Source organism: Triticum aestivum, chromosome 6B (assembly GCF_018294505.1).
Source record: "Triticum aestivum cultivar Chinese Spring chromosome 6B, IWGSC CS RefSeq v2.1, whole genome shotgun sequence".
NCBI lineage: Eukaryota > Viridiplantae > Streptophyta > Magnoliopsida > Poales > Poaceae > Triticum > Triticum aestivum.
The window spans coordinates 704,706,934-704,779,022 of record NC_057810.1 but is presented as its reverse complement, the minus strand read 5'-3'; the positions used below and the strand labels follow the sequence as shown (position 1 = coordinate 704,779,022).

The 72,089-nt window shown below is 47.5% G+C and overlaps 1 protein-coding gene across 2 annotated transcripts; it reads left to right on the top strand.

Annotated features, from left to right (window-relative positions):
* Positions 1-22,013: 22,013 nt before the first annotated feature.
* Positions 22,014-28,054, top strand: LOC123139765 (uncharacterized). 2 transcript variants are annotated; one of them, XM_044559478.1, is made up of 4 exons: positions 22,014-22,261; positions 22,334-22,762; positions 22,852-23,012; positions 27,823-28,054. In XM_044559478.1, the coding sequence occupies exons 1-4, from the start codon at positions 22,143-22,145 to the stop codon at positions 27,846-27,848; spliced, it is 735 nt and encodes a 244-aa protein (XP_044415413.1). In that variant the 5' UTR covers positions 22,014-22,142; the 3' UTR covers positions 27,849-28,054. The 2 variants fall into 2 exon arrangements, with proteins under 2 accessions (XP_044415413.1, XP_044415414.1); XM_044559479.1 differs by lacking the exon at positions 27,823-28,054 and adding an exon at positions 27,039-27,790.
* Positions 28,055-72,089: the final 44,035 nt, after the last annotated feature.

Genomic DNA, 72,089 nt, shown 5'->3' with positions numbered 1-72,089 from the left:
CAACTGCTTCCGGTTGCATTGAGGGGGCTTCTACCGGAAAACGTCCGATTAGCCATTGTGAAGCTATGTGCATTCCTCAATGCAATCTCTCAGAAGGTGATCGATCCAGAAATCATTCCAAGGCTAAGGAGTGATGTGGTGCAATGTCTTCTCAGTTTCGAGCTGGTGTTCCCACCATCCTTCTTCAATATCATGACGCACGTCCTAGTTCATCTAGTTGACGAGATTGTCATTCTGGGCCCCGTATTTCTACACAATATGTACCCCTTTGAGAGGTTCATGGGAGTCCTAAAGAAATATGTCCATAACCGCGCTAGGCCAGAAGGAAGCATCTCCATGGGCCATCAAACAGAGGATGTCATCGGGTTTTGTGTTGACTTCATTCCTGGCCTTAAGAAGATAGGTCTCCCTAAATCGCAGTATGAGGGAAGACTGACTGGAAAAGGCACGCTTGCAAGGGACTCAATAATATGCAGGGACGGATATTCTTGGTCTCAAGCACACTACACAGTTCTACAGAACTCTACCTTGGTGGCCCCGTATGTCGATGAACACAAGAACAGTCTGCGCTCCAAACATCCGGAGCAGTGCGACGACTGGATTACATGTGAACACATCAGGACTTTCAGCAGTTGGTTGGAAGCACGTATCAGAGGTGACAACATTGTTTGTGATGAGCTGTACTTGTTATCCAGGGGACCATCTTTGACTGTATTGATTTGGAAACGATACGAGATAAATGGGAATACATTTTACACGATTGACCAAGATCAAAAGAGCACCAACCAAAACAGTGGTGTCCGCTTTGATGCAACAACCAAGAGGGGAAAGGACACATATTATGGTTACATAGTGGACATATGGGAACTTGACTACGGACATGATTTTAAGGTCCCTTTGTTTAAGTGCAAATGGGTCAATCTGTCAGGAGGCGGGGTACAGGTAGACCCACAGTATGGAATGACAATAGTGGATCTGAAAAATCTTGGGTACATTGACGAATCGTTCGTCCTAGCCAATGATGTGGCACAGGTTATCTATGTGAAGGACATGTCTACCAGACCGAGAAAGAGAAAAGATAAGGAAGCGAATACATCATACAATGAGCCAAAGCGCCACATAGTTCTTTCAGGAAAAAAGGGACATCGTGGGAGTGGAGGACAAGACAGACATGTCTGAAGATTATGAAAAGTTTCATGAAATTCCTCCCTTTAAAGTCAAGGCTGACCCCAGCATCCTGATAAACGATGAAGATTATCCATGGTTACAGCGCAATAAGCAAATGACACAAGCGAAGAAAAAGTGAAGACTTTCTCCTGCAACTATTATGATGATACCATGCCAACTTTGTAACTGACGAGTATGATACCATTGTCCGTTTTGTACATGCACATGCTATGTGTGGGTCAATTTATGATACCATGCCAACTTTCAACTTTTTCAGAGTTCATTTGAAATGCTTTAATGTCTTATGGTTCGGCCCTCGTAATAATTAAAATAGCAACAATAAGTATTTTGTTGTAAGTAGAAACAAAATAAAATAAATAAAGCAAGTAAGAAAACAAAAAAACAAAAGAAGTGTTTTCAAATTTGAAAAGTAATGGCACTAACAGAAAGTTTATAATTTTCCTAAAACTAAAAGCAAAAAGAATTAAAAAATAAAGCAAAAAAACAAAAGAAAATAAATAATGCAGAAAACAAAACAAAAAACAGGAAAAAAAATAAAAAATAGCAACAATAAGTAAAGAAAAAAATGCCTCCTACTGGGCCCCCACGGCCTGAATACGACATGAAACCCTACTATGGGCCAGGATTCAGGCCCGCGGTAGGCCTAGTAGGCCCACCGGGCAAAGTTTAGCAAGTAGGCCCGAAAGCCTGCGGTCGAGAGGAGTTCGAGAGGGGTGCGGCAGTGGGGCTTATAAACCACTGCGCGCCCCTCTCAACTAGCGAGGTGGGACTAAACTTTGGCTCCGAGGCGGGCAGCACAGGGACCTTTGGTCCCGGTTGGTGGCACCAACCGGGACTAAAGGGGGGGCATTAGTCCCGGTTGGTGGCTTTAGTCCCGGTTGGTGCCACCAACCGGGACCAAAGGCCACTGGTTCCCGCCCTTTGGGCTGCCGAAAAAGAGGCCTTTGGTCCCGGTTGGTGGCACCAACCGGGACTAAAGGGGGCATTATGTTGGGGAACGTAGTAATTTTAAAAAAATTCCTACGCACACGCAAGATCATGGTGATGGCATAGCAACAAGAGGGGAGAGTATAGTCCACGTACCCTCGTAGACCGTAAGCGGAAGCGTTATGACAACGCGGTTGATGTAGTCGTACGTCTTCACGATCCGACCGATCCAAGCACCGAACGTACGGCACCTCCGAGTTCAGCACACGTTCAGCTCGATGACGATCCCCGGGCTCCGGTCCAGCAAAGCTTCGGGGATGAGTTCCGTCAGCACGACGGTGTGGTGACGATGATGATGTTCTACCGGCGCAGGGCTTCGCCTAAACTCCGCGATGATATGACCGAGGTGGAATATGGTGGAGGGGGGCACCGCACACGGCTAAGAAACGATCCGTAGATCAACTTGTGTGTCTATGGGTGCCCCCTGCCCCCGTATATAAAGGAGTGGAAGAGGGGAGGGCCGGCCCTCTCTATGGCGCGCCCTAGGGGAGTCCTACTCCCACCGGGAGTAGGATTCCCCCTTTCCTAGTCCAACTAGGAGTCCTTCCAAGTAGTAGGAGTAGAAGACAAGGAAGGGGAAGAGGGAAGGGAAGGAAGGAGGGGGTGCGGCCCCTCCCCCTAGTCCAATTCGGACTAGGCCTTGGGGGGCGCGCAGCTTGCCCTAGGCAGCCCCTCTCTCTTTCCCGTATGGCCCAATAAGGCCCAATACTTCTCCCGGCGAATTCCCGTAACTCTCCGGTACTCCGAAAAATACCCGAATCACTCGGAACCTTTCCGAACTCCGAATATAGTCGTCCAATATATCGATCTTTATGTCTCGACCATTTCGAGACTCCTCGTCATGTCCCCGATCTCATCCGGGACTCCGAACTCCTTCGGTACATCAAAACTCATAAACTCATAATATAACTGTCATCGAAACCTTAAGCGTGCGGACCCTACGGGTTCGAGAACTATGAAGACATGACCTAGAACTATTCTCTGTCAATAACCAATAGCGGAACCTGGATGCCCATATTGGCTCCTACATATTCTACGAAGATCTTTATCGGTCCAACCGCATAACAACATACGTTGTTCCCTTTGTCATCGGTATATTACTTGCCCGAGATTCGATCGTCGGTATCCAATACCTAATTCAATCTCGTTACTGGCAAGTCTCTTTACTCGTTACGTAATGCATCATTCCGTAACTAACTCATTAGCTACATTGCTTGCAAGGCTTATAGTGATGTGCATTACCGAGAGGGCCCAGAGATACCTCTCCGACAATCGGAGTGACAAAACCTAATCTCGAAATACGCCAACCCAACATGTACCTTTGGAGACACCTGTAGTACTCCTTTATAATCACCCAATTACGTTGTGATGTTTGGTAGCACCCAAAGTGTTCCTCCGGTAAACGGGAGTTGCATAATCTCATAGTTACAGGAACATGTATAAGTCATGAAGAAAGCAATAGCAACATACTAAACGATCAAGTGCTAAGCTAACGGAATGGGTCAAGTCAATCACATAATTCTCCTAATGATGTGATCCCGTTCATCAAATGACAACTCATGTCTATGGCTAGGAAACTTAACCATTTTTGATTCACGAGCTAGTCAAGTAGAGGCATACTAGTGACACTATGTTTGTCTATGTATTCACACATGTATTATGTTTCCGGTTAATACAATTCTAGCATGAATAATAAACATTTATCATGAAATAAGGAAATAAATAATAACTTTATTATTGCCTCTAGGGCATATTTCCTTCAGTCTCCCACTTGCAGTAGAGTCAATAATCTAGTTCACATCGCCATGTGATTTAACACCAATATTCATATCTGTATATGATTAACACCCATAGTCCACATCGTCATGTGACCAACACCCAAAGGGTTTACTAGAGTCAATAATCTAGTTCACATTGCTATGTGATTAACACCCAAAGAGTACTAAGGTGTGATCATGTTTTGCTCATGAGAGAAGCTTAGTCAACGGGTCTGTCACATTCAGAGCCTTATGTATTTTGCAAATATTCTATGTCTACAATGCTTTGCATGGAGCTACTCTAGCTAATTGCTCCCACTTTCAATATGTATCCAGATTGAGACTTAGAGTCATCTGGATCGGTGTAAAAGTTTGCACCTATGTAACTTTTACAATGAACTCTTTTATCACCTCCATAATCGAGAAACATCTCCTTAGTCCTCACTAAGGATATTCTTGACCGCTGTCCAGTGATCTATTTCTAGATCACTATTGTACTCACTTGCCAAACCAGAGCAAGGTATACAATAGGTCTGGTACATAGCATAGCATACCTTATAGAACCTATGACTGAGGCATAGGGAATGACTTTCATTCTCTTTCTATTTTCTGCTGTGGTCAGGATTTGAGTCTTACTCAATTTCATACCTTTGCAACACAGGCAAGAACTCTTTCTTTGACTGCTCCATTTTGAACTACTTCAAAATCTTGTCAAGGTATGTACTCATTGAAAATCTTATCAAGCGTCTTGATCTATCTCAATAGATCTTGATGCTCAATATGTAAGTAGCTTTGCCGAGGTCTTTCTTTGAAAAAACTCCTTTCAAACACTCCTTTATGCTTTGCAGAATAATTCTACATTATTTCCGATCAACAATATGTCATTCACATATACTTATCAGAAATGTTGTAGTGCTCCCACTCACTTTCTTGTAAATACAGGCTTCACCACAAGTCTGTATAAAACGATATGCTTTGATCAACTTATCAAAGCGTATATTCCAACTCCGAGATGCTTGCACCAGTCCATAGATGGATTGCTGGAGCTTGCATATTTTGTTAGCACCTTTTTGGATCGACAAAACCTTCTGGTTGCATCATATACAACTCTTCTTCCAGAAATCCATTCAGGAACACGGTTTTGATATCCATTTGCCAGATTTCATAAAATGTGGCAATTGCTAACATGATTCAGACAGACTTAAGCATCGATACGAGTGAGAAAATCTCATCGTATTCAACACCTTGAACTTGTTGAAAACCTTTCGCAACAAGTCGAGCTTAGTAGATAGTAACACTACTATCAGTGTCCGTCTTCCTCTTGAAGATCCATTTATTTAACATGGCTTGCTGATCATCAAGCAAGTCAATCAAAGTCCATACTTTGTTCTCATACATGGATCATATCTCAAATTTTATGGCCTCAAGCCATTTCGTGGAATCTGGGCTCATCATCGCTTCCTCATAGTTCGTGGGTTCATCAAGGTCTAGTAACATGACTTCCAGAATAGGATTACCGTACCACTCTGGTGCGGATCTTACTCTGGAAGACCTACGAGGTTTGGTAGCAACTTGATCTGAAGTTTCATGATCATCATCATTAACTTCCTTACTAATTGGTGTAGGAATCACTGGAACTGATTTCTGTGATGAACTACTTTCCAATAAGGGAGAAGGTACAATTACCTTATCAAGTTCTACTTTCCTCCCACTCACTTCTTTCGAGAGAAACTCCTTCTCTAGAAAGGACCATTTTCAGTAACGAATATCTTGCCTTCGGATCTGTGATAGAAGGTGTACCCGACAGTTTCCTTTGGGTATTCTATGAAGACGCACTTCTCCAATTTGGGTTGAGCTTATTAGGATGAAACTTTTTCACATAAGCATCGCAGCCCCAAACTTTAAGAAACGACGGCTTAGTTTTACTGCTAAACCATAGTTCATACGGTGTCGTCATGTGACCGTACAAGAACAGGACTATGTTCATGATGGCTCCGATGACACAATGGAGGAACAAGAAGGAGACCATGCTGACTGCTCCGGTGACCGAACCGAGCCCGGCCAGGTATATATATATTAGTTAAGCCCGTGCTGACTAGTTAATTGATGCTTCCATTGTTTTGGTATATGTACATATATTAATTACTCTCGTCTTTCTTCCTTATAATTTCTAGCCCTCCGGATCGAGCACAACTTCGGTAAGGAGACGAGGCCCGAAGAAAAAGTTGAGCTCGGATGAAAAGTTTGAGATCATAGAAATCGCGCCCGACGGCAAACCGATTGAACCCATCCGGACAAGGAAGGCACTTTCTGCTCAGTGCGGGGTTCTTGTTAGGGACAAGATCCCGATCAGCATCCAGCAATGGTATAAGCCTAAGGAGGAAGACCCTGAGGTGTCTTATGTCAATGATATGCAGAAAGAAGATCTTTGGACTCAGCTGAAGGCAAATTTCACCCTACCACCAGAGGAGGATCCGGAGAAGCCAGTTAAAGAGGAATTAATCAAGTCTTGTGCTCTTAAGAAGATGGCAACCCTAATGAGGAGGTGGAGGAAAGAGCTGAACCAGTTTGTCAAAAATAAAAAGACACCAGAATTCATCGGCAAACATGAGAAGATCAAAGATCACTGGCCCGCATTTTTGGCCCACAAGACATCAGAAAAGAGTAAGAAGATGTCGGAGACAAACAAGAAAAATGCTGCGAAGAAGATGCTTCACCATTGCACGGGGTCAGGTGACTACCTACAAGCCCGGCCTAAGTGGTCCAAGGCTGAGAATGATCTGCTTGAAAAAGGGATCGAACCAGAGACAATGAGATGGTCAGACCATTGCTGGACTTGGTTCTTCGGGTCTGGCGGAACCTTGGACCCTGTAACAGGGTTTTGCCAGTGGACGGACGAGCAACTGGATATACCAGTCAAGAACCTTCGACACTATATCGATGCAGCACAGCGAGGGACGTTCCTTCCAAACAGGGAGAAGGACGAGCTCACAATGGCCCTTGGTAATCCTGAGCACCCTGGACGGACACGAGGCACGCCAGGCTCCATTCCGTGGAAGGTTGGTTTTCCGGACGCAGGGGGTTACAAAACCCACGAGAGGAGGAAGAAACTGGAGCAGGACCAACTGCAGGCGCTGCACGAAAGGGTAATGGGGCTAGAGGATCGAGAAGAGGAACGAGAAGCAGCAGATCGCAGCAAACGACCTGCCGAAGCTTCCCCGCCATCTCAGCAGAGAAGCAGCGTGGCTTCCACCGAGCTGCTTCAGCCGGAGCATGTCTTGATGGCTCTTGCCAGCTATCCCGTGGATGGTATCACGGAGTCTCAAAATTGCCACATGATGGCGCGATGGATGACTTTGAAGGTCAAGGCGGCTGTTGGCCAAGTTTATCCTAGTGGACCCGGCACAACTTATCACTGCCAGCCGATTCCAAAAGGATATGCTAAGGTGATGGTGGATGAAATAACGGAGGGATTTGAGGACCTCGCGCTTGACCACCCTACCGGTGAAGGGGAGACTAGGCTGGGTTCTGCTCTGAAGACTCCATGCCTATGGAAGAAGGAGCTCATCAACCTTCTGAACTGGACGCCTCCGCCTCCTCCTCCTGCTCCGGCGAGTCAGGGCACTCCGCCTCCTCCACCGCCTCCTCCTCCAGCGAGTGACGATTAGGGCACGCGTGGCGGCACTCCGCCTCCTTCTCCGGCGCATGGCGGCACTCTGCCTCCCTCTCCGCCTGCACCGGCGCTCCCGAGCAGCCAGCAGCATCCTCCTTCTCCGCCTCGCCAGCAAGGGCGGAAGAGACCCGCCGTCGCCCCGGCTGCTCCGGCGCGTCGTACTCCTTCTCCTCCACCTCGTAAGCAAGCACGAAAGAAGACAGACGCCGCAGCCGCTCCGTCTGCTCCGGCGTCTAGCAGCACAACCAGAGGTGGGAGGCAATACAAATACGGTCCATCATCTCTCAAGCCTCTAGAGAAGTTACCGTACGAGAGGTCCGAGGAGGAAAACGATACGATTGTGCAGACCCACGTGAAGGAGTTCTTTGAAGGTGTGAAAGCAAAGAGACATCCACCTCCGGAAGAGAAGGTAGATCCGGTGAAAGCAAAGCGCACTATCGATGCCCTAAGGAAACCACCAAAGTCTCCACCGAGAACCAACTATGAGCGCATTACTGAATAGACATATCTCCAAGCCCAGCGGTCGGGAACTACTGTCAGTGCTAAAAGGTCAAAAGAACAAGCAAAGGGGAAAAAATTGCCCAGCTCGGCGAACAAGCACAGCAATCGTGCCCCCCGCTCAATGTGTCTAATGCTCCGGCGATGGTGGCCGGTTATGGCAATCTTGACGATTACCTGCCTGATGATGCACTTCCTGATTTCTTGGTGGTGGACGAACACAGATACGAGTACGGGAAGCCTCTCGTCAAAGATGAAAAATCTCTGACAACAATGATGCGAAGATTCCATAATTGGTACATGGAAACCTGCAGAGAGTCTAAGGGTAAGAATGCTTTGTATCTGCATATTAAAGAGGAGCACGATCTCGTTGCAAATGATCTGTTGACTGTTCCATTTGAGGAGTTCTTCGAGTTCTTCAATCAAAAGGCCCTCGATAAATTAATGGTCTTTTGCTACTTCCTGTAAGTACTATTTCTGTCATTAAGTCTCTATATATAGCTCGGCTCTTTCATTGCATGTATTTATAATTAATTATCCTTAATATATTATGCAGATTGAAGATCGTCGAGTGCAAAAAACAAGAAATTTATGATATTGGGTTCATTAACACAAATATCATAGATGTATTTCTGGTTGAAAAGAACGTCAAAGAGGCCGAGGACAACTTGCTACGATCATTGATAAAAAATCAAAACAAAGATACCATACTCTTTCCTTACAACGGCAAGTGAGTGTTACTGTCGTGTGCATATTCGGTTTCCCTTATTACTCGAGCGAGGTTATAGTAATGTAATTGATGAGTTATGCATGTGTGTGCAGGTACCACTATATTCTTCTGGAGATTAAGCTTCAGTGGGGACTAGTAACCGTCTTAGACTCGAGACGGAAAGATCCCAAAAGCTATGCGGACATGACTGAAATGCTCAGCAAGTAAGTTCAATCGATCATTATCGCACCATATTGGCAACTTTTTGTTCATTTCCTGATATCTCAAGTAATAATAATTATTTTCTTTGTCTTGCAGGGTTTGGAAACAGTTCACTGCAGAAGCTCCGGGACTACCGAAGGAGCTGCGATATACATACCCGAAAGTAAGTACTACTGGCTAGCTAGTTGCCCGCATCTCCCGTTGATTCTATAGCTATACTTTCATCAATGCCATTTATAATGCTTCATTATCAGTTTGATTGACCTCTATTTCTCGTAAAGTGCTTGTGGCAGGAGGAAGGGAATGATTTCTATGGATACTACGTGTGCGAGTTCATCCACACCGCGACTTTGAAAAATAGGCGGGGCTACTCTAAAAGACAATATGAAGTGCGTAAGCAATAATATTCACAATTTCATTTTATTACACCATCATTTCTGTTGAGTTTCATTCATATATATGTATTAATTAACCCCCTTCTTCAAATTAGACGTGGCAGATGCGGAATGAACTCCTAGAACCAGATCGCATGAAAGCAATTCAAGAGGAATTGGCGGGATTCTTTCTTGACCACGTCATCAGTAAAGCCGGAGAATACCATGTGGAAATTGATTTCAAATGCTAGGGGTTTGTAATTAAGAGATATTATACATATTGTACATGTATGTAGCTAGTAGCGTCGGATACATGATACGAAAACTTGTTGTTCGACCAATCTCTCGGAGAAGGAGAGGTCGATCGATCACTTCTCTCGGTATGCATGACGAACTTCTGTAATGAATGGTTCTCTCGATCACTTATGTATATATAGTACGTAGCGTCCAAGCACGGACATAAGAGAGGACACTTCTCTCTATTAATTAGCTAGCTAACACAATATATGAAACACCTAAATTAACCCGCCAAAACCCCCAACCTCCCCTCCTTTCAACAAAAAACAAAAACCCCAGCCACTGGAATGCTGACGCGTGGATGCCTTTTGGTCCCGGCTGGAGCCACCAACCGGGACCAAAGGCCCCCTGACTGGGCTCGGCGCACAGGGCCACGTGGAGGCACATTGGTCCTCGTTCGTGTTTGAACCGGGACTAATGGGTGGAGGTATTAGTAACGACCCATTAGTCCCGGTTCATGAACCGGGACTAAAGGCCCTTATGAACCGGGACTATTAGGTGTTTTTCTACTAGTGGATATGAACCTGATAAACTGAAATTTTGTGAGCATTGTGAAGGAAATATGCCCTAGAGGCAATAATAAAGTTATTATTTATTTCCTCATATCATGATAAATGTTTATTATTCATGCTAGAATTGTATTAACCGGAAACATGATACATGTGTGAATACATAGACAAACATATAGTCACTAGTATGCCTCTACTTGACTAGCTCATTAATCAAAGATGGTTATGTTTCCTAACCATAGACATGTGTTGTCATTTGATTAATGGGATCACGTCATTAGGAGAATGATGTGATTGACATGACCCATCCCGTTAGCCTAGCACTTGATCGTTTAGTATTCTGCTATTGCTTTCTCCATGACTTATACATGTTCCTGTAACTATGAGAATTATGCAACTCCCGTTTACCGGAGGAACACTTTGGGTACTACCAAACGTCACAACGTAACTGGGTGATTATAAAGGAGTACTACAGGTGTCTCCGAAGGTACATGTTGAGTTGGCGTATTTCGAGATTAGGTTTTGTCACTCCGATTGTCGGAGAGGTATCTCTGGGCCCTCTCGGTAATACTCATCACTTAAGCCTTGCAAGCATTATAACTAATAAGTTAGTTATGAGATGACGTATTACAGAATGAGTAAAGAGACTTGCCAGTAACGAGATTGAACTAGGTATTGGATACCGACGATCGAATCTCGGGCAAGTAACATACCGATGACAAAGGGAACAACGTATGTTGTTGTGCGGTTTGACCGATAAAGATCTTCGTAGAATATGTAGGAACCAATATGGGCATCCAGGTCCCGCTATTGGTTATTGACCGAGAATGGTTTTAGGTCATGTCTACATAGTTCTCGAACCCGTAGGGTCCGCACGCTTAACGTTACGATGACAGTTTTATTATGAGTTTATAAGTTTTGATGCACCGAAGTTTGTTCGGAGTCCCGGATGTGATCACGGACATAACGAGGAGTCTCGAAATGGTCGAGACATAAAGATTGATATATTGGAAGCCTATATTTGGACATCGGAATCGTTCCGGGTGAAATCGGCATTTTACTAGAGTACCGGGAGGTTACCGGAACCCCCCGGGGGGTTATTGGGCCTACATGGGCCTCAAGGGAGAAGAGGGAAGGAACCAGGAGGGGGCCGCGCACCCCTCCCCTTCCTAGTCCGAATAGGACAAGGGAAGGGGGGCGGCGCCCCCCCCCCTTTCCTTCCTCCCTTCCTCCTCCTTCCCCCCTTCTCCTACTCCTACTTGGAAAGAAGGGAGTCCTACTCCCGGTGGGAGTAGGACTCCCCCTTGGCGCGCCCTCCTTGGCCGGCCGCCTCCTCCCCCCTGGCTCCTTTATATACGGGGGCGGGGGGCACCCCATAGACACACAAGTTGATCTACGGATCGTTCCTTAGCCATGTGCGGTGCCCCCTTCCACCATATTCCACCTCGATCATATCGTCGCGAATCTTAGGCGAAGCCCTGCGCCGGTAGAACATCAACATCGTCACCACGCCGTCGTGCTGACGGAACTCATCTCCGGAGCTTTGCTGGATCGGAGGCCGGAGATCGTCATCGAGCTGAACGTGTGCTGAACTCGGAGGCCCCGTACGTTCGGAGCTTGGATCGGTCGGATCATGAAGACGTACGGCTACATCAACCGCGTTGTCATAACGCTTCCGCTTACGGTCTACGAGGGTACGTAGACGAACACTCTCCCCTCTCGTTGCTATATCATCACCATGATCTTGCGTGTGGGTAGGAAATTTTCTGAAATTACTACGTTCCCCAACAGTGGCATCCGAGCCTAGGTTTTATGCGTTGATGTTATATGCACGAGTAGAACACACGTGAGTTGTGGGCGATACAAGTCATACTGCTTACCAGCATGTCATACTTTGGTTCGGCGTTATTGTGAGATGAAGCGGCCCGGACCGACATTACGCGTACGCTTACGCGAGACTGGTTTCACCGTTGCGAGCACTCGTGCTTAAAGGTGACTGTGGGTGTCTGTCTCTCACTTTAGCTGAATCGAGTGTGGCTACGCCCGCTCCTTGCGAAGGTTAAAACAGCACCAACTTGACGAACTATCGTTGTGGTTTTTGATGCGTAGGTAAGAACGGTTCTTGCTAAGCCCGTAGCAGCCACGTAAAATTTGCAACAACAAAGTAGGGATGTCTAACTTGTTTTTGCAGGGCATGTTGTGATGTGATATGGTCAAGACGTGATGCTATATTTTATTGTATGAGATGATCATGTTTTGTAACCGAAGTTATCGGCAACTGGCAGGAGCCATTTGGTTGTCGCTTTATTGTATGAAATGCAAACGCCCTGTAATTGCTTTACTTTATCACTAAGCGGTAGCGATAGTCGTAGAAGCAATAGATGCCGTAACGACAACGATGCTATGATGGAGATCAAGGTGTCACGCCGGTGACGATGGTGATCATGACGGTGCTTCGAAGATGGAGATCACAAGCACAAGATGATGGTGGCCATATCATATCACTTATATTGATTGCATGTGATGTTTATCCTTTATGCATCTTATCTTGCTTTGATTGACGGTAGCATTTTAAGATGATCTCTCACTAATAATCAAGAAGTGTTCTCCCTGAGTATGCACCGTTGCGAAAGTTCTTCGTGCTGAGACACCACGTGATGATCGGGTGTGATAGGCTCTACGTTCAAATACAACGGGTGCAAAACAGTTGCACACGCGGAATACTCAGGTCATACTTGACGAGCCTAGCATATACAGATATGGCCTCGGAACATGGAGACCGAAAGGTCGAGCGTGAATCATATAGTAGATATGATCAACATAGTGATGTTCACCATTGAAAACTACTCCATCTCACGTGATGATCGGACATGGTTTAGTTGATTTGGATCACGTGATCACTTAGATGACTAGAGAGATGTCTGTCTAAGTGGGAGTTCTTTAGTAATATGATTAATTGAACTTAAATTTATCATGAACTTAGTCCTGGTAGTATTTTGCAAATTATGTTGTAGATCAATAGCTCACGTTGTTGCTTTCATATGTTTATTTTGATATGTTCCTAGAGAAAATTGTGTTGAAAGATGTTAGTAGCAATGATACGGATTGGATCCATGATTTGAGGTTTATCCTCATTGCTGCATAGAGGAATTATGTCCTTGATGCACCGCTAGGTGACAGACCTATTGCAGGAGCAGATGCAGACGTTATGAACGTTTGGATAGCTCAATATGATGACTACTTGATAGTTTTGTGCACCATGCTTTATGGCTTAGAATCGGGACTTCAAAGACGTTTTGAACGTCATGGACCATATAAGATGTTCCAGAATTTGAAGTTAATATTTCAAGCAAATACCCGAGTTGAGAGATATGAAGTCTCCAACAAGTTCTATAGCTAAAAGATGGAGGAGAATCGCTCAACTAGTGAGCATGTGCTCAGATTGTCTGGGTACTACAATCGCTTGAATCAAGTGGGAGTTAATCTTCCAGATAAGATAGTGATTGAAAGAATTCTCTAGTCACCACCACCAAGTTAGTAGAACTTCGTGATGAACTATAGTATGCAAGGGATGACAAGAACGATTCCCGACCTCTTCGTGATGTTGAAATCGACGAAGGTAGAAATCAAGAAAAACATCAAGTGTTGATGGTAGACAAGACCACTAGTTTCAAGAAAAGAGCAAAGGGAAGAAGGGGAACTTCAAGAAGAACGGCAAGCGAGTTGCTGCTCAAGTGAAGAAGCCCAAGTCTGGTCCTAAGCCTGAGACTAAGTGCTTCTACTGCAAAGGGATTGGTCACTGGAAGCGGAACTACCCCAAGTGATTGGCGGATAATAAGGATGACAAAGTGAACATAAGTATATTTGATATACATGTTATTGATGTGTACTTTACTAGTGTTTATAGCAACCCCTCAGTATTTGGTACTAGTTCAGTTGCTAAGATTAGTAACTCGAAACGGGAGTTGCAGAATAAACAAAGACTAGTTGAAGGGGAAGTGACGATGAGTGTTGGAAGTAGTTCCAAGATTGATATGATCATCATCGCACACTCCCTATACTTTCGGGATTAGTGTTGAAACTAAATAAGTGTTATTTGGTGTTTGCGTTGAGCATGAATATGATTTGATCATGTTTATTGCAATACGGTTATTCATTTAAGTAAGAGAATAAACTGTTGTTCTGTTTACATGAATAAAACCTTATATGGTTACACACCCAATGAAAATGGTTCATTGGATCTCGATCGTAGTGATACACATATTCATAATATTGAAACCAAAAGATGCAAAGTTAATAATGATAGTGCAACTTATTTGTGGCACTGCCGTCTGGGTCATATCGGTGTAAAGCGCATGAAGATACTCCATAAAGATGGATTTTCGGAATCACTTGGTTATGAATCATTTGATGCTTGCAAACCGTGCCTTTTGGGCAAGATGTCTAAAACTCCGTTCTACGGAACAATGGAACGTGCTACTGACTTATTGGAAATAATACATACCGATGTATGCGATCCAATGAGTGTTGATGCTCGTGGCAAGTATCGTTATTTTCTGACCTTCACAAGATGATTTGAGAAGATATGGGTATATCTACTTGATGAAACATAAGTCTGAAATAGTTGAAAGGTTCAAAGAATTTCAGAGTGACGTGGAGAATCATCGTAACAAGAAAATAAAGTTTCTGCGATCTGATCGCGGAGACGAATATTTGAGTTACGAGTTTGGTCTTCAATTAAAACAATGTGGAATAGTTTCACAGCTCACGCCACCTGGAACACCACAATGTTATGGTGTGTTCGAACGTCGTAACCGCACTTTATTGGATATGGTGCGACCTATGATGTCTCTTATCGGTTTACCACTATCGTTTTGGGGTTATGCATTAGAGACAGCTGCATTCACGTTTAATAGGGCACCATCTAAATCCGTTGAGACGACACCGTATGAACTATGGTTTAACAGTAAACCTAAGCTATCGTTTCTTAAAGTTTGGAGTTGCGATCCTTATATGAAAAAGGTTTTCAACCTGATAAGCTCGAACCCAAATCGGAGAAGTGCGTCTTCATAGAATACCCAAAGAAACTATTGGGTACTCCATCTATCACAGATCCAAAGGCAAAACATTTGTTGCTAAGAGTGGATCCTTTCTAGAGAAGGAGTTTCTCTCGAAAGAAGTGAGTGGGAGGAAAATAAGAACTTGATGAGGTAATTTGTACCTTCTCCCGAATTGGAAAGTAGTTAATCACAGAAATCAGTTCCAGTGATTACTACACCAATTAGTGAGGAAGCTAATGATGATGATCATGAAACTTTAGATCAAGTTACTACAAAAACCTCGTAGGTCTACCAGAATAAGATTCGCACCAGAGTGTACGGTAATCCTATTTTGGAAGTCATGTTACTTGACCATGATGAACCTACGAACTATGAGGAAGCGATGATGAGCCCAGATTCCGCAAAATGGCTTGAGGCCATAAAATCTGAGATATGATCCATGTATGAGAACAAAGTATGGACTTTGATTGACTTGCTCGATGATCAGCAAGCCATGTTAAATAAATGGATCTTCAAGAGGAAGACGGACACTGATAGTAGTGTTACTATCTACTAAGCTCGACTTGTTGCGAAAGTTTTTCGACAAGTTCAAGATGTTGAATACGATTAGATTTTCTCACTCGTATCGATGCTTAAGTCTGTCTGAATCATGTTAGCAATTGCCACATTTTATGAAATCTGGCAAATGGATGTCAAAACTGCATTCCTTAATGGTTTTCATAAAGGAGAGTTGTATATGATACAACCAGAAGGTTTTGTCGATCCGAAAGGTGCTAACAAAATGTGCAAGCTCCAGCGATCCATCAATGGACTGGTGCAAGCATCTCGGAGTTGGAATATACGCTTTGATGTGTTGATCAAAGCATATGGTTTTATACAGACTTTTGGAAAGGCCTGTATTTACAAGAAAGTGAGTGGGAGCTATGTAGCATTTCTAAAATTATATGTGGATGACATATTGTTAATTGGAAATGATATGGAAATTCTGGATAGCATGAAAGGATACTTGAATAAGAGTTTTTCAAAGCAAGACCTCGGTGAAGTTGCTTACACATTGAGCATCAAGATCTATATAGATAGATCAAGACGCTTGATAAGATTTTTCAATGAGTACATACCTTGATAAATTTTTGAAATAGTTCAAAATGGAATAGTCAAAGAAGGAGTTCTTGCCTGTGTTGCAAGGTGTGAAGTTGAGTAAGACTCAAGACCCGACCATGGCAGAAAATAGAAAGAGAATGAAAAGTCATTCCCTATGCCTCAGTCATAGGTTCTATAAAGTATGCTATGCTGTGAACCAGACCTATTGTATACCTTGCTCCGAGTTTGACAAAGGAATACAATTTTGATCTAATAGTAGATCACTGGACAGCGGTCAAGAATATCCTTAGTGAGGACTAAGGAGATGTTTCTCGATTATGGAGGTGATAAAAGAGTTTGTTGTAAAAGTTACATCGGTGCAAACTTTTACACTGATCCAGATGACTCTAAGTCTCAAACTGGATACATATTGAAAGTGGGAGCAATTAAGCTAGAGTAGCTCCATGCAGAGCATTGAAGACATAGAATGTTTGCAAAATACATACGGCTCTGAATGTGACAGACCCGTTGACTAAGCTTCTCTCACGAGCAAAACATGATCACACCTTAGTACACTTTGGGTGTTAATCACATAGCGATGTGAACTAGATTATTGAATCTAGTAACCCCTTTGAGTATTGGTCACATAACGATGTGAACTATGTTAATCATATACAGAAATGAATATTGGTGTTAAATCACATGGCGATGTGAACTAGATTATTGACTCTAGTGCAAGTGGGAGACTGAAGGAAATATGCCCTAGAGGCAATAATAAAGTTATTATTTATTTCCTCATATCATGATAAATGTTTATTATTCATGCTAGAATTGTATTAACCGGAAACATGATACATGTGTGAATACATAGACAAACATATAGTCACTAGTATGCCTCTACTTGACTAGCTCATTAATCAAAGATGGTTATGTTTCCTAACCATAGACATGTGTTGTCATTTGATTAATGGGATCACATCATTAGGAGAATGATGTGATTGACATGACCCATCCCGTTAGCCTAGCACTTGATCGTTTAGTATTCTGCTATTGCTTTCTCCATGACTTATACATGTTCCTGTAACTATGAGAATTATGCAACTCCCGTTTACCGGAGGAACACTTTGGGTACTACCAAACGTCACAACGTAACTGGGTGATTATAAAGGAGTACTACAGGTGTCTCCGAAGGTACATGTTGAGTTGGCGTATTTCGAGATTAGGTTTTGTCACTCCGATTGTCGGAGAGGTATCTCTGGGCCCTCTCGGTAATACTCATCACTTAAGCCTTGCAAGCATTATAACTAATAAGTTAGTTATGAGATGACGTATTACAGAACGAGTAAAGAGACTTGCCAGTAACGAGATTGAACTAGGTATTGGATACCGACGATCGAATCTCGGGCAAGTAACATACCGATGACAAAGGGAACAACGTATGTTGTTGTGCGGTTTGACCGATAAAGATCTTCGTAGAATATGTAGGAACCAATATGGGCATCCAGGTCCCGCTATTGGTTATTGACCGAGAATGGTTCTAGGTCATGTCTACATAGTTCTCGAACCCGTAGGGTCCGCACGCTTAACGTTACGATGACAGTTTTATTATGAGTTTATAAGTTTTGATGCACCGAAGTTTGTTCGGAGTCCCGGATGTGATCACGGACATAACGAGGAGTCTCGAAATGGTCGAGACATAAAGATTGATATATTGGAAGCCTATATTTGGACATCGGAATCGTTCCGGGTGAAATCGGCATTTTACTAGAGTACCGGGAGGTTACCGGAACCCCCCCGGGGGGTTATTGGGCCTACATGGGCCTCAAGGGAGAAGAGGGAAGGAACCAGGAGGGGGCCGCGCGCCCCTCCCCTTCCTAGTCCGAATAGGACAAGGGAAGGGGGGCGGCGCCCCCCCCCCCTTTCCTTCCTCCCTTCCTCCTCCTTCCCCCCTTCTCCTACTCCTACTTGGAAAGAAGGGAGTCCTACTCTCGGTGGGAGTAGGACTCCCCCTTGGCGCGCCCTCCTTGGCCGGCCGCCTCCTCCCCCCTGGCTCCTTTATATACGGGGGCGGGGGGCACCCCATAGACACACAAGTTGATCTACGGATCGTTCCTTAGCCGTGTGCGGTGCCCCCTTCCACCATATTCCACCTCGGTCATATCGTCGCGAAGCTTAGGCGAAGCCCTGCGCCGTTAGAACATCAACATCGTCACCACGCCGTCGTGCTGACGGAACTCATCTCCAGAGCTTTGCTGGATCGGAGGCCGGAGATCGTCATCGAGCTGAACGTGTGCTGAACTCGGAGGCCCCGTACGTTCGGAGCTCTGATCGGTCGGATCGTGAAGACGTACGACTACATCAACCGTGTTGTCATAACGCTTCCGCTTACGGTCTACGAGGGTACGTAGACGAACACTCTCCCCTCTCGTTGCTATATCATCACCATGATCTTGCGTGTGCGTAGGAATTTTTTTGAAATTACTACGTTCCCCAACACATTGTATCTTCGGCAAGCACAAGAGGGTGAAGTTCAACACTTCGACTCATACAACTGAAGGTATTCTTGATTATGTGCATTCTGATTTATGGGGACCATCTCGCAAGAAGTCACTAGGTGGTGCTAGTTACATGTTGACTATTATTGATGATTATTCGAGAAAAGTTTGGCCTTATTTCTTGAAGCATAAATATGAAGCATTATCAGCTTTTAAGGAGTGGAAGATTATGGTTGAAAGACAAAATGAAAGGAAGGTAAAAATACTTCGCACTGATAATGGTATGGAATTCTGTTCTAGGCAATTTAAGAATTATTGCAAGTCTGAAGGCATTGTTAGACATTACACTGTTCCTTATACTCCTCAACAAAACGGTGTTGCTGAGCGTATGAACATGACCATTATTTCCAGAGCCTGTTGCATGTTGTCCAATGCAGGTTTGCATTGGTGTTTTTGGGCTGAGGCCGCTTCCATTGCTTGTTATCTCATTAACCGTTCACCATCTATTGCTCTTAATAAGAAAACTCCAATTGAGGTATGGTCTGGTTCACCTGCTGATTATTCACAGTTGAGAGTTTTTGGTTGCACTGCTTATGCTCATGTTGATGATGGAAAGTTGGAGCCTAGGGCTATTAAGTGCATCTTTCTTGGTTATAAGTCTGGTGTTAAAGGTTTTAAATTGTGGAATCCTGAAACCCAGAAGGTTGTTATTAGCAGAAATGTTATCTTTAATGAATCTGCTATGTTACATGATGTTTCATCTAATAATGTTCCCGTTGAGAGTGAACATCAGCCTATTGTTCAGGAGCCTACTGTTCAGGTGGAGCATGTTATTGATTCAGGTGATACATCTGGTAATGAAATTGTTACACATGATGAACCCGTCGTTGATGATGATCATGTCACTCCCACTCCAAATCAGCCTATTGTTCCACCCAGTTGGAATCTTGCACGTGACAGAGTTAGGCGGGGTATTAATAAACCTGATAGGTTAATTGAAGAGTGCAATCTTGTTTCTTTTGCTTTATCTGTTGCAGAGGAAATTGAAGGTAATTCTGAGCCTTCTTCATATTCCGAGGCTATTATTTCTGGTGATAGTAATAAGTGGATGACCGCTATGCATGATGAGATGGAATCACTTAAAAAGAATGGCACTTGGGATTTAGTAAAATTGCCTAGAGAGAAGAAACCTATTCGTTGCAAGTGGGTTTTCAAGAGGAAAGAAGGTGTTTCTCCTAATGATGAGACAAGATATAAAGCAAGGTTAGTTGCTAAAGGTTATAGCAGATTCCAGGTATTGACTATAACGAAGTCTTTTCTCCTGTTGTGAAGCATAGTTCTATTCGCACTTTACTCAGTATTGTTGCCATGCATGATCTTGAGCTTGAACAATTGGATGTTAAAACTGCATTTTTACATGGAGAATTAGAAGAGGATATTTATATGGAACAACCTGAAGGTTTTTTTATCCCTGGAAAAGAAAAGCTTGTCTGTAAGTTAAAAAAATCTCTTTATGGATTGAAGCAATCCCCTAGACAGTGGTACAAGAGATTTGACACCTTTATGCTATCTCAAGGTTTCAAAAGGTCTAATTATGATAGTTGTGTTTATTTGAAAACTGTCAATGGTTCAACTATTTATTTGCTCCTTTATGTTGATGATATGCTAATTGCTGCAAAGAGTATGTCAGATATTAATGAACTAAAGAAGCAATTGAGTAATGAATTTGAGATGAAGGATTTGGGTGCAGCAAAGAAAATTCTTGGCATGGAAATATCCAGAGATAGACCGTCTGGAAAAGTATATCTAAGTCAGAAGGGATATATTGATAAAGTTCTTCGTCGTTTTAATATGCATAATGCCAAGCCGGTGAGTACACCGTTAGCTGCACACTTCAAATTATCATCAGCTTTATGTCCTAAGTCAGATGCAGATATTGAGTACATGTCTAGAGTTCCCTATTCGAGTGCAGTTGGTTCACTTATGTATGCCATGGTTTGTTCTCGTCCGGATTTATCATATGCATTGAGTGTTGTCAGTAGATACATGGCTAATCCTGGAAAAGAGCATTGGAGAGCAGTTCAGTGGATTTTCAGATACCTGCGAGGTACTTCCAATGCTTATTTACAGTTTGGGAAAACTAGAGATGGACTTTGTTGGTTTTGTTGATTCTGATTTTGCTGGTGATTTGAATAAGAGAAGATCACTCATGGGTTATGTTTTCACCATTGATGGTTGTGCTGTGAGTTGGAGAGCAACTTTGCAGTCTATTGTGGCGTGTTCCACTACTGATGCCGAGTATATGGCTATTTCTGAGGCATGCAAAGAAGCTATCTGGTTGAGAGGTTTATACACTGAGCTTTGTGGAGATTCATCTTGCCCTACCATATTTAGTGGCAGTCAAAGTGCTATATATCTTACCAAGAATCCAATGTACCATGAGAGAACAAAGCACATTGATGTTAGATATCACTATATTCGAGATGTTGTTGCTGAAGGTGATTTGAAGGTATGCAAGATAAGTACTCATGATAATCCTGCTGATATGATGACAAAGCCAGTTCCGACCAATAAGTTTGAGCTTTGCTCAGGCTTAATTGGTATTTCTCATTAGTCCTATGGACTTTGACGCACAAGGTGTATGCTGATTTGGATGGAGTTATTCACTTTCTTCGACTACTGGAGGGAATTTGGATCAAGGTGGAGATTGTTAAATTATGATCTAAATTCTAGTACCGTATTGGACTAGACGTAGTACATACGGTGTGGGCTTTTTGCGTTGGTACCGACGCATACGAGTACAACTTGTTTACTTGTCCTACAAGAACTCCTATGTGTTGCCCCTCATATATACCCCATGTAGTCGCACCCTAAGACGGTCTGTCGTCTCGTGCTTGTAATACTCCTCCATCATAGTAATTGCGCCTTCGTGCGTCCGTGGTTTTCTTCCCCAAGGGTTTCCACGTAAAAATCCGTGTCTCTTTTTGTCTCATTTATTCTCGTTATTATCTAACAAGCATTACTTCAGAGAGATTTCAAAACATTCAAACACACAACAAGGGCTCACACCTACCGGCAGAGCCTCAAGAGTTATCGCAACAGGAAAGAAGCACTAGTGTTATCTCAACAAGAGTTATCAGTTTGTGTCTGCGTGGGCCACAGCAGTTTGCAGCGCACTCCCCGAGAGAGACCACCTACAGTACAAAGCATCCACCTCGACCTCGGCGTCTCCTCCCACCCCACCTTTCCCCTCCTTCCCCCAACGAATCCAAACCCCGGAGCCAAGACAAGAGATGGCGGCGGCCCTGGTGCGAGCCCTACGCGGACGGCGCGGGCCGGCGGCGGCGGCCATGGCGCTCGGCCGCCGCGGCGGGCTGGGCGGTGCCGACGCTTCCCCTTCACCTCTGCTGCCGTAAGCTCTTTTTACTACTACTGCCTATCCCGGTCGCGAATCTGATGCACCTTCTTTGTGTGGGCTGCGCAGGATGAGGCGTTCCCTCGCCAGCGGCAACGGCGCCGGGGGGACGGGTGCTGGCGGCCACGGCGCGGGCACGGGGGCGGTCTCCTCGGGGTGCACCGGCATGGGTGCCGAAGCACAATGGCATTGCAAGGGGGCGGGCGGAGGCGTCGTGGCCAACTCCGGCGGGGACGCAGGGGAAGAATTACTAACCTCTCCTTCCACTTCCTCTTCTCCAGGCACTTTGCCCTCCCGCTCCGGCAAAGCATTGGCCTTTTTTGTTTTTCTCGCGCCTTGCCGCTGGATTGACCTTCTTTGTCGCAGGGCGACGGAGATCCACCGTCTACGCAAGGACCTGTTTGAAGAAACCAGGCGTCTCTGGGACGGCTACCACAAGCATTGTGATGCAGATAGAAAACTTTTCGAAGAGCTCGCCCATTTAGAGATGGAGAATGCGTACGGATCTGGTTTCTTTTGCCCCCTGCTGCTTGTCTCTAGTGGGGATCCCTGTCAAGTGTCAATTTCATGATCTCTGTTGATTACAGGATGAACATGGTTAACGCCAAGGAGAATCTGGTGTCTACAACCTACAAGGTGCTGGGCTGCGCGGCGCTGTTCATCATCGGCGTCGCAACATTGATGGGGCCCTACATCCACAGTTCTATGGTGCACGACACCGTCATTGAAGTTGAGCAGAGGCTCAAAGGTACCTCCTTTTCTTTCTCTCCCTCTTTTCTTCCTCCGTAGAGTAGGAGGCGCCTGTCGGGTTGCCCGTGCTTGTGCTCGTGTTGGTTTTTCCAACTAATGAGAGAAAAGGAGCCCTGGATTTGGAAGGGAGCTGTCGGCATGAATTTCTCTGTGTGCTCAAGCAGCTCTTTGTAGAGTGTTTTTTCCAGAAGTTTCTAAACATGTCGTATATGCAAAGAGTATAATATGTGTTCCTAAGAATATGAACATCCAAGAGAAATAAGAATCACTCCCCACCTCATGAATCAGGCTATTATGTACAAATAGATGTTGATAATTCCGTACATATTCTTCCAATCGGGTTCTTTGGTTATGTGTTGGGAGAGAAGCTTAGTGGTCTCTCAACATACCAAGTGGAAGGTGTACAGAGCACCAAAGGTGTACTATACCTGTTATGAACAGCAGTTGTAGTAATTTTGATAAAAGGCGAGAAATTTTTAAGAATCCTTGATAGACCTACTGCTTAGATCAAGAACCAGTTAGGTATACAATTTTGTGTACTATATGCATCCACCTTTAGATCTGAACTTTTATTTAGTAATAATAATTCTTCTTCTTATAACAATAAACCTTGCTGCATTGACATATCACAGTAAAGAATTAAGAGAACCCCCTCCACATGCTTTGTTTCCTTACACTAGATCAGTCTAGGAAATTGAGCATCCAATCAACAGAAGTAGAACAGTTATTAAATATTAAGCTTTTATGTGATTGTCTAGTCCAGTTCAGGTTGTATATAGCATATGCATTTTCCTTCTAGCCCGACACAAACGCTAACTTGCTTTTGAGGAAGAAGAATATAACGAGAAGGACTAGCAGATTGGTTTTCGCAATGGCTCAACTCGCCTTGCTTTGTTGTCGATGGTAGATTTGTTGTCGATCCTGAGTGCCACCTTTTCTGGTTCTTGGCTGAGAAGATCTCCTAGCAAACGCCCAAGCCAAACTCCTTGACCTGCTGCTATATATTCTGCCTTACAAGAGAACTTAGCCACTACCTTTTGCTTCTGGGACAGCCAGCAAACAGAGTTAAACAACACACCCGAAGTGCTCTTTCGATCATCCAAATCCCCAGCAAAGTCGCTGTCACACTATCCATGAAGTTTTTCTGCTTGCTCCCCTCCTCGTGCATACACACACCCAAAATTTGTGGTTCCCTTCACATACTGCAAAATATGTTTGACTGCAGCCAGATGATCTGTTGTATACCTGCTCACTATACTGACTGAATATGTCAAATATGCTTCTTGACACAAAGTGATGCCTTCTGGTCCTTGATGAACTTCAATACCCAAGTAATAATTCAACAGTCCCAAATCACTCATCTTAAACAATTCTTTCATCTGCAGCTTAAATCTCCCAATCTCCTTCTCATCTTCCCCTGTTATCAGCAAATCATCCACATATACAGCAACAAGGAGACTTCTTTTATTCATGCCTCTCTTGTAGAGTACATAGCATGTTCAAGTGGACTTCTTTCAAAGCCAAGAGAAGTTAATGTTTGATCCAACTTGATATTCCATGCCCTTGGTGGTTGTCTAAGCCCATACAAAGCCTTGTGCAGCCTCAAAACCTTATACTCATTCCCTTTCTTGATGAAACCTGGAGGTTGCTTCACATACACCTCCTCTTTTAAGTCACCATTTAGGAATGCAGATTTAACATCCATATGGGCTGCAACTGCTATGAGCACTTGTACTGATTCCATACGAGCTACTGGAGCAAACACCTCCTCAAAATCCACTCCTTGTTGCTGCACAAAACCTTTTGCAAATAGACGTGCTTTATTCTTCACCACAGCGCCTTGCACGTCTTTCTTTATCTTATAGACCCACTTGAGCCCAATGGCTTGCTGCCCATCCGGCAAATTTGTGATTGTCCAAGTTTTATTCTCAAGAATCAAGTCAATCTCTTCGCCCATGGCTTTCTTCCAACTCTCTTCTTGACTGGCCTCTTCATAGTTCGCTGGTTCCTCGACCCCAAACATGCAAAGACCTGCTACATTTTTCTTATTGCCTCCTCTTGCACCGTTCTTTTTTGGCAGTTCAGTAGCCTCATAAATTTCTGCGAGAGGTCGCAGCCGAACCGGTGTGGGTGGTGCGACGCGCTCCTCCTCTGGTTCGTCCTGCTCTTCATCAACAGGAACGCACTGATGTGGCTCAGCTGGTGCAGCAATCTCCTCCTGAAAGTCTGTCGTGGCAACAGAAGCATCTGTCGAGGCAGAAGAATGTTCTGCCATGACACGGTTTCTTTGTGCCGTGGCAAGAGACGTTACAGGAGAGCTTGGAGCCCTCGTGTCCAGGTCACCGCCTTGCATGGGCGGCGGCGAACCTGAAGCTTCATCTTGAGAGTGAACCTCCCCGTCCTTGTGACCTGCATCAACCGGATATGTCACATGAAAAATTTCACATGGATCCAACGGTACCTTTGTTGGTTTTTCCCAATTCCATGACCTCTGCTCCTCAAACGCCACATCTCGCGACACAAACGCCTTCCTTGTTGCAGGATTATACAGGCGATATCTTTGGAGCCTCTCTGCTAACCGATCATCACCATAGGTGTGCTATGATCAGCTAATTTTCCAATGTGACTTCCCACTGTTTTGGCATGTGCTACTCAACCAAAAGTGCGCAAATGATCAACGGTGGGTTTCCTTCCATTGCAAGCTTCATACGGGGTCATGCCGACCACACTCTTCGTCTGTGCTCGATTCAATACGTAGACAGCCGTAGTTACAGCCTCGCCCCAAAACCTTCCTGGCATGTTTTTGCTTTTCAGCATACTCCGTGCCATCGCCACAATCGTCTGATTCCGGCGCTCTACTACACCATTTTGCTGCGGTGTGTATGGTGCAGTGACGTACCTCTTGATTCCATGGAGATCACAGTATGCATAAAACTCATTTGAAGTAAATTCATCTCCCCGGTCTGTCCTAAAGGCTTTTAACTTTGCCTCCACTTCAACTTCAGCCGCAACCTTAATTTTTTTTAAAGCCTCAAGTGCTTGATCTTTGGATTTTAACAGCTCAATCCACATAAATCTGCTGAAGTCATCAACTACCAGTAGAAAATACTGATTACCGGCAGGAGTTGCAGGGGAGATGGGTCCACATAAGTCTCCATGCATGAGTTCCATAACTTTGCTTGCTCTGAATTTGCCTCGCCAGGGAACGGCGCTTGCTTCTGTTTACGAACTAAGCTGCAACACAAGGGAGCCCATGCACCATGGATTTCTGTCCGAGCGAGCATGCCACTTCCAAGCTTCTTCCTCCATACTAGCCATAAGACATACAGGATCTGCATGGTCTAAGTTCAGCGCATACATTCTATTTCTGGACCTTTTTTTACTTCAGCAATAAGTATGTGCTGCCGATCAAACAGCAACATATATCCATCCTCTAGGACAATTCTGCAGCCTCTTTCTTCAAGCTGCCCAAGACTAACAATGTTTGATTTTAACTTCGGAATATAGCACACATCCATCAGCGCCTTATGCTCACCGGTGCGGGTTTCAAATAGAACCATCTCTCTGCCATGAATTTTCACTGTTGATCCGTCACCAAACTTTACTGTTCCAGCAACGCCAGAATTCAATTCAGTGAACTGCGACAGATCTCCCTTCATATGATTGCTTGCTCCGGAGTCAAGATACCAGAAATGGGTATCATTCTTCACCTTGTCCTTGCGCTGAAGGTGTACCTTCTCCTCCACAAGTGTCACGACTTCGGTGATTCTACCTTTCTCCTCAGCAAGTTCTGCCTTCTTTGGTACCACTGCATTACCATCAAAATTCTGTACAGGCTGGTCTTCCATCAACTCACATATCTCAACCACAATTGTGGCAGTTAATCTTTTTCGGTCGAACTTGGGTCTTGCTTCAGGTTCATCCCCGTTCTGTTCGGCGTTGCTTATCTTTGCTGAAAACTGACGCTGCTCCTTTTTTCCTGTTCTGCTTGACGGTCCTGCCTTGTTCTTCTTCTCTGCTGCAGACAAGTTCATCCACTGAACCCTGGTTAGAAACAGGTGCTCTCCGTCCTTCGGGTCTCTGAAGTTCATCCGAATTCTCTCATCGTGTGCCTTAAAACGGCCGACAAGTTCTGCAAGTGACAGTGTCTTCAAATCCACACGCTGTTCAATGGAGGCAACGAGTTGCATGTACCTGGGTGCCGCTGCTCGAGGTAAACGGCATACGATTACATTGTTTGCCAGGACCGGAATCATCCAGTCCGGAGGGTCGTCCACCCAATTACATGAAAATTTATTCGAATAACTAAATCTAGCTAGCTCATGTTAGACACCATTAGCTTCTCTTTACAATGCTGAAAAATGACCTTCCCTATTAAGTTTGTCACATCGAGACATTCTGCGTAGACTGCAGCCGCCGAGTCCCGCCATTGTAATTGACTAGTACAGAAGTTGACCACCACATTACATGCATTGGCTGCATGTGTTAGAAAGCGGCATTGTGCTGCCAAAAACACCCCGTTCTGGTCGTGGATGACAGCCGCCGTTGCTCCAGTTCCAGTTTCATCAAAGTATGAAGCATCTACATTCAGCTTGACCGAACGGTAACATTGAGAATTCACCGTAGCGGGCTAGTTTAGCTGCTTTTATTTTTCTATATATATGTTAGGGCATGGATGGTTTCTTGTGCGTACTAGTATACAAATATGTGAAGCACAATCATTGAATGCATGTATAGGGTAGACTTGTAATGGTTTCTTGTGGTGAATAGCAGTGTACTAATAGGAAAATGACAATCCTTGAATGCAGGTAAAAAGGTTGCTGACAAGACCTAGACCACTGCACCCCAAGAGACGCAGTAGTCATCATCAAGGATTGGAGAACCATCTTACTTCATTTTGGTGTAGCTGTAATGCCCAACGTGCTGCCACTCTTCTATCTTTGTGATTTTCGCTGAATTAGTAGCTGGCTGTAATGCCCTACCTGCAAACATGCACAATGATGCCCGCACCTATCTTCTTAAGACTTCCTCATTTGCTTTTAGCATGAGAAATCATCTTTCCAATTTGTTTGCTTGGTGGCGCACCGTGTTGCTTATCTATCTGCGACAAATTTTACATGTTTGCTTAATTATTGACCATTTGGAACGCGTGGAATGCTCTCGTCTTCCATCACAAGAGCGCATCACCGACAATCCTGGTTCATTATTGTGCACAATATTGCTCCTCATCCGGATGCAGTTTTGGTTTACTGTTATGAGGGAGCTCATAATTCTCTTTGTTAAGCAAGTATCACAAATCTAGATGCTCCAGATCTCAACATGCATCCGTAGCAGCTATCTGAACATGCTACCCATCACACAATAACTAACAAACATTTATCTGAGGAACATGTATGTATACACACTTAGATTTGAAGGAACTGTTGTCGTTTGGAAATCCATGTGAAGCATGCTCTACAGAAGAGGCATTATGCAACCAGTAGAACAATGAATCAATCTGCCCAGCACTCATGGTGGCACCTGTCATATTAGATATTCCACACTAAAGGTGCCAGATTTAGGGAAAGCTGTAGATACATTTGCTCAATTATCTATAAGCCGCTGCAGTACAAAATTGGAGAACCTGGCTAGATTCAAATGTATTTCTAGTAACCAAAACTAAGAGCACTTCCATTGATTAACTAATCCACTAAACACATCAAGAAATTAAAAGTAAGTGTATACCAGCACCTAGAAGACATTGATGTGCGATGTTATGAAGAAAAGAAGGCAACCAAGAGTCGCTAATTTGTTTTATGCTTCATATCATCAGTTTCCACATATTCTCTTTGCAGTTCTTGTAAGGTTATGAGCATGTTAGATTTATTATTACAGTGTTGTATTTGGTATCCATCCAACAACGAATATAAGTAAATATAAATCTGCATTTGTGTCTGAAAGTTCAAGTAACACTGAACTGAAAATGCTTACAACAACCTGAACACACTTGATCCGCTCAACGTTTGATATTACGATGCTCCATTTCACACAACCATGTTGATATACTCCCTCCGTCCCAAAATTCTTGTCTTAAATTTGTCTAAATACGAATGTATCTAGTTACATTTTAGTGTTAGATACATCCGTATCTAAACAAATGTAAGACAAGAATTTTGGGACGGATGAAAAGGAGGGCATGATGGCTATAAGAGCAGCACAGTAACAAGCTACTGTCAATTTTTGCAAACATACCAGACACATGTAAATACGTTTTTGAACGAACTACACAAAGAACAAAAATATGACATTTTCTAGTATTACAATCAAACTGGGTCAATTGTTTTTGAATACTATAATATTAGCTTGTGATGAAAGCTTGAGAGTGGTCGTGCCGCTAAAAATTAAGATGAGTGATAAAAGAAAAGTTAGAGACTGTGCAAGTTCATCCAGATTACACTTTTTTCACAGAAGATCAGAATCCAGAAAATCTCGAAGAAGCTGAGACTGTAGATGTACTGGAGGCGCAATCAGTTATCAGTAGCATGAAAATAGAGAGGGGGGCAATGAATCTGACGGTGGTTGATGCCATCTCTTTTTGTAAGCGAGAGAATGCAAAAACTTTTTCCCCTCAGTTTTGATGCGAAACACTTTTGAAAAAGGAGGTCCAAGTTATTTTTGTATGAATAATTCTTTGTAACACACTAACACGCAAGAAATGCCCATGCTGGTATATATATGTGGTCAATACTTGCAGTTTAGTCCAAAAACAAAAACCTGATGCTATGAATCTATATATAAACAAATCAAAATGAGAAATGTTGTAATAAAATCGGGAAGATCCTAACCCATCCTTATTTATCTCTCCAACCAAACACATCCTAAGTCATTACCAAAAATCTACAAGCCTAGATATCCGTATAATTTATTTTAGATTGGTAGATCACTGTAATATCGCAACAGCAACAGTAAGGGATTCAAAAGCACTAACTTATGTATTAACCAAAAGATAACTTATCAATAATGTTTGGATATTTGACATTAGTTTAAGGCTGCTTATCAGTATTGTTATGATATCTAACACAGTTTAAAGCAACTTTTTAGTGCTATAAGGATACTAAACAGAGGTTTTAAGGCAACCATTTGTTACGATATGGGCAGTAAAGAAGAAGTATTGGTAGGATATTTAACAGCATTGCGAGGCAACTCATAGCTGTCATAAGGATCTTTAACACAGCCTTATAACTGAACAAGTGTTAATAGTATAAGTATACTTAATCACAAGATTAAAAAAATGCACAAAAGACCTATCAAAAAAATTTACATAGAAAAAACATATGAGCTAGTCAGGAAATTACAGTCTAGTCTACGGTTCGCATCGCTGTTGCAACAATGTGATACATCCCGATGCCATTCTTTCATCATAAGGGAGATAATATCTCATTTGATGATTGGCCAGCCTGGTTGCAAATAGCAATTGCTAACCTGAACAAGATAAGCTCTCCGCACGCACTGTGTACTTGACGGCCCCGGTGGCGCATGCGGCCGGGGACGCAGGAAATGTCGGACCGATGTCCTACGCCCTTGCAGCGGTCGTTTTCGCCGACGGGCAGCAATTCCAGCAAGAAAAAATGACCGCCGGCGGCGGGTTCAACCTCGGAGTGCTCCTGCGAGTGGGTGGGGGAGGAACGGGAGCATCCTTGGGGACGGCCTCTGGCAACGGGGAGGACGGTGGTTCATCTGTCACCCAGTGGCGAATCCAAGAATTCAACTTTGGGTGTTCAACAAAAATCACCCTAATAGAGAAGTCCATTGGCCCACGACAATACAAATTGTTCACAACAACAACAATATGGGAAACGCTTGCCTTTAGCCGGCGGATCGCACACGAGCGATCCCCCGCCTCCTCTGTGTGACTCATGTCCTTCGCATGACCTCTTTTGCAAATTTTTCTGTAACTTCATGTGAGTTGCAAAATTTTCTTCCGCAACATCACCTATGTTGCAAAAAAAAAGACAAAAATCGCAAATATTTTGTCTGCAACATCTATCTGTGTTGCAAAATTTTCTTGACAACACCACCCATGTTACAAAAATAAAAAAACTGCGACATCATCTATATTGCAAAAGATTTCTGCAACATAACCTTTGTTGCAAAGGATTCTGCAACGCTACCCTTATTTCAATGATTTGAACGGTATTGGACGCTGAATAGCTAGATCTAACGACTGCCGAGGCGGTGGGTCTTTTAAAAAGATCCGTCAACCCACGCGTAGCGCGTCCCCAACAATATCCCAAAAGACGAAGAAAAGTATAAAGAGCTATATATCTCTAGATCTAAATATAATTCATTTGTTTATTCTTTTACTATGTGTGTTATACTCGGCAGAGGTGGCTCGTTGAGAGGCTACTATTGGTCTGTTTACGACAGAGAGCTGCTGCGTAGTCTCCCAAAGTATGTCAGCAAGCGTATGTCTTCTTCAAGGAAGAGATTGCATAGTAGGATGGGTATATACAAAAATCGTGGAAGTCGATCATGATTCATCAGGTGGTGGTGTACCTGGATACCTCGTCGGTATGTTATGTAGGTTCGAGTCGGAGAGCCCATCGACGCAGATATATATAGGGACGGGAGGGACTCGTATATTTTTCAAGCGGCATATGCATTCATTATTCACCTATATACGGGACAAGAAGAAGTCGAGAAGGAGGAGGAAGATCACGCGCCGGGCTAACATCAACATGTCGGGGATGGTGTTCCGGCGTCTGCTGCAGCGCGGGATCCACGCCAGCCGCCGTGTGGCCGCCACGGCGCCGGCGGCAGCACCAGCTTCTCGCCCTCGTCTCGTCTCTTCTCCACCGGCCACCTTCCTCAGGTTCGCATCCCATCGCGCGCATCGGTAACCCACCGGGACGTTTCTTTTTTCCGGGGGCGGAGGAAACTAATTTTCTTGCTCCATTGCATTGCATTGCAGGGTGATCAGGCAGCAGCAACGAGCGGTCCAGGCAAGTCACCGTTGCAGAGGGCTGTAGACAGGGTCCTGGGGCTCGACTACAAGTACCACGCCGGCTTGATTGCCTTCTGCCTCGCTGTAACCGGATACAACAACGTTAATCAATCAAGACACAAGGCGGCTTTGTACCACGCCGACATGTTTGCTTTGACTTGCCTCTAGTACATATGGAGTAGATGGTTCTTTCTTCCTTCTCTTTTCTTCTCTTTTGATGAAGCAGTGGAGTAGGGTTTTTGGTTTTATAAAGAAATATACATTGCCGGCATGATGTTGTATTACTGGCTTCGTAAGCCGATATAGTGACATAAACATTGTAGTCACATTTTCCAAATTAACATGATTTTCTGCATAACACGTTTTTAATTAAATCAAGCGCGTGCAGTTTTTCTTCTTCTATATACGTATACAACGGGCGCACCACGGGTTTAAGCATCCAAGCCCTTAGATCATCTACAACCGGAATTTCCTAATTCGGATCACTATACGCCCGCAGACACGCCCGCGGACAGCACCAACAGGTCTTCATTTGACCTTCTCCACAACCACACTCCCCAAACCCCGATACCCAAATCCATGCATGACGATCATACAAGGCAAATTCATCATACATTTACGATACAAACATAATGTAGCCAGATAAATTTTGTACATGCCAAAATAAAATTCAATAGTTCATACATAGATAAACGATACATGAATGAATCAATGACTTCAGTTCTCACGTTCGTTGATCCTCTTTTTCATGCGGAGCAACCACTTCTTCCCTTCCTCGTCCAAGAGGTTGATGTCCTGCAACATGATCCTCCACTCCTCAGTCTCTCTCACAAGCCGCAACCTCTCTTTCTCTAGGTCAAAACCACACAATGTCACTGTTTGATCAAGCTCCAAACTGGCAACATTATATTGCCTCTCCAATTCCACCTTCTCCTGCTCCAAGGCCAACCTCTGCCAATTGAACTCCATCTTCTCCCTTTGCCCATCAATGAACATCTTGTACCTGTCCTCCTTCTTCACCTCCTGGGCATCAAAAATTTCTGTCCAAGTGGCGGATTTTGCTTGACGCACCTTCACATGCCACCCTTTTCTTCTCCCACTTTTCCCCATCACTTGCCGGTTTATTTTGGCACGGTTGGTTGTAAGTCGTATGCACCTTTCTATTCTACTCCTTCCTCATCCAATCCAAGTGATTAAGTTGAGCTCGACCATTTCAACCAACAATGTGAATAATTGAATGGCTTCTTCTCCACTTGACGGTACAAAGCCGCCACGAAAGACGCATGGGTTTGAATTCCAATGCTGCTTTGGGTTTGACATGCAACTTGTTTGTGATAACCAACATGTTTGCTAACGACCTCTTGGATGGATGACTATCTATGTTGAAGAGAGCACGTGACACGGTTGCTGCACATTGTGTGTGGTTGCACATAGTATTTTTGCTCATGATAAAGTTTCCAAATTTTCTCTCAAATTTTCTCTCTTTGTTGCTCGGTTCCACAAATCGGGTCCATTCTAGAGTGGCACCAACTTTTACACAACAAAACATTCTCAAAATGTATGAATGCCGAACCCCTCGGCTTGTAAATTTTCGCAGTTTTGTTCTTCTTTTTAGTGTGTGCTGCTTGCCAAACTTCAAACACCGAGGAATTGGTATCCTCCATAGTAAATTGCAAGTTGTACTAATATGATTCGATGATATGTGCAACAAAATTAACTGTGAATGTAAATGTGGAAGGGTCAAAATTTATACCGATTCTTGGTCGAGCATTCCATCGAACACGAAGTGGGCATGACCGGCACTGGTATTGCCCGAGGATGCCCGATGCACTTCGAGCTTCAGCGAGTCCGCCATCATGTCCTTGTTGGGGAAGGATTGAGAGAAGCTCAAATCCAGGAGGCCCTTCCACTGGGAGGGTGTGACGGAGCCGGGCAACGATGACTGGGAGGGCACGGCCACGACCGACGGATTGGGGAGCGTCGCGTCCATGTCCTCAGCAGCGGCCTTCGCCACCACCAAGGCCGCATTTACAGCTGCCTTCGCTGCCGCTATCTTCTCCACCGCCTCACGCCTACGTTGCCTCCGGCGGCGCTCCTTCTGAGCAAGATTCTCTGCCTTGCAAGTATCCAAAGCCAATTCGGGGCCCTAGCTGATTCCGCCGAGGCATCATCTGTACCCATGGATGCAGACATGACTGTCGGCGACGATATCGTGAAGGTGGGCGATAACAACTAGCAAGGAGGGGGTGGGAGAAATGGAGGAGGGAGGCGGGAGGAGTTCGGTTGATGCAGAGTACTAGTCAATTTGGCTCCGATTTGGGATGGACCCACCTTGACATAACCGATGTGGCGGGCGTGCCAGGACGTGTCCAAGCCTCCCTATATCCACCTCAAATATGTGCCGGATATGGGGAGTGCTGGTAAGTCTGAGCGTCTGGGCCAAAAATGGGGTGCCCAGTTGGGTCGCGTTTTTGCGTCCAGACACTGACTGGGTAGCCCGTCCGGACGTTTGGGGCGGGTATAGGGGATCCGGTTGTAGTTGCTCTTATACAATAGCACAAGGTGCCTGGGATGTGCTTAATAAAATAAATTGAATCCTTATCTCTACATAAGGGTGCCTAAGCAAGTTTCTATTCTCTACAAATAAGCATCAGTGTAAAGAAAACTGGTTTATTTCTCAAAGCATCTTCACAAGCATCAGGGCCGGGATTGTGCCTAGAGGAAGTTTATTTTTGGAAAACACGTACGCAGTTGCCTCCCTCCGGCCCTCCCACAGGCCACGACTCTTCACATGTCGCCTCCCCTCTCCTACTAGTTCGCTCAAGTTGGTGCCTTGTGAGAATGTGAGCTGTGAGGACGAGGTTGCAGTATGCAACACATACCGATAGTTGGAGCACAACAATGGCATCCATGCATGTCGATGCTGGCCACAAGCCGGAGCATGAGAGCATGGCAAGCCACAAGCAGCGCCCGAGCTTGGCGAGGCATTGCCGGGCGTGGCAGCATTGTCTTCAGTCGGAGCTCACCATGACAAGGACGTCAACTTCTTAAGCCGTCATTGTCACGATGCTGGCGTTGGAACCGCACCGGTGGCAGATGGCATAGCCAAATCTGCCGATGTCGGCTGCTCCATCCAATTAGGATGTGCGAGTATCTGCACGTCGTGACGCTACGGTATATGAACCGAAAGCTGCATTAAATGGAATTTTGATCTTTTTTCCATACGATCCAAAAACAAATCCCGATGTCAAGCTATAATCAAACAAAAACAAGCTCACCCCAGTGTCACCGACCAGGCTTTGCCCGACAGCGCCTAACGCCGACATTGGTGGGCGGGGAAAGGACGACGCCGGGGGGGGGGGGGGGGGGTGTTGAAGGCCATAATAATTGCCCCGAAGAAGAAGGAAGAACTGAAAGGCCAAGAGGATGAGAGGAGTAAATAGCATAAAACTACTACTTTACAGGCTAGGGTTTTAAAAAACTACCGGTTTTTAATTTTTCTCAGATAACTATCAAATGGGCGGTCGGCTGTTTCAAAAAACTCCAAATGACCGTTGCTTAAAATTTAAACATGTTTATGACAGGTCGGGCCCGCACCTAAACAAACCGTCTGTTTGACCGTTAGATTGACCGTTAAGTTACAAGTGGGGCCCACATATCAGTGTCTCTATCTTATATGTCCTCACTTTTTACAAAATAGCCCCTATAAACATTTCTGAAAAAGCAATCGGGTCCATGCTATTTTTCTGAAAAAGCAATCAAGGAGCCGCTCCTCTCCTCGCGGCCGGCGTCCACCTCTGCACCCAGCGACATCCTGCGATCCTCCAGCGCCGGCGCCCGCCCTCGCCACCTACTGCCACACCACCGCCCGCCTCTGCCTCTCCTCGCCTCCACCTCGTGCGCCCCGCCTCCGCGCCCGAGCTCGCGCAGCTGCTGCTCGCGGCCATGGACGCCGCCGCGTGTGTCCTTCGCTGCCAGGCCCGGCGAGGCGAGCTCTGCCGCCGGCCATCTCTGCGCCCGAGCTCGCGCAACTGCTGCTTGCGGCCATGGCCGCCACGGCGTGCACCGTCCGCTGCCAGGCTCGACGAGCTCTGCCGCCGGCCGTCTTGCCCGAGCTCGAGCACCTGCTGCTCGCGGCCATGGCCGCCACCGCGTGCGCTCTCCACTGCCAGGCCCGGCAAGCTCTGCCACTGGCTGTCTTCGCGTCGAGCTCGCGCAGCTGCTGGTCGCAGCCATGGCTGCCACCGCGTGCGCCCTCCGCTGCCAGGGCCGGTGAGCTCTGCCGCCGGCCATCCCCCAGCCTTCGTTTCTCTAGCCACTGCTCCGGGCGGCGGCCTGCACCCAAGCCCCCCATGGCGCGCGCGGCGACCGCGGGCGGAGCCCCATGGCGCGCGGCGACGGCCACGGGCAGAGCCCTTTGGAGGCTGATTCCAGGGACCCGATTGCTTTTTCAAAATGTTTGTAAGAGCTAATCCGTAAAAAATCTATGGATGAGGCGCTGACATGTGGCCCCCACAAGTCAGTTAACAGTCAAACAAACGGTCAACCAAACGGTGCGTTTACTGGCGGGCCCGACCTGTCATAAACATGTTTAATTTTTTAACAATGAGGATTTGTGGTTTTCTGAAACAGTCAACCCCTGACTTGATAGTTATCAGCGAAAAAAATAAATCCGGTAGTTTTTTGGAACCCTAACCCATAAAGTAGTAGTTTTATGCTATTTACTCGGATGAGAGAGATGCTTAGGAAAAAATGCTTATCTCTATATATGGTGTGCCTAACTAAGTGTAGGCTCTATAATAAACATTGGTGCTTAAATAAAACTGATTTATTTCTCTAACCACCTTCACAAGCATCATACCCTTTCCTGCTCTCATTTTTGGAGAACACGTACGCAGTTGCCTCCAACTCCTCCCACGGTCCATGACTCTTCGCTTGCGGCCTCCCCTCTCCTGCTAGTTGGCTCAAGTTGCTGCCTTGTGAGTTGTGACTTGTGAGGACGAGGTTGTACTACTACTACATGCTCTCACCAATTGCAGGATGGTTGTCCTGGTCATGACTGTCATCGGCTACGATAAATCGCACTAATATTTTATTGATTCTCCCTTCTGAATCACTGGTTGATTTGTCACTGCCTTTGGGAATAGTAGCTGCCCAAAGTCTGTGCAACGTGCACTCTGCTCTCATGTTCTCCTTGTTGCCCTTCTCTGCTTTTTGCTCTGTACATGGCAACAAATCACCATAGATGAGCATGGCGGTATCGCTCAGGGACGCCGGCCGTGTACTGTGGCTATAGCCCCTCTTTATTTAAGTCATTTCGTCTTAGATTTTTGACTAAGCTGGCCGCCCCGGTGCTCCAGTTTGTTTTTTTGCAGGTGATGATCTTGCTACCTAAGTTTACGGGTTGGTGTTTCTTCTACCCCATTCATTTCCAAGCTCATCGTGGGGTGTGTGGTCGGGTCATCGCCAATGTCTCGTTCTTATTCTGAGAAGCTGTCATCCACCGCCCCTGGATAGATTGTGGACGACCGCCACCGTAGCTTTGTTAAGAGCATCTACAGCCGGGCGTCCTATATCCGTTTCATACGTGTATGCAGGCCGTCCAATCACTAACCGGTCACAAAAAATCGATATAACCGAAGCTCTCAAACGGGTGTCAAACACCCGGGCTGACCGGCACCTCTTATATCCGTCCCAAATGTAGGACGGATATAAGGCGGCCTGGGCACGTCAGTCAGGCCCACCGCTGGCCTACCCCGAACCCACAAAAAACCCTGTCCGGTAGAAACCCTAGCTCACTCTGCTCCGCTCTCCTCCCCTCCCCGACGCTCCCATTACCCCCATCTGCTAAATCCCTAGTGCCGGCGAGCATGTTCAGCACCGACAGTCACTCCGACGGCAGTTCCGGAGATGAGGAGGAGCTGGCGCTCCATATCGCGCTCGAGCGCTCACGGGTCGATACGGGCGGCAGCTCCGGGTCGGGTGTGATGCCACCTGTCGCCCGTCGCTAGAGCGCCGACGCCGGCGTCAGCCTTTCCTGCCCCACGCGGATCTGCGAGGCCTGCCCGATCTGCTCCTCCCGCCCGATGGCCCCCTCCACCTCCGGCCGCTGCTTCGCGCAGGCAGCGCTGGGTTCTAGTGCCCGCTTTGCTGACGCCGCAGATGTGGACTCCGGAGTCGAAGGCACGTGCCGCCCGCCGCAAGAGGCAGAGGGCAAGGGAGATGGCGAGCGGGTCCGACGCGTCTGTGTAGTCCGCCCGCCGCCGCCGGGTGCTCGACGAGGAGGACCGTCTCCTCGAGTGGGTGTGCCACCGGTCACTGACTGAGCCAGAGACGAAGGCCCGACGGCTCCGAAGGATCAACACCAAGTAGCTCTGGCTCGTCATTGTGCAATCCGAGCGAGAGGCGGCGGAGGCGGCGAGGGTGGCGAAGCTCAAGCGCAAGCAAGACCGCGTCATCCGGCGCTTCCAAGGCTACATCGTCATCTCCGATTCCTCCTCCTCCGACGGGTATGACGTGGACCCACCTCCTACCGCGGACTCCTACGGCTGTGTCGATGACCGGAAGGGCAAAGGGCCGGCGAGGAAGTGGTGAAACTCGCCCTCTCCTATTTATAATCTAGTTGTAGTATGTAGTTACAATGTGTCGAACCGTTGAACTATGTGACTTGCCCGTTTGGTGATCTTTTTGGTGATGTTTACGTAAATTATGCCCGTTTGATACCAGCTTATATGTCTGTTTCCTTGTCTGTTTTTTGTCGATTTTGATCGTTTCGTGATCTACATACTAATTGTATGAATTTGTATGCATATAGGGTTCGGAATATGAGATACGCGGGTATGGAGGCCTGGATTTAAGGAGTGTCTGGTCAGTGTCCGCGGGGCCGGATTTGCCAACTCCGGTTGTCGATGCTCTAAGCCTGTTAGAGCCTTCAACTCTGCCTTACCCGCGCAAGGAATTATGTCTAAAGTAGTGACATGATTAGTAAGACTTCAGATATTCGATTGCCTAAAGTACAATCACATAGTTGCTCTATATATGACGTTTGTCTAAAGTACAAATGGCGAAGAATGGCACGAGAAGCGTTCGTCTCTCAACATAGAGTAGTCTGTACGCCTAACAAGTGAGAGATTTACAATAGGGACGTGCTCCACTCTTGTTACGGCGCGACGCGTGGCCTGCCGGCGTTGATTGACGTACGACCCGGCCGGCGCCGGCGAGCACCACCGGGACGTGTTCTTCGTGTGTGTGTCCCCGGCGCGCATGCCCCATGCGTGTCCGGTGTCCCTTCCTTCCGCTGCATGTGTTGTGTTGCTGGCCCCCAACTTTGAGCTGGTATACGTACCTCCCTTGCTCTTCACGGGCAATCAATCAATCAGGCATGCAGAGAAGGATAGTTATCAGTGATTTGGCTGATTCACAGTCCACCGTGCCAGCGTTCGTCTCTCCGTGGTTTGAATACGTACACCTCCTAATACCGCTTGAGATTAAGGTGGCAGGCTCCCGTTAATCCCATTCTGTAAAAACCAAAGGTGTGTTGCGTGGCTCGGCTGGATTTTGAGGCTCCGGATAAACGGCTAATTAACCGCACACGGCATGCCGGCATCCAATCCAATGCAGCATCCCAACCATTTAAGAAGGACGCCTACCGCGCGTCTCAGCAGATGACAGGTGGGACCGACCGCACGTGTGCATTAATATTGGGCGGTGGGAGGTAGGTGGCCGCCTGCCATGCGGCCCCGAAGCTGACGAGCGGCGCGTCTGTTTGCTGCCCGCCGTGACCCAAACTCGGCGCATGTTTGCGCTCAAAATGGGTCGGCCTGGATACAAAACGGACCAGATGGGTTCAGGCCGTCGCGCGTTGGACCGTGGGGTCTGTCCGCTTTGCGCTAAAAAGGGGCCGGACGGGGTGGGGTCCTGTCGCTGGAGTTGGCTTTAAGGCCAACTCCACCGCACGACCCCATTTTGTCCGGGTGCGTACGTTTGAGGTAAAACGGACAAAGCAGACGACCCAGCGGCAGACCTCATTTTACTTTTTTGTCCGTTTCACCCCATCCCTGGATCAAAACTGGTCCCGTTTTGGGGCCAAAGCGGACACAGACGGACACTCTCTGGCCACTCCTCGTCCGCCTCGGTCCGCTTGCATGTGCAGTGTGGCCCGCCTGTCATACAAATAAAAAAGAATCTCTGCCCACCCATCCACTCTCTCCTCCTTTTTCTCCTTTTTCCCGGCGATGGATGCCCGCTACGTGCTGCCGCTAGCCTACACGACGAGCTCCGGCAAGGCAGGAGCACCGAGCGCAAAGCTAGGGCGGTGAGCCCGAAGCGGCACGGGAGGGGCGAGCGGGGGCCGGCGACGGCGACGCCGCACGCGGCGAGCGCGCGCGGGCGCTGGTGGTTGCAGCACAGGCCCCGCCAGGTAGGCGCACGCTTGGTGGCTGGGCGGCTGCAGTGGCGGGAGGGGCGGCCGACTCCTCCACCGCCGCCGGCGCCACGGCATACCGGCAGCTCCACCGCACGACCTCAGGCCAACTCCACCGCACGGGCGCGGCGGTGGGCGGCCGCGCGGGCGCGCGAGCAGGGGGCGACGGTGGGCGGCCGCGCGGGCGCGCGAGCAGGGGGCGGCGGTGGGCGGCCGCGCGAGCAGGGGGCGGCGGCGCGGGCCGGCGCTGCGGGCGCGGCCACCGCAGGGCGGCCAGGGCGCAGCCAGCGCGGGGTGCGGCCACCGCGGGACGGCCAGGGCGCGGCCACCGCGGGCGCGGGGAGCATCGGCGGCCTCCCAACGGCTCGTGGAGGCGTTGGCGCGCGGCGACTCGAGGGAGGCCGGCGAGCTGCTCGCGTCCGGCAAGCGAGATGCCACGGCGACTCGATGCTCTTCCTCCTCCCTCCTCTGCCCGGCGCGGCGACAAGATGCCACGGCGACCACACGGGCGGACCGGCGAGCGAGGGCGCGAGCTCGCGGGCAGGCGAGGCGCAGGCGTGGGCGCGTTGTCGAGGCGGACCGTTTGGGTTCGATCGGCGCGTTGGGCGCCTTCACCTGCACCCGGACATGCATGTTCGTTTTGGCACCCATTGCTTCCCCAAACGGACAAAATCCGGAAGAAACGGACGTCCGTTTGGGGTCTTGCGGTGGAGTTGGCCTAAGGGCATCTCCAGCCGTTTGCCCCCCCAGGAGGCATTTTTTTCGCCTCCTGGGGGGCTGCCGGCGAGAACTTTTGGCCTGGGGCGCCAAAATTTTCCACTCGTTGCCTCCCCACGAGCAGTGTTGGACTAACACAAACGGAGCGGCATTTCGTCGAGCACCTTGACCGCGGCGGCGTCGACGACCTCCAGCTAGCGGAGGAGCGCGAGCGTCGACGGCGGGGAAGGAGACGCGCCTCCACCTCGCCGGGTCCGTCGAGCTGGACGGGTTGGAGACGCGCTGCTCGCCGCCTCGCCACGTGCCGGAGAGGGAGATGCAACTCGCGGCCGTGCTCGCCACGCTCGCCCTCGGCGGCGCGCTCGTCGTGCTCTTCTTCGGCAAGTGGTGGCAGCCGCTGGCCGACGGCGACAAGCGCGCGTCAAGGAGCTCGACGACGCCGTCGAGGCCCTGTTGCAGCTGCGGGCCGACGTGCTCAGGCAGCTGCACGGCGCGCCGGAGCTGGAGCAGCCGCGCGCGTGGCTGCGGTGTGTGCAGGACGGCGCGCGATAGCCAGGGCGAGGCGCGCGGCGAGCGGTAGCGGCAGGCGGCGGGCTCGAGCTGGGCTGCGCGGTGGCCGGCGAGGGGAGGGGGAGAGGAGGCCGCGGAGGCGTGCCCCCTGGCGTGCGGCGGCGAGGAGGAGGCGACGGTGGCCGACCGCGCGAGCTCTCTGCTCCAGCTGCGCAGGAACTCGAGGCTCGGCTTGCCGAACTTCATGCAGTTCTGGTGGTCTTCGATGAAGGGGCACGTCAGGTTCGTGTAGTACCAGGACGAGCAGGAAGGCCACCGGCGCAGAAAAAGCGGCCGACCGCTTCGGAGAGGACGGGCGGCTCTTGCTCTTGTGGGACTTCATGGCGGGGCAGCGCGACGGCGCGGACGGGCCGGCGTGCGGGCCGACGCAGGCGCGCGGGGACGCACGCGACACAGCCGAACTAGGCGAGCAGAGCGGGAGCAAAGAAGCGTGGATGCGCTGCCGAGCGCGGCCAGCGCGACGTGGTTGAAGGAGCGGCGACAGGGCCGGGGGCGACAGCAAGTCGGCGGCGACGACGGGCAGCTCTGCTAGGCGCCTCTACTCCAATGCCGCGAGCAACGGAGAGAGAAGAGAGCTTCTTGCATGCTGCATGCGGTGGGCCTACGCAGAAGAAAGAAGGAGAGAGGCTGGCAGTGGGCCTTGCAGCACCTAAATACAGCGCCGGCGCCCCCAGCTGAACACCAGCTTTCTGCGATTCTGTTGCCAGCGCCGGCCGTAGTTTTCGCTAATACCGGCGAAAAACGAGGCCGTGGGAGTGCGGCTGGGACCGTTTTTATCCGCCGGCGCTGAAAATTTGCTCCTGGGGGGCTTCCTGGGGGGCTAGTGGAGATGCCCTAAGTGGCGGGCACCCACCAACGCCCAGCTACGAGCTTCGTCCGAGATCAGGTCCAACACTTCGCCAGCGGATAGTTCGATCTCGCGGAATTTGTGCGCGTTTCGCTCGCGCCAAATGAACCGAATGACCAGCAAATGCCAACCACCGAGCACGCTTCTCGGTGGCAGGAGCTGCAGAGAGGTAGTGCAGCCAGTCCGGCAGGGAGGGGGACGCAGGCCATCCTCCCGGCTCGAAAGTAGGGAAGTGCAACCTGGTAGCAGCTGCGGCCCACAGCTGAGGCGACCACGGGCGCCGCTTGTGGGAAAGAATCAGCTTCCACGCAAAAAAGAACGGAAAGAAATCAGCTGGCTTGATAATGAAAGGAAGAGAAATCCATTGCCCGGAAATCAGGAGCATGCAACCAATGCGTATAGAGGACGTCCCACAACAAACAGAAGTAGGCCTGCCGGCGTTGATTGACGACCCGGCCGGCGCTGGCGAGCATCACCGGGACGCGTTATTACTTATTCGTGTGTGTGCGTGTGTGTGCAGTGTGTGTTTGTCCACGCCGCACCCGTACATGTGTCCCCGGCACGCATGCCCCATGCAGAGAAGGACAATTATCAATGATTTGGCTGATTCATAGTCCATCGCGCCAGCGTTCGTCTCTCTGTGGTTTGCATACGTACTCCTCCTAATAATGCTCGAGATTATGGTGGCAGGCTCCCGTTAATCCCATTCTGTAAAAACCAAAGGTGTGTTGCGTGGCTCGTGGCTCGGCTGGATTTTGAGGCTCCGGATAAACGGCTAATCAACCGCACGCGGCATGCCGGCATCCAATCCAATGCAGCATCCCAACCTTGTGAAAAAACTGAGGCCAACTTCACCGCGTGATCCTAAATGGACGTCCGTTTTGTCCGGATTCTGTCCGTTTGGATAGGGATTTGGGGTCGTGTCCGGGCGTGTCCTGCTATGTGGTGGCCGTGCGCCCAGCACGCGGCCGCATCCATTTGCCCCATCCTGTCCGTGTCTACTTAAAAAACTAAAAGCAACGTTTCAAATGCCAAGCCCTAGTTCAGGCCAGCGGCCCCGGTTCATCACGCCATCAACAGAGCCAGCGGCCTACACGTCCATCGCCGACATCACCCAGCGGCCGGCAACACAGCCAGCCTCCAAAATATATAGTTGTCCTCGTCGGCAACACAGCCGGCCTCCAAAATGAATGTTTTCTCGCCGGCACACTGCCAGCGGCCCAGCGGGCGGGCGGCACCCATGCCAGCCTCCAAAAAGAACGGCCACGCAGATCGGACGACCTAGTTCAGGCCTTCGGCGTCGAGCATCTCCTTCTGCCTAGCCTCGAACCAGGCCCTCATCTTCTCGCTCATCTTCGACAAGTCCACGCTCATGATCGCAAGGGCCATCTCCTCCGCTTTGGTGGCGGCATTGGTGGCCTCGATGTCGAGCTACCTCTGCCTGGCCTTGACGTTGTCGGCCTCGATGTCGAGCTGCCTTTGCCGGGCCGCCTCCTCCATGTCGAGCTGCCTTTGCCGGGCCGCCTCCTCCATGTCGATCTTCCTCCTCTTGGCCGCCTCCTCCATCTCAAGCTTCTGTCTTTGAAGGTCTAGGTATTGCTTCATTTGCTCATCCTTACTTTGCCGCTTCTTCTCGTCCCTCACATCCTTTTGGGACATCATGCCATGCAAAGTCTCATGCATGGCCATGGATGAGGCGTCACGTATGTCGTCCACCTTGGAGTTGGTCTTGCCCCTCGGCCTTTTCAACGCCTCGCCATCCCCACCTCCGGCGAACTTGGCCGTCTTCTTGCCTCTCTTTCTTTGAAGTTCACGGTATTGATCCTTGAAGTTAGGGAAATTGTTGATGATCGTCCAACAATGAGTAAGAGTGAATGGCTTGTCATTGTGCCGGGCCTTGAATGCCTCCAAAGATTGGAATGCCTACACCACATGATCAACAACAAGTGAACATGCAAACATATACACGGCCGAAGTCTCATGGCCGTAGCAAGGAAAGGGCTAGAAAGAGGAGATCATACCATGTCCCCAACGCCGAGACCACTCACGGGCCGTGCTTCAACGCTCTGAAATGCGGCACAATACTTGTTGCACTCTTGTTGGATGAACAACCATCTTTTTTGAATCGATCCGATGCCACGGTTGCCTGTAATTTGATAGGGCTCAAACATCTTCCTTTCATGGAATGTTTTGTGGACTCTCGTCCAAAAAACAATGCCCTTTTGTTGCGCGCCGGTCCTCGGATCTTGGCTAATATCCATCCAAGCTTGGCAAATCAACTTGTCCTCATCTTGTGTATATGAACCCGTGTGAATGCTCTTCCTCTTCTTTTGTGCCTCCGCTCTTTGGGTGAGCTCGTCGATGAACAATGGCGCACCACTAATATCAACGTCATTGCCTTCTTCTTCTTCATCACCTTCGACATAGATGTCATCGTCTTCATGCCACGAGTCACCATGGTCGTAGTCAGCACGGTCGTCGGCCTCTTCATCGGGGACGTACTCGGCGCGGCCATCCTGACTTTGGGTCTCATCGGGGTCGTAGGTACGGCCATGCCCACCGTCGAAGATCACGTCCTCCATGTAGCGGTTGTAGAAGGGGTCGACGACCGCTGGCGTTGGGGTTGGCATTCCGTCAAACAAGACGCGGGGGCAGGCATGTTGCCCGTGAACGGTGCCTGTGCCTGCTTTCTTAGCATCTCGACAGACGGCCGCCCGCCGCCGCTGGACCCAGGCGTGACGTTGAGGTCGATGACGGCCGCGGGGCGCGGTGTGGACGGCGCGAACAAGTCCACGTCCGGCGACCCCGAGAAACGGGTCTGGCCGTCGTGCCTTGGCGGAGGGAAGCCGGGCGACATGGGCGCGGTGCGCGACGTCGGCGACTGGCAGTGCGTAGGCCGGGCGACCGACGAGCCTGTGCTCGCCGGGCCGATGGCCGCTGCAGGGAACCCGGCAGGACGGCCCATGCCAAGCATGAGGATGGCGTGCGCTCTGGTGACGAGGTCCTCCTTCTCGTCGGCAGCGGCCTTGCGCCGCGCGGCCTCCAGCTCCTCGCGCTGGGCGGCGAACTTGGCCGCGGCGGCATTGACCTTGACGACCGCTCTCCATTCCCTCCTCTTCGCCGATTCCGCGTCCAACTTGGCGATCTACTCCGGCGTGCACTCCGATCGCGGCTTCCTTGGCGCCTTTTTCTTCACCTTTGCGGGCGGGTCGACGGCCAGGCCCCCGGAACTCGGCGGGGCGTCCGCCATGAACGGGGGAGAGAGGGGCGGCGGGAGGGACGTGGGAGGGTTTGGGGCAAATGGCGCCAAATGGGCGTGGGGGGTTTTGGTTTCTCCCACCGACAGGCGGGCCAGGGGAAGACAAGCGTGCGCGTCCCGCCCATCCGCGCAATGTCCGTTTTACCCCAAAACCGGCGCAAACTTGGGCCGGGGATGGGTCGAAAGCGGACACAAAGCGGACAAAAGTCCGTTTACGCCCGCGCGCTGGGCCGCCTCTTTTGTCCCTTTTACCCCTAACGGACGAGGGCGGACATGATAGGGTCGCGCGGTGGAGTCGGTGTCTCTGTTGCTGCACAACATGGAGGGACGCAAGACAGACAAAAGCTAAAGCAGCTCCCCTCTACCCTGCACCACTACTGTTGTACACAGCTAGTCTACCTAAAAAAAAAGCCTACTAGCTACTACTCCTACTCTCTGACGATGTGTACGAACTGTACTTTTGCGTGTGGTGTTGGGCATGCAGCTACATGACATTTGATTTGGCTTGGCGTGGATGAGGCCGCGCCGGCCGGCCAGCGCGTGCATGCACAAGCGACCGTCCTCGAGCTCAGGTGCATTGCATACAAAACACAATCGTACAAAAGAAGGGATTAATGTGTGGTACCTGACTTTCAAGGAAGGGATTGATCAGGTATACAAACGAACAACACTACATGCGCCTCACGGTTACTTCGTGTGATCCGTGACTTGATAATTTCCTCTTTTTTTTATATATACCACCGTTTCCTTCTCTTCTCATCACCCTCAAATTATTAACAAGTACAAAAAATATGTCTTAAAATAAAATCTATCATGATAGAATGAAAATGCCATAAAATTCTTTTTTCTGCCGTAAGTGGCACCTCGGACAAACACTTCCCCTACCGGCTCCGTCAGCGAGGTTGTGGATTCACCTTCATCTGCCTGCCATTCCGACAGCCGATTGCACGGAAGAGAATCCCGATGCATCGGCTTCGGCTAGTACTTTACGTTAAGTTTTTCTTAGTCCTCGTGCATGAAATCAAGGGAGCCACTTAAGCGCATCCGACTGATTTCCCACTGCCACCAATGAACTAGAGGATGCTCCATAATCACTACCCAAGAGCGCATATTTAGAGGCTCACATGACTGATATGGAGCTCGCTCCAATCCAATTGCCTCTTCTTCCTCTTTCTTCCTCTCTTGTGTGCCCGTATTTGTCACAGTAGCATTTTACCCCTTTATGGTTGTTGGCCGCCTACTCAAGTATCCATTAATGGTTGGCTTCACCCATTCGCGCCACACCCACCTTGCGCCCCATGACCCATGGCTATAAAAGGATGGAACACCCTCAGCCACCTCTCTGCTCCCCTCTCTGACAACTACCCGTCAACAACTCCTCCCCCTAATGGAATATTGCCCCAAAGGCGGAACCCCATTGCCGACAACATCAAGCAAACCACCTTCCCCCAGTGGCGGATCTAGGATTTTGAAACAGGGTGGTCCACCTTGAAAAACAATTGACCACAAATACGATATGTCACTGGCGGTTCTAGGATTTAAAACTTGGGTGTTCAAAGTAAACAACAAACAAAGTTGCTCCATGTAATATCTAAAAGGTCTAAGTAGCAAAAAATTTTTTTGGATCATTGTGACAATAACTCGAATAGCTTAAAGAAATATAAAAAAACAAAGGTAATTTACTACACAATCAAATAATCTGTCATGGTTAGGAAAAAGCATCACATCAATATCCTTTACTTGTAGAAATATTCTCGTGTGGAAAGTGAAACAAAAACCAGTTTTCATGTAGCAATGGTAATAGGGCGTCAATGTGACAATTGGTGCTGTACCAAAATCAGCAACAAGGAGCAAGCTGCTTGTATTGGGCTAGTTTGGGTAACGAGTCTGAAGGAATCAACGGAACGAGTAGTGTCGGACAAATAAATGTATTGGGCCACAGTGCAGGTGCTGAACTGGTACTATAGCTACTGATGGGCTTTTTACTTTTTTTTATCATTCTGTGTCTCCTATAGTATACGGGCTGACCTAAAATTCCAGGGTGGGCCGTGGCCCACCCTGTCCACCCTCTAGATCCGCCCCTGCCTTCCCCATGACTATAAAAGGATGTCACACCCTCCAGCAACTCCCCATCAACATCTCCTCTCCTTCAATGGCGCATCACCCGAGGTGAAACTCCCATGATTGCCAACATCAAGCAACACCCCCTCCCAATCCCCGTGGCCATAAAAAAGATGGCACACCTCTCTGACAACTCCCCATGCACATCTCCTCTCGCTCAATGGTGCTTCGCCCAAGGCGAAACACCCATGACCACAAACATCAAGCAAGCCCCCTCCCTCATCCATCGAACAATAGCAGTAGGAGGAGGACTGTGTACGATGAGGAAGTGCAGTGGTTAGATTTCAAGTTCACCTTCGAGGTTGCTCGGGAGTTAGATGCGGAGACAGAGCATCACATTTGGGACCACGTGACTTCCCTTGATTCTGACGATGGTAGATGGACATTGTGGGACGAGGCCGCCTTGGCCTGTTTCAAAGCCATCGAGGCTCGCAATGCTACATTTCTCGCCGGCCATTTTGGGGACTACACGCCAGCCACCATTGTCGATGATGACACATGACCGAAGTGGGACGAGACCACCCCAACCCGTTCCCATGCATTTGAGACATGCAATGCCACAATCCGCGCCGATACGTAGGATGCCGGCAAGTCCTGTTGTCGCCGACACAACTAGTCCCAATGCAACTACTTTCGTTAATGTTTTATATTGTTGTGTGCTCTAAACCGATTTTAAAGACGAGGGATATACCAATTGCTAGAGTTAGAGTTCAATTTTTTTTTTTGCTAGAGTTGCTCTTAAATCATTGACTGAAATGAAATTGGTGGGGGAAGTAATATGTTGAAATTGGTGGGGGAAGTAAGATGCAAGATTGGTGTGTGCTTAGTGCTCATGATGTACAACCTGTTCCAGGCCATGTTAGATTGTGTTTGATGTTCACCCTTAGTGCTCATGTGCAACAATTTGTTCATGATGCTAGCCATATTGTTGCTGTCTTTTATGTTTCTCCTATATGTTCATGTCATGTTATCTAGATTAGTGTGCTATTCATGTTCATGCTTAGGGTTCATTCGCATGCTAGCTATATTGGTGTTGTGCTGTCTTTTGATATTCCTGCTTAGAGTTCTACTACAAATGTGCATGCTATGTTTACGTGAATGGTTCTCATGGTAGGTAGGACCAATGTGTTTGCTACTTTATGAAATATAGCATGCTTCCAATGCCCTGTTACTAATCCATGTCATCTTACCTGACAAGGTGATGAAGACGGACTAGGATAGGGCCGGTGGAGGAGCCTATCTCGCCGCCGGCACAGAAGCCGTCGTGGACTTCATCCCCAGGAACCACTGTCTCTAGAGGGTGTACCTGCCTGGCAGGGTCGCCTTCATGAGCCAGCCACGTTCAAGGGGACGAGCTCCTAGGACCGGCCACGAGGAGGGGTCCCGAGAGCCGCTTCGGTTCTACGTGCAAATAATGGACGAGGAGGATCTGCCCATGCTCATCATCCCTCCCAAGTTCCAGGAGGTGATGATGCAGTTGCTCGTGCTCTAGACCAAGCGCGTCGTCAGGCTGTCTGCAAACAAGTGGTGTGAATTCTGGGTGCATGTTCAGACCTTCGAGGGGCAGATGGTGCTTGGCCGGGGATGGCACTACTTCTGTTGTCGCCACAGGATCGTCCCTGGCGTCCTCGTCGTGTTGCGCATCTCCGGCCTAGGCCTCAAGGTCCAAATCTACAACCGCGATAGCTCCATCGGGTGCAGGGTGCGCTGCAGCAGGCACAGCTGCATCGGTGACCCTGAAGTCGCCCTCTGAAGTAGTTAGTATGAACTCAGTTAGTGTGAACTCGTAGTTAGTTTGCTGTAGTGATCGGAGAACTTGACGTGAACTGTTAATATTTTGTCCAGGGTTAAGCACCATGTGGTGAAGCAGGGGCATGTGATGCCCCTGCTGTCTTTAAACTTAAGTGTGTTTAGCAGATGTGCTGTTTAGTTGATGTTTATCTGCTCTTATTTGCTGTTTAAATGCTTGTTTATCCGCTGTTAGCTTGTTTAGCTGCTAGTTTTTATGTTGTTTATAGTGCTCTACCTGCTGCTGTGCCTAATGTGATGGTAAAGCCACGGGTGAGTAGAACACGAACGTGTATGCAGCCCAACAGTTGTGGTTTGCATCAGCTCACCCTTAAGCACAAATGCGGGCAACCAAACAGTCATCCCTAAAGTGACCATTGATGCAATGCATGCAACCAAACAACATGGATATGTTGGTTTATTGCCCGTATTTGCTAAACCAGGCTGGGTAGAGATGTGGCTAAAATGCAGGCATTATTCAGCCTAGCAACCAAACGCGCCCTAAGTACTTGGTTGTATAACGGGAATTCTTTCAATATAAATCCAGAGATTTTTTCTTTAAAAATATTCTAAGGCACGTTTGCCCGGTATCGTACTGTCGTCATTTTTTTCTTGAGGGGGCATCTTGTTGTGGTCTGATTCAGCGATCGATACGGGTCGGTAGGTTGCGGCCGGAGTTCGACACGTACTGGGCCAGCCTTCGGTGATGCTACATAAGCAGGCAAACCCAACCGGTAGCATCTATCAATCGAAGTATTGAGTCGTCTCTAAAAGTCTGCAGGGACGTTAGCGTATTTAGGCGAAAGAAGGAAGAAAGAATCTCGACCGACGACATGGCGGCGGCGTTCCGGCGACTGCTGCTCCGCGGCGGGCTTCTTGGCGGCCGCCGCGCGGCCACCACGGCGCCAGCACCAGCTCCTCGCTTTTTTCCACTAGCACCACCCACTAGTAGAAAAAGGGGCAAATCTGAGACACATTAGTACCAGTTTGATTTTGAGCCGGCACTAATGTGTCCATTAGTGCCGGTTCCAATGGCTAGCCGGCCGTTCTCATTAGTACCGGTTCGTGGCGAACCTTTAGCACCGGTTCGTGCCACGAACCGGTACTAAAGAGAGTGGTGGCAGGGTGTTGTCAGTCTGGGGCCCGTCCGACACCTTTAGTACCGGTTCGTGGCACGAACCGGTACTAAAGGTTGACGTACATAAACCCTTCGTCCACCCGAGCCACTCTGTTCTTCCCCTTTCCCCTCACTTCCTCTGTTCTTCCCCTCTCTTCCTCGAGCTCCTCACAAATTTTGCCCAAAATTTGTCCAGATTTCAAGGCCCCCATCCATTCAAATGATCACAAAGGTTAGCAACTTTGTCCTTTCAACTCTCATTGCTAGATTAGCTCTTGCAATGCTTTGTATAGTGACTAAATTGGAAGGAATTATATTTGCTAGTATTTGATTTATATGCAATTTGAGATCAAAAATAACACTTAGTTTGCATATGTAGGTGTGGTTTACTTAGTGCCTTCTAAATCTCCGTCGTAACCACCGTCGATCGCCCGCACCGTCCCGTCGCTGGCACCACCTTGTGGTGAGGCTCTTGTTCATGAATGTTTTACATTACCAAATTGATGTTTGTGTGATTTGGATATATAGTTACTCGTATAATTATCTTACCCGTATGTTGTTTGTTATACATAGTGCCATGGTTTTGATATCCGTCCCTGTCGGCCCTCGTCCTTGTTATGATTCGGGTGTGGTATATTCTCTTTTAAAACTAGTTGTTGCATTTCGTGTTTATGACAAATTATGCCCATCAAGTTGACATAGATATTTTTATCTAGGAGGTATGATTAAATTTAGTTGAAAGAGAAAACGAGTATTTGAAAGAAAAATTGAAAAGAATTGAGGGGGAGAAGATGGAATTGGAGTTGCATGTTGCCGATGTCGTCGATGATCACAAGATCAGGATGGAGAAAATGAGGTTGAAGATTAGAAAGATTAAAAAATATGCCATTGATAGTGTGGCTTGGTATCATTATGCTGTTGGATCAATTGGTACCTTAGTTACGATCTTGATCGCATTTGTTGTTGCATTTAAATTCTTTAGTTAGAAAGTTATTTGTATGTTGCATTTAATTAAGTGATGTATATGAACTTTATGTATGAACTTGTATTAATTTTGTCTATTCGGTGTTGTGTAATGAAGATGAGCCGACAATGGATGTATGATGACCGATGCTCTCCCGAGTTCATTAATGGCGTGCATACTTTTTTGCTTGCCGCTAAGGCAAACAAGTGGGCGGATGGTTTTATGCCTTGTCCATGTGCTGGCTGTAAGAATGGTCACAGTTACTCTACGTCAAGAACCATTCACGTCCACCTATTTGAGTCCGATGTCATGCCCCACTATAATGTTTGGACCAAGCACGGAGAAATAGGGGTTATGATGGAAGACAATGAAGAAGAAGAGGACGACAACGACTATCCTGGTCATGGGTTCCCTGAATACGATGATACAACAATGGGGGAAGAAGCTGAGCCGGCAATGCGGGAAGAAGCTGAAGAAGAGGCATCAGATGAGCCCGCTGATGATCTAGGTCGGGCCATTGCCGATGCAAAGAGAAATTGCGCAAGTGATCTGGAGAGGACGAAGTTGCAACGCATGTTAGAGGATCACACGAAATTGTTGTACCCGAATTGTGAAGCTGACAAAAAAAAGGTGGGCACCACACTTGAATTGCTGCAATGGAAGGCAGAGAGTGGTGTATCTGACAAGGGATTTGGAAAGTTGCTGGTAATGATAAAGAATATGCTTCCAAAGGACAACGAATTGCCCGAGAGTACGTATGAAGCAAAGAAGGCTGTCTGCCCTCTAGGGTTAGAGGTGCAGAAGATACATGCATGCCCTAATGACTGCATCCTCTATCGCGGTGAGTACGAGGATTTGAATGCTTGCCCGGTATGCGGTGCATTGCGTTATAAGATCAGTCGCGATGACCCTGGTGATGTCGAGGGCGAGCGCCCCAGGAATAAGATTCCTGCCAAGGTGATGTGGTATGCTCCTATAATACCACAGTTAAAACGTTTGTTCCAAAACAAAGAGCATGCGAAGCGATGCGGTGGCACGCAAAAGACCGTAAGAAAGAAATTGATGTTGCGGCCGGAGTTCGACACGTACTGGGCCAGCCTTCGGTGATGCTACATAAGCACGCAAACCCAACCGGTAGCATCTATCAATCGAAGTATTGAGTCGTCTCTAAAAGTCAGCAGGGACGTTAGCGTATTTAGGCGAAAGAAGGAAGAAAGAATCTCGACCGACGACATGGCGGCGGCATTCCGACGACTGCTGCTCCGCGGCGGGCTTCTTGGCGGCCGCCGCGCGGCCACCACGGCGCCAGCACCAGCTCCTCGCTTTTTTCCACTAGCACCACCCACTAGTAGAAAAAGGGGCAAATCTGAGACACATTAGTACCAGTTTGATTTTGAGCCGGCACTAATGTGTCCATTAGTGCCGGTTCCAATGGCTAGGCGGCCGTTCTCATTAGTACCGGTTCGTGGCGAACCTTTAGCACCGGTTCGTGCCACGAACCGGTCCTAAAGAGAGTGGTGGCAGGGTGTTGTCAGTCTGGGGCCCGTCCGACACCTTTAGTACCGGTTCGTGGCACGAACCGGTACTAAAGGTCGACGTACATAAACCCTTCGTCCACCCGAGCCACTCTGTTCTTCCCCTTTCCCCTCACTTCCTCTGTTCTTCCCCTCTCTTCCTCGAGCTCCTCACAAATTTTGCCCAAAATTTGTCCAGATTTCAAGGCCCCCATCCATTCAAATGATGACAAAGGTTAGCAACTTTGTCCTTTTAACTCTCATTGCTAGATTAGCTCTTGCAATGCTTTGTATAGTGACTAAATTGGAAGGAATTATATTTGCTAGTATTTGATTTATATGCAATTTGAGATCAAAAATAACACTTAGTTTGCATATGTAGGTGTGGTTTACTTAGTGCCTTCTAAATCTCCGTCGTAACCACCGTCGATCGCCCGCACCGTCCCGTCGCCGGCACCACCTTGTGGTGAGGCTCTTGTTCATGAATGTTTTACATTACCAAATTGATGTTTGTGTGATTTGGATATATAGTTACTCGTATAATTATCTTACCCGTATGTTGTTTGTTATACATAGTGCCATGGTTTTGATATCCGTCCCTGTCGGCCCTCGTCCTTGTTATGATTCGGGTGTGGTATATTCTCTTTTAAAACTAGTTGTTGCATTTCGTGTTTATGACAAATTATACCCATCAAGTTGACATAGATATTTTTATCTAGGAGGTATGTGAACCGGAAATTCCAACCGACCCTATTGTCGAGTTAAATTTAGTTGAAAGAGAAAACGAGTATTTGAAAGAAAAATTGAAAAGAATTGAGGGGGAGAAGATGGAATTGGAGTTGCATGTTGCCGATGTCGTCGATGATCACAAGATCAAGATGGAGAAAATGAGGTTGAAGATTAGAAAGATTAGAAAATATGCCATTGATAGTGTGGCTTGGTATCATTATGCTGTTGGATCAATTGTTACCTTAGTTGAGATCTTGATCGCATTTGTTGTTGCATTTAAATTCTTTAGTTAGAGAGTTATTTGTATGTTGCATTTAATTAAGTGATGTATATGAACTTTATGTATGAACTTGTATTAATTTTGTCTATTCGGTGTTGTGTAATGAAGATGAGCCGACAATGGATGTATGATGACCGATGCTCTCCCGAGTTCATTAATGGCGTGCATACTTTTTTGCTTGCCGCTAAGGCAAACAAGTGGGCGGATGGTTTTATGCCTTGTCCATGTGCTGGCTGTAAGAATGGTCACAGTTACTCTACGTCAAGAACCATTCACGTCCACCTATTTGAGTCCGATTTCATGCCCCACTATAATGTTTGGACCAAGCACGGAGAAATAGGGGTTATGATGGAAGACAATGAAGAAGAAGAGGACGACAACGACTATCCTGGTCATGGGTTCCCTGAATACGATGATACAACAATGGGGGAAGAAGCTGAGCCGGCAATGCGGGAAGAAGCTGAAGAAGAGGCATCAGATGAGCCCGTTGATGATCTAGGTTGGGCCATTGCCGATGCAAAGAGAAACTGCGCAGGTGATTTGGAGAAGAAGAAGTTGCAGCGCATGTTAGAGGATCACAAAAAATTGTTGTACCCGAATTGCGTAGGTGACAAGAAAAAGCTGGGCACCACACTAGAATTGCTGCAATGGAAGGCAGAGAATGGTGTATCTGACAAGGGATTTGGAAAGTTGCTGGTAATGATAAAGGATATGCTTCCAAAGGACAACGAATTGCCCGAGAGTACGTACGAAGCAAAGAAGGCTGTCTACCCTCTAGGGTTAGAGGTGCAGAAGATACATGCATGCCCTAATGATTGCATCCTCTACCGCGGTGAGTACGAGGATTTAAACGCTTGCCCGGTATGCGGTGCATTGCGTTATAAGATCAGTCGCGATGACCCTGGTGATGTCGAGAGCGAGCGCCCCAGGAAGAAGATTCCTGCCAAGGTGATGTGGTATGCTCCTATAATACCACGGTTGAAACGTTTGTTCCAAAACAAAGAGCATGCCAAGGCGATGCGATGGCACAGAGAAGACCGTAAGAAAGACGGAAAGTTGAGAGTACCCGCTGACGGGTCGCAGTGGAGAAAAATTGAAAGAAAGTACGGGAAGGAGTTTGCATATGACGCAAGGAGCGTATGGTTTGGTCTAAGCGCAGATGGCATTAATCCTTTTGGGGAGCAGAGCAGCAACCATAGCACCTGGCCTGTGACTCTATGTTTGTATAACCTTCCTCCTTGGTTGTGCATGAAGCGGAAGTTCATTATGATGCCAGTGCTCATCCAAGGCCCTAAGCAATCCGGCAACGACATTGATGTGTACCTAAGGCCATTAGTTGAAGAACTCTTACAACTATGGAATGGAACAGGTGTACGTGCGTGGGATGAGCACATGGGGGAAGAATTTGACCTAAAGGCGTTGCTGTTCGTGACCATCAATGATTGGCCTGCTCTTAGTAACCTTTCAAGACAGACAAACAAGGGATACCGCGGATGCACGCACTGTTTGGATGATACCGACAGTATATATTTGAATAGTTGTAAGAAGAATGTGTACCTGGGACATCGTCGATTTCTTCCGAGCAGGCATCCCGTAAGAAAGAAAGGCAAGCATTTCAAAGGTGAGGCGGATCACCGGACGAAGCCTCGCCACCGTACTGGTGCTGATGTACATGATATGGTCAAGGATTTGAAGGTGATATTTGGAAAGGGTCCTGGCGGACAACCTATTCCGAAGGACGCAGACGAACACGCACCCATGTGGAAGAAGAAATCTATATTTTGGGACCTGCCATATTGGAAAGACCTAGAGGTCCGCTCCGCAATCAACGTGATGCACGTGACAAAGAATCTTTGCGTGACCCTGCTTGGCTTCTTGGGCGTGTATGGGAAGACAAAAGATACACCTGAGGCACGGGAGGACCAGCAACGTATGCACGGAGAAGACGGCATACATCAGGGTCATGCAAGCTACGCTCTTACCAAAGAAGAGAAGGAAATCTTCTTTGAATGCCTGCTCAGTATTAAGGTACCGTCTGGCTTCTCGTCGAATATAAAGGGAATAATAAACATGGCAGAGAAAAAGTTCCAGAACCTAAAGTCTCAAGACTGCCACGTGATTATGACGCAACTGCTTCCGGTTGCATTGAGGGGGCTTCTACCGGAAAACGTTCGATTAGCCATTGTGAAGCTATGTGCATTTCTCAATGCAATCTCTCAGAAAGTAATCGATCTAGAAATCATACCAAGGTTACAGAATAATTTGGTGCAATGTCTTGTCAGTTTCGAGTTGGTGTTCCCACCATCCTTCTTCAACATCATGACGCACGTCCTAGTTCACCTATGCGAAGAGATTAACGTTTTGGGTCCTGTATTTCTACACAATATGTTCCCCTTTGAGAGGTTCATGGGAGTCTTAAAGAAATATGTTCATAACCGTGCTAGGCCAGAAGGAAGCATCTCCAAGGGCCATCAAAATGAGGAGGTCATTGAGTTTTGTATCGACTTTATTCCTGACCTTAAGCCGATTGGTGTTCCTGAATCACGGCATAAGGGCAGACTGGTTGGAAAAGGCACGCTAGGAGGGGAACAAATAATATGTATGGACGGACATTCTCTCACTGAAGCACACTACACAGTTCTACAGAATTCCACCTTGGTGGCTCCGTATATGGATGAACACAAGAATTTGCTACGCTCCAAACATCCGGAGCGGTCTGATGACTGGATTACACGTGAACAAACCAGGGGTTTCGCCAACTGGTTGCAGACACGTACCATGCATGACACCTCTATTGAAGATGACATGTACTTGCTGTCCCAGTTACCATCTTCGAATATAATGACTTTCAAAGGGTACGAGATAAATGGTAATACATTTTACACGATCGCCCAAGATAAGAAGAGCACCAACCAAAACAGTGGTGTCCGCTTTGATGCAGAAACCAAGACGGGAAAGGAAACATATTATGGTTATATACAGGACATATGGGAACTTAACTATCGACGTGGTTTAAAGGTCCCTTTGTTTCGGTGCAAATGGGTCAATATGACACGAGGCGGGGTAACGGAAGACCCGCAGTACGGAATGACAACAATGGACCTCAACAATCTTGCGTATGCAGACGAACCATTCGTCCTAGCCAATGATGTGGCACAGGTTTTCTATGTGAAGGACATGTCTACCAAGCCAAGAAAAAAAAGATAAGGAAGCGAATGCATCGTACAATGAGCCAAAGCGGCACATAGTTCTTTCTGGGAAGAGAAACATCGTGGGAGTGGATGACAAGACAGACAAGTCAGAAGATTATGAAAAGTTTGATGAAATTGCTCCATGCACAGTGAATATTGACCCGAGCATCCCGTTAAATGATGAAGATTTTCCATGGTTACGGCGCAAAGGGACACACGCGAAGAAAAAGTTTCACACCCAAAGATCTGGGATGTGATCGGCTTCACTATCATCACTTTCTTCTGTGTTTCACACCCAGGAGGGAATGTCTGTAATAGTTAAGGTAGTTATGTGTTTTGGCATTTGAAACGCGAAGAAATTTTATGTGCAAACAAATTCTTTTCATGCATTTACTGATTTTTTTTCCAGCTAAATGACCCTGAAATTGAAAAGCAATTCAAATGAACTCAGAAAAGGTTGAAAGTTGGCATGGTATCATAATTTCATACAAATAGCATGTGCAAGAAAGTAGAGAGGGTTACGGCAAAAACTGGATGCACTTTGTACAAATTTCAAGTAATTCAAAATTTAAACTATTCAAATTTGAAATCTACCGGCACTAACAGAAAGTTTGTAATTTTTTGTACCTAAAGCAAAAATATTCACAAAGAAACTCTAAATACAGCAAAAAACAACTCAAAAATAAATAAAACAAAAAAAATAAAGCAAAAAAAATACGAAAAAAAGCCCGCCTTCTGAGCCAAAGCGGCCTGCATACGACTAGCGACACAACTTTACGTTGGGCCAGGATGCAGGCCCGCGAAGGCCCAGTAGGCCCACAAGGCGAGGAGGACAGGTAGGCCTAGTAGGCCTGATTAGGAGAGGAGCTCGAGAGAGCTACCGCACTGGGGCTTATAAACCAGTGCGGTAGCCCCTCGATTAGCGAGGTGGGACTAAACTTCCGCACCGCACTTGCGCCAGCGCACCACCTTTAGTACCGGGTCGTGGCACAAACCGGCACTAAAGGGGGGGACTTTAGTACCGGTTTGTGCCACCACCCGATACTAAAGGGGGTCACTTCCCGCCGCTTGGCCTGGCTAAAACAGGCCTTTAGTACCGGTTGGTGGATCCAACCGGTACTAAAGGTGCCCTCTATATATACAACTGCTACGAAAATTTCAGTTTCCCTCTGTTCCGTCGTCTTCGTCACCGTCGCCGCCGCCCTCGATCGTCTCCGACGTCGCCGCTCGTCTCCGTCGCCGCCCCCGTCCCCGTCGCCGCCCTCGTCTCCGTCGCCGCCCCAGGCCCGTCCCCGTCGCGCCGTCCCCGTCGCGCTGTCCCCGTCCCCGTCGCGCCGTCCCCGCCGTCGCCGCCCCGGCCGTCGCCTCGCCGTCGCCTCTCCTCGCCGTCGCCTCGCCTCGCCGTCGCCTCGCCGTCGCCATCGCCCACTGTGAGCCCTCCAGCCCCGAGCCCGTACACACACACACACAAGCATCTTTAATTAGTTTAGATAATTAGTCTTTAATTAGTTTAGATTATTATTGTGTATGTTTAATTATTTTAGATAATTAGTGTTTAATTAGTTTAGATTATTTAGATTATTATTTTTTCACTATTATATATGTATGAATGCTTGTTAGATGGATATAATTAGTGCTTAATCAGTTAGAAATTAGTGTTATATAGAAATGTTAAAAATTAGTGTTATATAGAAATGTTAGAAATGTTAGAAATTTTAGTGTTATTTAGATTATTTAGATTACCATAATTAGTGTTATATAGAAATGTTAGAAATTTTAGTTATCAAAATCCAATCATTAAAAAAATATTACTTTTTGCGGGCATATAACTAGTATTTGTTCTCGACGATGCCCGGCCCGCATCCTCGCCGTCGACCCGTCCGCGACGACGTCCAGTCGACCCATGTCCGGGACTGGGCTCCGCCGGGCTGGCACTAGGAGGTGCTGCTTGGAGGGGCGCGCCGCTTGATGAGGAACCCGACCGCAGGTCCCGTCGTCGACCCTGATCTCGTTTGGTGGCGTTCGCGTGGGCCAGTTTCGGTGCGGAGGGACCCGGCCCCGCCGGAGGTGGTACGTCGCCGTGTCAGGGAGGAGGACGAGCACGTCCATCGCTACATGGTTGCGTTAGAGGGCGGCAGGTTCTCCAATACGTGGCAGTATCTTCGGGGATCTCACTTCAGCTATGATCCTGTGAGGGTTCCTTCTCTTTGGGTGTCCACCGCCCGCGCCAGAGGAACCGCGAGTGTCCTAGATTCTTCTGTAGTATTCGATCTTTATTAGCTAATAGCCAGTGATGTACTATTCAATATTATATATTATTCGAGATGATGTATTCGAGATTATATCTATTATTCTAGACGATGTATTCGAGATTATATCTATTATTCGAGACGATGTAATTTGAATACTAAATTGTTTTATATTTCTTTTGGATTAGTTAAACAAAAGCTATGGCACACAATACCGACAGAGAGGGAGAACAGACCATGTTCGATATGATACGCGGGCCAGATGATAATCAGAATGAAGAAGATTATGACGGCTCCGAATTTCTAAACAACACCGGAGAGGGTGATATGATATTCGATCGCGACGACGAAATTGATGAAGTCATGAACTACGATTATGACGATGACGAAGAACATGTTGATCCTGAAACAACAAAGACCGGCGAGGTATATATATTTATATAAGCAGGCATCTGGTGATCATCCCATGTTTTAGATGACTTGAAGATATATTAACGAATCGATCTTTGTTCTTTCAGCCATCCGGATCGAACAAATCTTCAGGCAAAATGACGAAACGAGGCCCGAACAAAAAGTTGAAGCCGGGCGTAAAGTACAATATCAAGGCATGCAGCCCTACTGGCAAACCATTAGCGCCTAAGAAGATTGCGGACAAGTTCGTTCGTCAGTGCGGAGTTCTTGTGAAGGACCAACTCTCGATCAAACTTCAAGAATGGAGAGAGCCAGCAAAGCCACGTCCAGATGTTACTTTTGTCGACAAGAATCAAAAAGATCTGCTTTGGGATACTCTCATGGAACATTTCACCCTACCAGATCATTTCACAGAAGCAGATGTGCAGAAAGTCAAGGAGGCTGCTCTTAGGATGATGGCGATTGCATTCAAGAACCACAAGAATCGTGAATGGAAGAAGTACGTCAAGGGAGGAAGGAAGACTCCAGTATTCAAGGGAACACTAGAGAACCAACATGATCATTGGGACGATTTCGTGAAATTCAAGGATTCGGAATTAGCTAAGGAACGGTCGAGAATAAACAAGAAGAATGCCGAAAAAAGGATAAGTTCCATAAGCTGGGGCCAGGTGGCTATGCGGTGGCAATGCCTAAGTGGGATAAGTCTGAGAAAGAGATGGATGATGCAGGTGTCACTCCGGCTACTAAGAGCTGGCCCCCCAGGGTCAGGACTTGGTTCTATGCGCATGGGGAGGAGTTGGACTTGGAGACAGGCAATGTTTCGACGAGGGCAAGTCTGAAGGGAGCCGACGATGCGATACTTGTTGCAATAGAAGAGGCATGAACGGGGGTGTTCCAGCCCAACAGAGAGAACGACGAGCTTAAGCGTGCCCTGGGAAATCCTGAACACCCGGGAAGAACACGAGGCAAGGGTGCTATTCCGTGGTATGAGGGGTTTTTAGACTGGAACACCGACTACAGAACCCGTGCGAGAAAGAAGATTGCGGAGGAGAAGAAGAGGAAGATGGAGGAGGAGCAGAGGAAGCGGGACTATGAACGCCTTCAAGGCCTAGAAGCAAGTCAAGCGGAATTGGCAGTCAAATTCCAGCGGCAGCAGGAGCAGATCGACTCACTTACCCATCAAAGGGGGTCTCAGCAGCTGCAGCAGCTAGCGGATGATCCAGCATTGGATAGCACCGGCCCATCCATGCCGAGAAGCGGCGTGGGTTCGGCTGCCTCGGACGACGCAATGCTAGGTAGATACCCCGTGGATGACATCACGGAGAACACTAACTGCGAGCTACACGTCAAAATGAAGAACATATCCATGAAGGTGGCGGACGGCTGTGCTTTCACAAATCCCCCCGAGGCAACCTTCCATTGCAACCCGATTCCAGCGGGCTATGCTCGTGTCTTGGTTGATGAGGTGGTGGACCCACCATATTCGGGGCTACAGCTTGACATTGCTGGAGGTGACGGCGAGCGCTTTCTCGGAGAGGCCAAACATCGTATCATCCTATGGAAAAAGGATTGCATCATCTTTCGAAGGCCACTGACACCGCGTCAGCCGACTCCTCGTCGAAGTCCGCCACCAAGTCAGCAGTCTCCCGCTCCTGCAAGTCCACCAAGTCCGACAAAGTGTCAGGCCACTCCTCCTCCTCCAAGTCCGGCAAAGTGTCAGGACAATCCTCCTTCTCCAAGTCCGCCACAGCGTCAGACGTCCACTCCTCCTCCAAGTCCGGCACAACCTCAGGCCACTCCTCCTCGTCCAACTCAGTCCCGTCAGCCGTCTCCGCCGCCTCAGCAATCGCAGAAGAGACACCCCTCAGCTTTGGTGCATAGCGGTACGAGTCGAGGTAGTACAGGAAGTACAGGCGGAGGCAAGCGATATAAATATGGTCCAAGCCTCAAGCCTCTTCCGCAGAGGTCTTATGACAGGTCCGAGGAGGAAATCACAGCCATATCGAAGGCCGAGGTGGAAGCCCATTTTGCACCGAAACCGCCACCGCCGCCAAGGGAGAAAGTGCCTGAGGAAACGATTGACCACTTCATTCGTATGGCTCAACCACCAGCTCCCAAGCCTGTTGACACAGACTATGAGCGCCACATCAGGAAGTTAAATCGAGCACGTCTACAAAGGGAGGCGAGCACGTCTAAATCGGGATCGAGCAAACAAGAAGCAGCTGCCAAAAAATGCGGGAAAACCATTCCCCAGCTGGGAGAACAGGCGGCGCAATCGATCCCCTCGCTTGTTGTGCCAACAACAGGTGACAGTACGCGCGCCCAATATTATTGTGGGCAAACAGTGCATGTTCCCGAGGTGGGCAATGTGGTAATAACGGAGGAGCATATAATGCAGGCTGAAGTTCTCAACATCACTGTTGGACAACTCCTCGAGATCGAGCCCATGCCTTTGCTTAGAGAGGATGAAGTAAAACGGAAATATGTCCGGGGCCAACCTTTGGTCGCGCCAGACAAGGTCAAGAACCTCCCAACGAGAATGTATGAATTGCATCAATGGTACATGAACATTACCAAGATTTCAGATCGATTGTCCCTCATGGTGAATGTCAAGCAGGACCATTACTACCATGAGAAAGCTGTGTCCGTTGAGTATTCAGAACTATTTCAGTTATATAATCAAGACGCACTCGACAAATCTCTCGTCAGTTGCTATTGTTTGTAAGTGATTTCTTTCTGTAATTTTTGATCAATCATTACATGGAATTATCCTTACTATATATTCTTTTCTGTGGTATTATATGCAGGATGAAGATGTATGAAATGAAAAAATCTGGATGCTATGGCATTGGGTTCATTGACCCAAATACCATTAATGAGTACACATGGAATCTTGCAACTTCTCAAGCAAGTGTAGAGGAAATCATGCTAGAGTTCTTGAAGCGCCTCAATGGCAATGAAGATATACTACTTCCTTACAACTTCCTGTGAGTTAATACAAATTCTGTTTTTGCTTACTAGCTAGCTAGATGTTAATAATTAAATGTATACGGTTTACGATAGTTGATTAATTTTATGCACATGCCCGCTTAATTAAGACATGCAAACGTGTGCGCATGCAGTTTCCACTAGATCTTGTTAGTCATTAAAGTTGACAAAACAACAGTTGAAGTACTCGACTTGCTACTTAAAGAAGATAAAGACTACACCATCATGAAGGGGATAGTCAACAGGTAATTTCAATCATTATTAACTATATCTCGGCCTATTATTAGTTCGTCATTTCCTGATATGAACTATTTAATAACCCCTTTATTGATTTTCTTTGCCGGCGGGCAGGGCTTGGGCAAAGTTCATCAAGGTGACTCCAGGCAAATGGCCAAAAAAGTTGTTTTGACATCGACCAAGGGTAAGTAATTAAGTAGTACTAGCTAGATAGCCATCTATTTAATTCTTGTTTCAATACCATTAATCAATTATCATGCTTGATTAATTATTATCTGATTCAATTCCATTCTCGTAAAGGCCCTGAAGCAGGCGTCGGGGAATGATCTATGTGCATTCTACGTTTGTGAGAACATTCGCATGATGGCGTCCGAAAGGAGCAGATCTCAAAGACAGGACTGGGTACGTTGTCAGAACTCTATTCACACCATTATCAATATCTTGTAACACAACTAATACACATGCATATTGATCTCCTTCTTAATAGTTCAGAGAGGTGCGGGATAAGCTCCTAACAGCGGACCGCATACTAGCACTTCAAGAGGAAATAGCCGGATTTTTGCTCAACCAGGTCATAGATCCCAAAGGAGAATACTATTACCCGCTACCGCCCCCATGAACCACTTGTCATCGTGCTCCGAAGGCACCAAGGCAACATGTAGGAGAAATTGCATATGTATATACATGTGTATGTGTGAATAGTTAATGGTGTTGGCTGTGAGACATTCAATGATATATATATATATATATATATATATATATATATATATATATATATATATATATATATATATATATATAGGTAAAACCAAATATATGCGGTTCTACGTACGAGAAAATCTATTTATATATATGCATAACGTGTACAATTTGTAGTATCGTGAAATACCAGCAAACAAAAAAGAATTAAATGGAAAATAAAGCCAATTGAAAGCACAAAATTAAAGCAAAAATTAAAAAAAGCACCCAAACATTTAGTACCGATTGGTGTTACCAACCGGTACTAATGTCCTACACGCAACCGGGCCTGGCTCGTGCCACGTGGTGGCTCTTTAGCGCCGGTTCATGACGAACCGGTACTAAAGAGGGGGGGAGACCTTTAGTCCCCACTCTTTAGTGCCGATTTGCGAACCGGCACTAAAGGACGTCACGAACCGGCACTAAAGGCCGGTTCTGCACTAGTGACCACCGGGGGCAGCCACGTTCCTCAGGGTGTGTTTGGTAGCATGTATGGACCTAACCTAGTTGTTCTCCTCTCATACATGCTGAGTGTAGACATGCTGAGTCCATGCAGTTGTTGTTGTTTGGCAGTGATGTATGCGCTGAGGCATGCTGAGCTGAGATTTTGTTTGGCAGCCTGCATGTGTTTAGACATGCTGAACAATTTCGAATTCTGAATATTTTTTTGAATGATGAACAAAATAAAAAAATGTCAACACAAATTTAAACATATTTTGAAAATTTAAACAAAATTTGAAATTCTAAACTTTTTTGAAAAATAAACTAAAATTTGGAATTCTGATTTTTTTTGAAAATTCGAACATATCTGAAATTCCGAGTTTTTTTGAAAATTTAAACAAATATTGAAATTTTGAATATTTTATAAAACTTAAAATTCTATTTTTTTTCAACATTCAAACAAATTTTGATTTCCTTTTGAAATTCCAAACATTTATGATTTTTTTAGAAAAATTGAAATTTCTAATATTTATTGAAAATTCAAACAAATTTTGAAATTTTGATTTTTTTTAACTTAAACAATTTTGAAATTAATTTTTTTCCCATTTTTTCTGAAATTATGAAGTTTTTCGAAAATTTAAACAAATTTTAAAATTCTGATTTTTTTTTTGAAAAAGTAAACATATCTAGACGTGGTCTGGTCGGTGGGGACGAGTGTCAGGGCCAGCATAGCTGCCTCCATGCACCCTGTCTGGGGTGCATGAGATGAGCATGGCTAAGGGCACTTTTATGCATCAGATAGCATAGCCCAGGTGAGCCCATGCACCCTATCAAACAAGCAAAAGTGGGTCGGATTGAGAACTTTTGCCCTCATACACCCTCCATGCACCCTACCAAACACACTCTCAGGTTTGCATCCCATCCCATCCTATCGCTTGATTGGTAACCAGGGTATACCCCTTATTTTTCTTGACCAATTAATCGGGCCTGCATGCAGGGTCGCCAGCCCCGGGTCCAACTACCGCATCTTGGCGTCGCCGACACGCCGTATCTTGGTCGCGCGGCGAGGGGTCTGGCCCGACGCCGGCGTACGACGGGTTAGAGGAGGCACTGCAAGAGTACTACAGGAATGCTAGTTGCAGGGCCGACCCTGGTGCATGGGCGGTGGGGCGGCGGCCCAGGGCCCAGGCGGGAGGGGGCCCATGATGTAGTACATATACATACTAATGCCCAGCAAAAAATGGTAAAAAAGCGAGATGGGCTAGGGCGCGAGGCCCATGCGATTACGAAGCGTTACGCTAGCGCTAGCGATCGGTACCGGCTCCTCATTTTCTTTTCCTTCGTCTGGAGTCTGGACGGTTGGTCTCTAATCTCTTCGTCCTGCCTGCCGCTCGGCGCTCGGCGCCTTGCCGTCTCGGCCTCCGCCGGCTTGCCGCCGTGCGCGCCGCATAGCAATCCGGTAACCCAAAGTCTGCAACGAGCCAACGAGGAAATCCATGATCCATTCCATCCGTCAGTTTCTTCAGCCCGTATATATATCCATGATCCATCCATGTTCCTGATGACCTAATCCATCCCCCCAGATCCCAATTTGACAATTTCAGTAGTATGTACGTATTCAACTATCCACATGTATGTCTAGGGTTTCAATCATCTGATTATAAATTCTTAATTCTTTGTACCCTCTTTTCTTCATGATTTTAGGACATTATCCTGCCATGTTGCCTAAGAAGAAGATGTTGGTGCTGAAAAAAGGAGAAGAAAAAAAGAAAGTATTATTGCATCAAAAAACGTCCGAAGAAACTTTTTTGAAGCACTGAAGTATTATTGTTGTCGATGGAGTCAGTTGAATTTGATTCTTATTTGAGGTAATCATGGCATGTTAGTTTTATTTTGCCATCTTTTTAGTATTATTGTGGTCGATGGAGTCAGTTCGAATTTAGTTATTATTGTTGTCGATGGAGTCAGTTGAATTATTATAGTCAAATTTGGTTGAAATTTATATAGGGGCCCATGTCACCGAGTTCGCCTAAGGCCTTCCAAAACACAGGGCCGGCCCTGGCTAGTTGGAAGCTAATCGACGCGCTGGCGGCGTGCGGTATGCTCGTCATGGGAGTGCGGCGAGTTCCTGGCTCCATTGCTCGTCCAGAACAGTTCCTGGCTCCATTGCTCGTCCAGAACATAAGGCCATCTGGAAACTAAAAGCTGAGGGGAATGTAAAAATTCGTCACCTGGTTCCTTGCCCAAAACCCTCACCCTGCCACTGACAGACCACGAGCCAGAGCATGCAAAGATGGGCTTGCTCTCCTATCTGATCAAGTGATCGAATCAGCTGCCCATCTCGGCATCCCCTATGTCAATGTCCTTTGGGCGCACAAGTTTGGTTAAGACCGAACCATTTATTTCCAGAACTCCTGTTCGGGACCTTAAGCGCCAAGTCGCCAAACCGGCGCTCATGCGCCTCCTCGTATGGGCCGGCCCAACACATGCGAATTCCGGGTCACACACGAACTCCAGGGTCGCTTGCTTGGTTGGACTGGTTGACTGGCCAGTCGTTTGACCATTGACCATTGCCTTTTCCCAAAAAATGTTTATGAAAAGGGCAGCACTCTGCGCCGGTGCGCCGGCCGAAAGTTTCGGCCTGTCGCACCGCAACCGCCCGATGCATGTGCGTACGGCCGTTCGATTGGATCCAAGAAAAAAAAATGAATCACCCCAGCTCTCTTTCTTCTTCCTCGGGCAGTCCTGTTCGAGGGAGCACGGCGCCGCGCCTCCTGTCCCCTCCGGTGGTCGTCGGTCCCCATCCTCGCCGGTCTTCCTCGTCGCCGCCGAACCCCGCCCTCGTCGGACGTCCTCGTCGTCGGTCCCCGCCGTCGCCGGCCGTCCTCGTCGCCGGTCCCCATGCAACAACTCCACCTGAGTTGCAGCTCTTGATGGCGGCGGTTGTAGCTCGGCCGCCGCCCCTCGCCATTGATGCTCGCTGCAGGAAATTATGTCGATGGCGGCCGTCAGTCAATCAACGCCATTTTGAATGGATGTAGCAAATAATTCACCCGTAGTAGCAAAAAATAAACTACAGTTGCAGCAAAAATCAAACACCGTCGCCGTCTTCGCGAGGTCGCAACTCCACCTTGCATGGATGTAGCAAAAATTTCAGCGGTAGTAGCAAAAAACTACTAGGGTTGCAGCAAAAATCGTCGTTGTCGTCATCGCGAGGTCGCAGCTCCGCCTGATGGATGTAGCAAAAAGCTTAGCTGGTAGTAGCAAAATCCAACTACGGTTGCAGCTTCCCCTTGTTAGGAAGTGCCATTGAAGCTTTCTGTGTCTATGGTTGAAGCTTTTTTCAATAGCTGTTGAAGCTTTTCTAGGTGACGGTTGCAACACTTGCATACGCGGGTGGATCCGGCCATGGCGGTAAGCAGCCATGGCGGCCGGCGAGGGAGCGCCTGACCGTCGGCGATGGAGCCTCTGGTGGCCCAGTCGCAGCCCGATAGGAAAGGAGGAGGGGATGTGCGCGCGTGAAGGATGTAGGTAGGGGATGGATCTGGCCATGGCAGCAGGCAGCCATGGCGGGTGCGTGAGGGAGCGCCTGGCCACCGGCGATGGAGCTCGTGGTGGCCCTCGTCGCAACCCGGGGAGAGGGAGGGGATGCACGCGTGAGGGCTGGAGGTAGGGGATGGAGGCGGGGCGCGGGGCCACTGCGTATTGCGCGTTGGGCCAGCGTGGCGAGCGAGCTGGCCGAAAGTTCGGCCGGTGCACCGCGCCCAAACATTTCCCTTATGAAAATAGGAAAATGTTGTGCATTTTTGAAAAGTTCATGGATATGAAGAAGTTCACGAATTTGAAAAAAAATAACTATTTGAAATAATTCTAAAGCTTGAAAAAAATATTTGCGAATCTGAAACAAATGTTCATGAAATTGGAAAAATATCACGAATATGAAAATTGTTCATGATTTTCAAATAAGGTTAAGAAAATTCAAAAAATTCAAAAAATACAAATGAAAAACCAAAAAAAGGTGGGAAACAGAGAAAAAAATTCCGGCTGAAACCCAATAAAAACTGCAAAAACAAAGGACCATAAAAACCAGCCTGAAAAACCGGTGCTTGGAAGATGGAAAACGCTTAAAATAAGCCGGATGATTTCTCGTGTTTGTAAGCCGCGTCCTGCGCCGTCTGATCCCATGCGATCGTGTGGCGCGCGCCTCTGTGTCCCCACGTAAGAACGTAGCCTCCCTTCGTTAGTTTCTTATAACCTGTACGTAGCTAGCTTAACTTTTTCAGTTGGCGTGACCTTTAGTCAGTTAGTACAAATAGTTCTGGATGTTGATCGCGGGTGTTGGTTTTGATTTGGTATTAGCAAGCACATGGAGTCAAGGTTATTTCGGACGTAGCGTCCTTACATCCCCGCCGCCGCCGCCGCCATCGAAGCATGGCATCGCAACATCATCGGAGCAGCCGGACCGCCATGGCCACATCGCTGCACGCCGTCACATCAACATCGGAACAGTCATGTCAGTCGTCACAACACTGCCTTGCAACATCATAGAAGTAGTCGGGCCTCCATTGTAACATCGCCGCGGTTGTCGAAGCATGACAACGCATCATCGCCACCAATGTTCGAAGCACACCGTCACAACATCGTCGTGGCCATCGGAGCATACCGTCGCAACATCGTCACGACCGTCGAAGCACACAACGGACATTCAAAGCATGTCGTCGCGCCATCACTGTGGCCGTTGCAGCACACCTCGTAGCATCACCACGGCCATCGAAGCATGTCGTTGCGGCATCGTTGCAGCCCACCACGAGCATGTCGTTGTGCTAACGTCGCGATCATCACAACTCACCTCGTAGCATCACCGTCACGGTCGAAGCAAGCCATCACAACATCCTTAAAGAAGCAGAGATGCCGTTGCAGATCTTTTGAAGCATGTCATCGCGCCATCGTCGGGGCCGTCGCAACACACCTCTTAGCATCGCCGCAACCATTGAAGCAGCCGGATGTCGCAAAGACCACTGTCCAGTGTCGCATCACTGCCTCATGACCTCACACGCATGTAGGAGCCATCCGACCCGTGTTACGCCCTGCTTCGAGGCGTGCTACAAGCAAATGTTGTGAGCCATGTTGTGGGAGTGTTGCCAGTGCTACGATTCCTTGTAGCAATGAGTGACCACATCATGGTCCTTCTTGCAATGGGCGACTAAAGGCCCATGTACTTTTGCAAGGTCATGCAAACTGGAGTTGAGTGCAATATGATCCATGTTGCAATGGATGATCAAATATCCATGTTTTTGCAATGCCATGCAAGTCATAGATGGCAACAACATTTTCCATATTGCAAGGTCGACCACCTCCGCTGTGAGCGGAGTGTGTGACACTGCAAGCCGCCACATACTTTCTTTTTGTTGGAAAGCCCGTCGTCGCTATCGGGCATGAGACGTGTGATAGTCAAGCGAGAAGCATGCCCATGCTACAAAACTAGCCTTCCACTATATTTCTTCTTTCTAATACTGCAAATATCTGAGCACAACATGAGTCATGCTGCAAACAATGAGTCGCAACCAAGGAGTGTTTTCAACCCGAGTGCAACAAGGGTCATGTTGCAAACGATGGGTCATATATGAATGGCCAAGGAGTGTTTGCAACATGGCTCATGTTGCAAATCTCTAAACACAAAATGGGTCATGTTGCAAACGGTGGGTAGCAGTCAATGCGGGCACAACATGGGTCATTGTTGCAAACAATTGGACGCAACTGAACGGCCGAGGAGTATTTGCAATGCAAGCGCAACTTGAATCATGCTGCAAACCCCTGAGTGTGACATGGGTCATGTAGCCAGAATGGGTCGCACTTAACGCAAGCTTAATATGGGTCATGTTGCAAACAATTGGACGCGGCTGAACGGCGGAAGAGTATTTACAACACAAGCGCAATTTGAATCATGTTGCAAACCCTTGAGTACGACATGGGTCGGTCATATGTTGCAAACAGCGTGTCGAAGCTGAACGACGGATGCAAATCTAACGGCTGTCACGCACAGGATTCAATGGCTAGGGAGGAAACAACTCATGTGCGTGCGTAGCACGCTCATGCTTTGTTTTCCATTCATAACAGCCTACATAAAACATTAGTCTAGCTAGTCGTTCAAATGACAAGCTGAAAAGGTAAGTGTGCGGGCCATGTAAATAAAAGAAGGCTGGGTGGACCGCTGGGTTTCAGAAATGATCACGTCCCCCTTTTGAAGAAAAAAGAAATCATCACGTCGCTGTCTAACAACTAGAGACGTCCGATCTGGTAGGATCGAACGGCTGATTAGGCGACTGATCGAAAATCAGCCAGATGACAGGTAGTACTGGCCAAGATGCACGTTTTGGGCCAGTCCGTTGTGACAGCCAGGATCAGGCGTGGGTACAATTAAGGTTGTAACCGACGCCTTAAGTGCTGAATAGGGTCTGGCATTTATTTCCGCAAACCCGAGCATCCTTAACAAGCCCCTTTGAGCCCTGATGGGGAATGGTGGAAGCCTTAGCATCCTTAACAAGCCGCTGCCCAAAGGAAAATTGCAATGGCGGCGGCTTACTTCGTGTGGAATATCCCTGATGAACAAAATTGTGGGCATCTTCACAAGTGTCTAGTCGACCACGCTTGTAGGATTAATACTGACATTATAACATTCTAATTTATTGAATTTAGATGTTAAAACATGCCATTTATGCACATCACATAACTAATGCACCATTTGGTGTTTTTTTTAGCCTGGTTACATGGACACGAGTTCTTCGCAAAAAAAAACATGGATACAAGTTCTAGACGGTAAAGAGGCGCACAACACACACACCACCACGTGCACTTGATGTGCGCCTAATAAGAGCTACAGCTTATACAAATGTCTTGAGAAACTTTGAAAGCCATCTGACTCCATGAATGGTGGGTACGTCATCATCCTTGTGGCCCGTAGACGTGTGAGGTATTTGCAAGGGGAAAAAATACTCCATGTGAGACAACCATGTCGATCCCAGGGATCGATATTGGGGAAGCTGTGTGGCCACCGGCACAACTGACCATCAAGCATAGGCACATCCTCGCATCATTTTGTGTTTACATGAATTAATTTGGATATTTTATAAACCCAAAGTTAGGGAATTATTTAAATGCCCATATTAGATCCTGTGGCATAAAATGATTTTCCAAACCCGCATTGGGTTGGATTTTTCCCCTAAAAGATCTATATTAGCCCTACTATTTTTGGGTATTTTTGGAATTTTTGAATTGAAATTGTATTATTTTAAGGCCATATTCAATTCCTATTCAAATTCATGTAAAATAGAAAAACCTCACTACGCATGATGACGTCCCCGTGCTAGGGGTACTTCGGGACGCCGGAAGTCGGGCCATCACGTTGTCCTGAGGCCCCCTAGGCCACTACTTGGCCAGTTCCAACAACCAACCTGGGAACCCTCTAGAAGGAAGACATTGTCAACTTGGTGTTCAAGACAAGGATATCGG

Excerpts from the sequence above, each read along its gene's own strand:
- LOC123139765 (XM_044559478.1), top strand. The coding sequence starts at position 22,143 with ATGGCGGCGGCCCTGGTGCGAGCCCTACGCGGACGGCGCGGGCCGGCG. Across the intron at positions 22,262-22,333 it reads TCCCCTTCACCTCTGCTGCC|GATGAGGCGTTCCCTCGCCA; the intron begins GTAAGCTCTTTT and ends TGGGCTGCGCAG. Across the intron at positions 22,763-22,851 it reads CATTTAGAGATGGAGAATGC|GATGAACATGGTTAACGCCA; the intron begins GTACGGATCTGG and ends TGTTGATTACAG.